This window comes from Nicotiana tabacum, chromosome 23 (genome assembly GCF_000715075.1).
Source record: "Nicotiana tabacum cultivar K326 chromosome 23, ASM71507v2, whole genome shotgun sequence".
In the NCBI taxonomy this organism is placed as follows: Eukaryota; Viridiplantae; Streptophyta; class Magnoliopsida; order Solanales; family Solanaceae; genus Nicotiana; species Nicotiana tabacum.
In genome coordinates this window covers 142,826,715-142,898,803 of record NC_134102.1, presented here as the reverse complement: position 1 = coordinate 142,898,803, position 72,089 = coordinate 142,826,715, and the positions used below count along the sequence as shown (strand labels likewise).

The 72,089-nt window shown below is 36.4% G+C and overlaps 2 protein-coding genes across 6 annotated transcripts; both read left to right on the top strand.

The window, feature by feature from the left end:
- The first annotated feature begins 30,117 nt into the window (after positions 1–30,117).
- On the top strand, positions 30,118–30,753 carry LOC142177411 (uncharacterized). The gene has a single exon (XM_075245901.1). The coding sequence runs from the start codon at positions 30,118–30,120 to the stop codon at positions 30,751–30,753; it is 636 nt and encodes a 211-aa protein (XP_075102002.1).
- A 3,515-nt stretch (positions 30,754–34,268) lies between these two features.
- On the top strand, positions 34,269–60,555 carry LOC107771701 (putative late blight resistance protein homolog R1B-16). Of its 5 annotated transcripts, none has more exons than XR_012706217.1 (6): positions 34,269–34,672; positions 37,126–39,699; positions 49,270–49,378; positions 51,094–51,218; positions 52,199–52,358; positions 52,895–53,556. XR_012706217.1 is itself a non-coding variant. In XM_075246936.1 (6 exons), exons 5-6 carry the CDS (start codon positions 52,909–52,911, stop codon positions 60,200–60,202), a joined length of 2,622 nt encoding a protein of 873 aa, XP_075103037.1. In that variant the 5' UTR covers positions 34,362–34,672; positions 49,270–49,378; positions 51,094–51,218; positions 52,199–52,358; positions 52,898–52,908; the 3' UTR covers positions 60,203–60,555. The 5 variants fall into 5 exon arrangements, 3 of the variants coding, with proteins under 3 accessions (XP_075103037.1, XP_075103035.1, XP_075103036.1); XM_075246936.1 differs by lacking the exon at positions 37,126–39,699 and adding an exon at positions 60,192–60,555 and having other exon boundaries at positions 34,362–34,672; positions 52,898–55,519; XM_075246934.1 differs by lacking the exon at positions 37,126–39,699 and adding an exon at positions 60,192–60,555 and having other exon boundaries at positions 34,363–34,672; positions 52,202–52,358; positions 52,895–55,519.
- Positions 60,556–72,089: the final 11,534 nt, after the last annotated feature.

Below are 72,089 nucleotides of genomic sequence, written 5' to 3'. Positions count from 1 at the left end.
CCACTCCGAAATCACTACGGACCCGAACCACCTAACCCGATATAAAATGATATAGCTAGAAAGCACAAAAGGAAGCATAAATGGGGAAAACTGGGCTATAACTCTCGAAACAACCGGTCGGGTCGTTACACATACTTAACTGGACAACTAGTAAGGAGAAGATATAGTTATCTGCATTGGAAGAGAGAATGATCAAATCATCATGGATCAAGGTAAATGGTTTTCACATCTGGGCAGACAATTTAATATAAATTATTTACACATTTTATACATATCATGACTAGGTCCCTCACATTTTCTTTTTCACTCAGTTCACCAACATAATTAAAGCACCAGAAGATCTTTCAAGAATGAATTTGCTAGATAAAGTTGAATACATCCTTGAAAAAGTTGAAACAAAGGCCGAGCATCTGACAGATGCTCCATTCTTTAATTTATGTTATGAAAATTATTTCGTTAACTCTTTCTATTTTAATATGTAGGTGAGTTTAGACCTTGGAACCTTCAAGAAAGAGGTATACATAATTCTTGATTTTTAGTCTTCTTTATATATATATGTAAGGCTCTAATTGTAAGATACATTATAACTATTTTTTGTCTATTTTTTGTTCTTTAGATTTTTGAAGAACTAGGTAGCATTCGACTGCTACTCAGTAATTCCATCAAGTATGTTTTAGAGGCAATAAACAGTCAAAAGGATAACATTGATGCTAAGGTTTCATTCGAAATATATTCATTTTGGAAAATAATTTTTACCTTGTCTAAGTTTCTATTATCATTCATAAAGTATATAACCTAACAAATTATGCTTGCAATTTACTGATAGTTTTACGAAAAATGATAAGCATTACAAAAAAAAAAAAGAACAATCAACACATTCCGGGCAGTAGTGTTAAACCAGTGTTGGACAACAACAGTAAAATAGGTATCTACATTATATTAACATTATATCTACAATATATCTACATATCGCCTAAATTACTAACAAATAATCTACATTATATTTCCAATGGTTTTCTTAGATACAGGACATATGAATGACATTCAAACTAAGGAGAATGTTTCTTTAGGTGTTGACTTATCTTCCCAATTTCAAGGGATATTGGATGAAGAAAATGCAGGTATGATTTAGTACATTTTATCATCATACTTCACAATACATTTTGCATATCAGCTGCAGGACAACATTTCAACAAATTTACTACAATTAAACTACAATTTATCTACAGTGTTGTTAATGTTTCAAATTTGTCCCTCTACTATAATATATTGTTTATGTTTGTCCCTCGTTATACTTTTCGTCCATTTTAGCCCCTACCATTAATAAACTCTTCAGATTTGCCCCTAACCCTAACGGCCCTACACTGTGGCAGCTGATCCTCCAATATTTGTTCATGTCAGCTGCCAAGTCAGATGGCTCCACCAAATTAAGCCAAGATGGTGGTGGCCTGACTTTCCTTTTAGACCTCAAAAGATTTTTTTTATCGTAGGCCACAAAATATGGGAGAATGATGTGTTAAACCAACAGTGGAATAATCACAACAGCAAAATCAAATTTAACAGAATGTGAAGCAATTTAAAATTGCAAGAAATAACAATGGTGAAAACCCAGCAGTAAGTTTAGATCCATGACCAATTATTTGGCCATGGAAGACAAACTTGACTATTCCAGCTACAAGTTCAGCTAATGGCTTCAACTATAACAAATGAAAGTGCTCTGAAGCTAAGTCCCTCAAGGTTGAAATTGGTAAAGGAAAATGGCAAAGATATTGTTATTTTTGTGTTCAGAAATAAAAACTCAGAATGAAAAATCTACTCATAAGTGCATTCTCAATCTGTTTGAAAAGAACGAACAACACAAATACAATGTGAAAGAAGAAATAGAACTCTCAGGTTTTCCACAGTCAATTAGCAAGCAGATGAATATAAGCAGACCGATATCGAATATCCGCCACCAACACTCTTCCTAGCATCATAATAGCAAGTCAGCTAAACCCTTAGCAACCTCACTATTGCAGTATATTTGCAGAAGAAGATGACTCTCTCATATCCCAAGTGCGAGCAGTCAAAACAAATAAAATAAGGCACAAACTAAATAGTAATCTCAGATATCTTGAATGAACTCCTCATTTATTTCCCAACCATAAGATCAACCCTCGTCTTTACATGCCACTTTTAATAAGTAAGCATGTTTATAAAAGAAGCCGGAGAAGGTTCAAGACCTTTTCTTTCCTCTCTCCTGGGCCATCTGACTTGGCATCTTTTTTTTAATCTAACTTAGGCAGCTGAGATGGAAAATAAATGGTGAGTTCAGCTGCCACGGTGTAGGTTAGGGTCAAATCTGAAGAGTTTGTTAACGATAGGGGCTGAAATGAATGAAAAGTATAACGGAGGACAAATATAAATAATATACAATAGTAGAGAGGCAAATTTAGACTTTTTCCCTAATGTTTACTACAAATTATCTACAATTTTATTAAGTTGTACACATTTATTGTAATAGAGAAGGAAACTATGCATGTGGACTCTCCAAAACAGGATGCTAAAGTTGGTATTTCAGGAGAGCATTTAAATAAGGAGAAGGAGACTACAAAAATACAATCTCCCATTCAACAAGAAAATGTTATACAACAAGGAGATGATTGTTGTGAAGATTTCAGTGGTATTATATATTACAATATAATTGTAGGAAAAAAAAAATAGGTTTTATATAATTTTCAATTTTCCAAAAAGAACTGATGCAACATACAATGTTGTTCTTTTGTTTTAAATTTTGAAGGTGAAACAACTGACTACATTAATGTAGGTGATTCGGACAATGACTCCAGGTCTGAAAAAAGGAAAGTAACACTTGATGATTTTGAGCTGCCAGAGAACTTCTCCCAGATTATTAAGTTCGGCAAGCTTAATGAAGATGAAACAACCCCTATGCATCAAGGAAGAACAAGGCAGTTTGGAAAGCATGCCAGATCTCCCTTGCTCCCTTTTTACAGTTTTGGGGGAAGCACTTATGTTGGACCTCCAATTTTTCTCATCAAGTATCCATTTACTCGAGTTATTGGTGATGATGTTGATCCTGACTTGTTGGAAGAATTCAATAAGTGCTTATACTTTGGTACCGGTACGGTTTCAAAGAGGTTAGATTATACAATATTTTTTATATTTTCGAGTGCATTCAATTTTTGGATTTTCAGTTGAAACTACATATTAATTGTAATTGCTATGTGTTTAAATAGGAGGAAGACGCTTTATTCTTTAAAAGATAACCAGCTTGGTATGATCTTGGAGTGAAAAAAGTTGATTAAAAAGAGTGGTTTTATACTTTGGCACATCCCGGGCAAGTCCTCAACGACACGGTAAACACATACCCTGACAGAATTTAATGATTAGCTATAGTATTCTATAATTTAAGAAGTCTGGATTTTTTTTGTTTAAAAATTATAGTTCAATTGCATAAAGCATTGACAAATAATGAAATCTGTTTTTTAGCAGCACATTGATGTTATTTTATACTATTTGAGGAAGAGAGGAGTATGGTCCTCAAAACAAAACACGGTTTACAATCACTGACTGTATGTTCAAGACTAGAATTCAATAAATTTATCAGAGGTACATTAATGCTCCTGTCGATAAGAAGCTTGTTGTTGTCAAACCCCAGCACGTCATATCAGAATACATATTGGGGTACAGGTTACTTGCAAATGTTGCATGGGATAAATTCTATGGTTGTGTTTGATATTACTGATAGGGTTCTACATGTTTATACTTCTATGGTCTCTTCACGAGATCACAACCTTATTGAATCTGTTGTCAACAAGTTTGATGTTATGATCCCCTCTACTTGTCATGCACTAGCTTCTATGGAAAGCATCCAGACATCAACTACAAGAACACAAAGGCAAACATTGAAAAAGGTGTTACTGACCCTCTTGACATTCAGTGGTTGGTCGGTGAGATACCCTAGGAAAAAGAGGTATCACTGTATTAAAAAACTATTTTCCCTTCTATTTGTTTAACAACCTTTATTTTATAATGAATGCTAAATCATTTCCCCTAATTTTGTTTTGCAGTGATTGTGGTGTATACATGGCTGCATTTGCAGAATATGTCAGCATTAGAGAGCTAGCGATTTCAAAGGAAGACCTTTCTGATATTGATCAACATCGTAGACGTTATGGGCGCTACTTTGTGATTATGCTAGGAAAAAGCAAGAGCTTGTTGCAATTAGTGAAAGTGAGGTGACTGGCAAATTAGCAAGAAGAAAAGGTGCACCAGTTGTGAACGACAGAACACAAGTCCGAAAAAAGAAGAATTAGTTCTCTTTTTCTATAGAAAAATTATAGTTAAATTATTTAGTTGTAGCTGGTTTGTAGTAAAGTTGTAGACAAATTGTTAACTAAGAACAAGTCAGCTGCAATGTATTCGTAGCAGATTTGTGCTACAATTGTTTTACCTTTTGTTTTGTTATTGTGTCCAGAATTCTACTACTTAGAATAGAAAACATTTGTGGTTTTGTTTTGGTTGAAAGTTGTTAGTACTTGATCTCGATATTGTTAGAATATAATTTTTTTACAGTTTAACTACAATTATGTCTACAACTAATATACAAAAAATACATAATCCATTCAATTTTAAGCAGTGTTGTTCGGATAGTCTGAAATAAATAAACTTATATTTTCAACAGTACTAAGGAAAATAATCTTGTGACTGTATCAGTTTTTATTTCCTTTTCGGTGCATTCTTTCAAGATGTTTTGTTATGCCCTTCTAGTCCGTAGTTGCCACATGAAACCTTGTACTTCATTGCATTTACTTTATCATATAGTTTGTATCTTTGTTTTTGAGGTCTCCGTGTCTATCTTTTCTCAGTAGGTGGTATTATAACTTCTTCAGCTATATGTTGTGACACATTCCATTTGCTTTCGTCAGACAGCGGGTCTACTGGTAATTCATAAGTATGCAAAAGTCTCTCCCTCGTATAATAAGGAGAACAATAGTTTTCATAAGACTCGTTCCTGTGCCTCAAAACTGCCAAAGCATGTGCACAAGGAAGTTCATCAAGCTGGTTTGTTTTAAAGGCAAACAATGAAGTGCTTCACACCATCTATCACAATGTGGATGTGATCTGTGGAATACCTCACCTACAATTTCATTACAAACACACAACAAGTTGTCAACAACATATACAAAATAACCACAACTATACAATACTTTATCTACAATTAACGTATGTATTTAGTTTGATAGAATCAATGATCTGATGTTACTGCTATAGCTTACTCTCATCTTCTGCGATAATGTCATGTTGTTCTCCAACTTTTTGTTATATTTTTTACCAAGGTATGTGAATATATCCTTTGCTTTCAATAACTTTTTATTAGTCCAACGTTCAAGAAGAATCCTCATGTACTCTAATAGTTCTATTACGGGCAACTCTCTTGCATCTTTTGTTACCGCATTCAATGACTATGCAATATTTGATATCATCGTCCACGTTCTGTTCACCGTAGCATGTATCCGAGACCATCTGTGATAGCCAACATCATATAGGTATGCTTTAACACGCGTTTCGATCTCTACAATCTGTGACATTCTTTCATTAAATTCATCAAGCGTGTATGATCGTGCCGTGACAAAGTACAATTCGCTTAATTTTAGATGACCCTTCTTGAACCTTTACCTTACATTTGTCCAAATATGCCACATGCAAGAATAATGTGGTATGCCGGTATAAACAGTAGATGTTGCCTACTCTCATTCTGGTCTGAAACAACACACATATTTGGATTTTCACCATACACATGTTTGAATTACTCGAAAAATCACGTCCATGATATGTCATTTTCTGAATCAACAATAGCGTATGCCAGTGGTAATATACTACCTATCACACAGGTGGCAAAAAAAAATTCAATTTCTGTAATAGAACTTGAGAGTATAAAAAACACACTGAAAAACAATTTAATAAAAATATTTCTACAATTAATTTACAATACATGATGCATACATTGTGCTAACTGTTAACATTATTCCCCTATATGCAGACTTTAAGAAGGTACCATCAACTATTACAACTGGGCTACAATACTCTCAACCCTTGATGGACGTACTAAATACAACAAATGCGTACAAGAAACAATCATCTTCAGTCTTCTGCAATTTAACTACCGGCCCCGGATAAGTTTTCTCCAGAATATACAAATAACTTGGCAAGCGGCTGTAGCAATCAGCAAGATGACCTCTCAAATATTCCAAAGCCTTTTCCTTTGCTTTCCAAGCTTGCATGTATGTTAAGTTCACACCATGTTCCGATAACATATCAGTTTGTATGTCTTTTGGTGTGTATATTGTCTTAGGATCCGCATATTTTGGTATAACCATGCTACCAACTACCATGGAAGTAGGTTTGCATTGTATGTATGTATTGTCCATCAAAAAGTATGTGTGTAAGTTATTGAATTTTCGAACCTTGAACAATGCTGATTCTTTTATGCTGGTGGACTTGAAGTGCCATGTACAATTGTCCCCAACACATACGAGGCAGTAGCTACAGAATAAAAATAATTTAAAAAATGTGATGAAAAATGTAGCTACAAAATAAGAGTTTGCTTAAGCACAAAAATCTTATATTAATCAATTTATTTACAAAAAACTACAAATTATATAAAATTTATATACAAAGAAAATACAAATTATACAAAACAATGCAAAAAAAACTATAAATTTAAAAACAATATATGAATTTGACAATTGAACTGTTCCTACCTTCTTGCACTAGACCTTTTCACCCTAAATTGAATCTTATTCATGACAGAATAGTGCTTCATTGCACTGAAAATTATTTGCTTGTCTTGGTAGACTTAGCCTACTTTAATAACATTTGGCGTATGTTCTGTTATAATGATACTTTCATATTCCACAATCGCCGGAGATGTTGGACTATCAATCAACTTCACTGTTTCTGATACTTCTCCAATTTGTTACAATTGCTTGACAATTGAACCACGTTAGGTATACGATAATCAAATGAACCTGCACTCAATTAAAAGTATCTACAACTCAGACCTACATTGTAGATAGGTTATAGTAAAATTATAGAACACATGAAATTGAATACTTCAATAGACATAACAGTTGAACTAAATTTGTCATGTAGTATCATTGTAGATATGTTGTAGAAAAATTGTAGACCACATGAAACTAACAAAACATCACCACTGAAAAAATAGAGCAAACCTGCAATTGTGCTCGAATTAGAGATATTGCATTCCAAATCGAAATCACGCACTGTTATACACAACGGATATATTCCTAAGCTTTTGTTTTCTTTTTTTGTCTCCATGTATGCTCGAACTCCAATATCGTTCCGAATTTCCATTGGAGGACAGCGTTCGTTAACAATGCATTTGAGCTCAATGATTTTTGCAGAGTTACCGATCATTAGATATTCTGCAATTGCAGAATTCAATTGACTATAATTTGAATCCTCGTTGACTACAATTCCATCAACATTAAAATCTTTGTATCTCCTAATGCTATCCCAGTCACCATTTAGCTGAAGCATAATCACTAATTTTGATATTATGTGGCAAAATTCAATATAATTCAATACAACTGTAGATAATTGTTTGCAATTTTGTTTTTCAAAACCTTCGCTTATGGAAAATCAGAGAATAGAACTTGATTATGGTGTGATGATAATCAGAGAAAATCGACGTAATAGCAGAATTCTACAAATACATTAGCTTAATTAATGTGCGATGTTGCGTCAGTAAAATCTCTGAAGAATCCTATGCGATCCCAAATTCCCACGTCTAAAAAAGGAAGGCTACTATAGAAAGGATTCTAGTTTAAATAAATGTATATATTTTTTAGATAAAACTTGTTTAGGTAGGGTAAATAAATAAACGTGGGCATTTTTGATAATAAAGTTTCAAAAAGTATATAGGAACAGAAAATTCCCTTTAATTAATCTATGTCCATGTTCTTTCCCACCAAATCTCAATAAATTGACGCTTAGCGACACTCGTCTTCCATGGAACTACATGAACATTTTTAGCAAGTTTCCCAATCTCGAGGTGCTCGAATAGGACTCTCTTGCCTTCTTTGGTGAAATGTGGGATGTAACAGAGGCGGGATTCCCTAAATTAAAGTTCTTACTCCTTGAAGATCAGCATCTTAACTATCGGAGAACCACCGATGATTATATCCAATACCTTGAGCGTGTATATTATGGGGTTCATATTAAAGAAAAACAAAAATGAAATGAAGAAAAATGGGATGAGAGGTACCTAACTTTGTTGAAGAAAATGGGAGGTGCCTAACTTTGTTGACAACTTTGTTGAAGAAAATGGGAGGTACCTAACTTTGTTGAAAGATTTTAGGACTAAATCAACAACAAGCCATCTTCTTTGTAGTAGTTGGATGGCATCTCTTACTATAAATAGAGGTCTCCATTCTTCATTTCAATTACACCAAAATAAGACAGAAGCAATAGAAGTTAGAGAGAGTAATCCACAGATTGTAATTTGTGAGATACATAGTGAGTAATATTGTAGTGAGGTATTTTAAATAAAGAGTGTTATTTCTTTTAAGATTGTAGTAGTCTCTTGACACTACTAAGTTGTAATATTATAGTGATTATATTGCTCCGCTTAGGTATTATATTTTACCCATTAAAAGAGTTGGTGTCGTTATTACTCTCTTGTGTTATTATTATTTATCGTGGATATTATTCTTGGGCAAGATTATTATTTTTCCCAACAACGTGGTATCAGAGCCACGGAAAATAATGGTATGCTGTCTTTTCAATATCCCCGTCTCACAAAAGATAATTATGAGAAATGGTGTCTACATATGAAAGCCATTATTGGCTCTCAGGATGTGTGGAAAATCGTAGATAGAGGGTATGCAAAACCTGATAATGAGGAAGCTCTGCCTCAAAATGAAAAAGATGTCTTGGACAAAACAATAAAGAAGGATCAACAATCCCTCACACTCATCCATCAATGCCTGGATGATGCCATGTTCGAGAAGGTGACAGATATTATCACCTCAAAGAAAGTTTGGAAGATTTTACAAAATTCTCTTCAAGGAGTTGACAAGGAGAGGAAGGTAAGACTTCAAACTCTAAGGGCTAATTTTGAAGTTTTAAAAATGAAAGAATCCGAATGCATTTCAGATTATTGTTCAAAAGTGAAGGCTGTTGTAAATCAATTAAGAAGATATGGGGAGGACATAAAAGATGTTCGTGTGGTAGAAAAGATCGTTCGCACTTTAACACATAAATTTGATTTTGTGATGTGTGCTATTGAGGAGTCTAAAGATTTAGACTCTATGATGGTAGAGCAATTGGAGGGTTCTTTACAAGCCCATGAAGAAATGATCAAGATGAGACAAGAAGTGCCATTGGAGCAACGTCTTAAAACTCAGGCATCTTTTAAGGATTATGGAGGTGGAAAGAGTTATCGAGGAAACGGGCAAGACCGATTCTGTGGTGGTCATGGAAGAGGATGAAGTAACGGTAACAACTTCAACAACGAAGTTAAAATCCACCAGACATTCAGAGTCGTGGTCGTGGACATAGAGCAGGAAGAGGACGTGGCTACTACCAAGAAAGTAAAGGACAAATGTATGATAAATCCAAAATTGAATGTTATAATTGTCATAAATTTGGCATTACTCTTGGGAATGTCGTAGCAATGTTGAAGAAAAATCTAACCTTGTTGACGACAAGAAAGAAGAAGTTGAGTCAATGCAGTTGATGGAACTCAAGGAAAAAGACATGGATGATTGCAGCTCATGGTATTTGGATAATGGAGCAAGCAATCATATGTGTGGATGCAAAGAGAAGTTTGTGGAGATCAATAAAACGGTGAGAGGTTTAATGTCCTTTGGAGATACCTCGAAGATTCAAATTGAAGGGATAGGTATGATTCTGATCTCTTGTAAAGATTGTAGTCACAAGTTAATTCAAGATGTTTATTATGTCCCAAAATTAAAAAGTAATCTTTTGAGTTTGGGCCAACTTCTTGAAAAGGAATATGACATCCACCTGAAAAATATGCATCTTTGGCTTAGATATTCAAGTGAAATTCTAATTACTAAAGTACATATGCCTAAGAATAGATTATTCTCTCTGAATCTTAAAACAATTGATGCAAAGTGTTTGAAGGCTATTATGCAAGATGAATCATGGTGTTGGCACATGCGATTTGGGAACTTGAATTTTGAAGTGCTCAAATCAATAGGAGAAAAGAATATGGTACATGGGATACCATCAATAAGTTATCCCAATCAATTGTGTGAAGCTTGTCTTCTTGGAAAACATGCAAGGAGGAGTTTTCTAAAGGAGGCCATATCAAGATCAACTAAACCACTTCAGCTTGTTCACATTGATGTGTGTGGACCAATCAATCCACCTTCCTTTGGTAAAAAACCAGTATCTTGTGCAGTTTATTTGAACAATAGATCTACAACAAAGAATGTTAGAGATCAAACTCTTCAAGAAGCATGGAGTGGAAGAAATCCAAGTGTCAAACACTTGAGAATCTTTGGGAGCATAGATTATGCTCATGTTCCACATCAAGGGAGATCGAAGCTTGACGATCGAAGTTCCAAGCATGTTTTTGTTGGCTATGATACGAGTTTAAAATGCTACAAGCTATACAATCCAAGTAGCGACAAGATGGTGGTAAGTCACGATGTTGAATTTGATGAAGAATTGGCCTGGAACTGGGAAGCTCAGGAAGAAACTTCATATGATTTTCTTCCTTACTTTGGTGATGAAGAAGAACCAAAGACCGTGGAACCTGTGCAGGATACAACTCCACCTTCTTCTCCAACAAATATTGTATCTCCCTTTTCTCAAGAAAGTTCAAATGAACAACCGCAAAGGACAAGGAGTATTCAAGAGCTCTATGAGGACACAGAAGAAGTTACTAATTTTGATTTTTTTATATTGTCTCTTTGCTGATAGTGAATCAATGAAATTTGATGAAGTTGTTGAAGACAAAGGTGGAGACAAGTCATGCAGGAGGAGATCAAGTGTAACGACCCGACAGAATTTTAGTCTCATTCAGTGACTTAAGGTCTCGAGCAGCTTCACAATATGTATTATGACCCGCGAGTATGGTCGAGTTTGATTTACTAAAGATTTGGAATTAAAATAAAAGAACAATCCTTATTTAGAAGCTTAAATGGAAAGAGTTAGGATTTTTTTGAGGTATGTTGAAGCCCTAATTCTCTCTAGAGAGGTGACAAACAGCAACAGTAATGCCACACACAAAAATGGTCATTGCGCCATTGTCCGGTGGTGAAAAGCCACCGGACCAGATCCAACAGTCGCATATCAACTCTATGCACAAACCCATGTGGGCACTCTCACTGATTCTTCCCCATCTGCTGCAACTGTCAACAATGGCGGAACTATAAACATGCCAAAAAAACAATTAGAGATAGCTGCAACGTACTGCAATATTTCTGAACCAAATCAACTGATTCAAAGCCATGGAGATTACTCAACACCTCAATTACAATCGATACAAATAGTTTCAGACAACAACAACACACGAAACAACGACGCTACACAGATGTACAATAACAACAACTAGTTGTTGATTGCACATAGGGTGACAGATATCCAAAATGGTCAAAACCAATGCCACTATACTCCATTTAATCTGGATACTGATCCCAACTCTTCAAACAACAACCACGATGAACAACTTGATCCAATATGGCAGAATACAGTACACACGGAATCACACATACCATCTATTCGATGAAATGCCAGGGTCAGTTTTAATGTTAATGTTGATGAATATATGAATGATTTTTCTTCACAAAGTCATGTTGAGATTAGTCGTCAAGAGAAGTTGCAAGAAAATACAACAAATAAGGGTGATAAAAGGCATGACGCCCATGGAGTTCCTGATTTTTCAACTGGCCTAACACCAGTTGAAACTCAACTGGAAAGAAAAAATTATCCACATGTTGCTGAAGGTCACCCGCAAGTCCAATCTCAAACTCCAGTTGATATCATTGATACTCAACCACTGGCGAAAAACTTGAGTGTCTCACTGACTGCCCATGGAATTCCCGGTGTTTCACCTGTCAAAATAATATCTATTAATAAGGAAAAGGAAATCGCAACCACTCCTACTACTCAAGTGCGGTCAATCACTACAACAACAAATTTGGCATCGTCAGGTAATATTTCTGCAACACGTGTCTAATACAGCAAATACTAATTTACCTAGGAATGTCAATGCTAAAACTAATCCCCAACTCAATCAAATATCAATGCCAACAAATTTTCCTAAGATCTCCGCCAACTTTGACAAAGAACCTGCTTTCCAGAATAAAAATAATACTAAGACTAAGCATCATCACACTAACGCTCAGATGTCAACACCAAAAGAAAATACCCAACATACCAAACACCATAGTCAAACAATTAGTACATCTGCTGCAAACACACATCCAAGCATCTTAACCAGCTTTTATATACCAACGCACACACACTTCGTACAACCATCTGCAAATGTCCACCAAAGTACCCAGTTTTACTCAACAAAATCAGCAACCAAACTAAACCAAACAGAAGCTACTGCCCAACCACCTAAACCAACTAACTATCATGCCCCATCACCTCCTACCATATCTCATTCACTTGCTACAAAATTAAGAGCAAGGCAAGCAACCGAAATAGACCCAATAGAGTTCACACCCCCAAAAATAACTACAAATCAATGCCAACCAGCTGTCATATTTACTAGGAAGGACTACATGATCACACTTGCATCCAGATACCAATATACAATTGTAGGGAAATTCCCTAACACAATGCCTTGAGTGGAGGTGATCAGGAGAAGCTTCATAGCACAAATAGAACTAAGAGGAGGAGTTAAAATAGCCAATTTCAATGCTCGCACTGTCTACATTGATCTACATAATGAATACGATTACACAACTGTCTGAACAAAAACCTTCATGTACATACAAGGTCAAAGAATGAAATTACAAACTTGGACACCTAACTTCAACCCGAATGAGGATAACCCAATTGTTCCTGTTTGGATAGTCATTCCTGAACTACCATGGCATTTCTACTACATGGAAGTCCTATCTGTATTGTTGTCTCCTATTGCTAAGGTATTGCATCTCGACCTAGCCTCTATGCAGAAATAAAAAGAAGTGTAGATAAAGTCAAAATGCAGGTTGACTTGACTCAATTTGGGCCTCATCATGTTTGGCTAGGCTTTGATGAAGATCAGGATGTTAACGGGGATGGACAGTGGCTAGAAGAGGTTTATGAGGATCTCCCAACATATTGCTCGTATTGCAAGCACTTAGGTCATGAAGACTACTCATGCCCTATTTGAGAAAGAGGAGAAGAAGACAAGAAAAAAGCAATTGTTGAAACCCCACAAACTCAAACCAAATAGATATCAAACAATACTGAAAGAGCAAATAGAATACAACATCAAAAGGACCCAATCATACCAGGGCAGCACAAAGAACAAAACTACAACCACAAAGAAATGGTACAAGACCAAACTGAAGAACAACGAGGCAAAATCAAACCTACAGCGCAACAACCAATAAATGCAAACCACTCCAAGGATCAATGGCAATCTCGAAAAAAAAAAGAACTTCAATGGTATCAACCAAATAAACAAGCAAGAGAAATACAAACAACCTTATGAATAAATGAATGCAAAACAGATAACAACAAAAACTCAGAACCATGGGTCACAACCCAATCCACAAACTGACACGAAAAATGCTTTAGAGAATATGGCAGAATCAAGTGCCAGGACTACTAGTATTGATGCTGCAACTGATGGCGATAACAATGGCATGGACCAGATAAATGACAAACATGCACAAGCATGAAATAGTGGAAATAAACATAACTCAAGAGAACCAACATATCAGGACTACAGACAAATCCAGTGACAATCCAAAAGATCCAGGAATTGGTACAAACAATACTACTACAATTGCTGGGGTATCACCAGTTGTGACAAAGGAAAATACTATTGAATGGGTTCGAAGGAGTTTTGGAATGAACAAGGAAGTCCTTAATGTTACACTCAACCACTCATGTCAGGATATTCCTTCACAGACATGTAAGGAATCTCCTATGCCTAATGGCAATACAACAGGATCTGTACAACTAGGGACCGAACTAAAAAGTTATGGAATAGGGAAACAAACAATACACAGAGTTGATGATCATAAGGAAAAGCCAATTCCAGTACAGCTTCACAATGTGTTACCCAACAATGCTTTGAGCAACAACACAACTGAAAAACTTCTAGCCACTTTTCAAGGACCAATAGTAGCAACCATACCAAATGACAAAGTCAGTGATGATGCTCCAGAGCCCCAAGATGTGGTTGGGAAGGATGCTATCATTGTACATGAACAGAATGGTACAACTATTGTACCAAACGAGTCAACTGCAATTAATACACTGCTATGGCTTGTACATCAGAGACAGGATTTCCAATACAGATCCAAGTAATTGTACCATTAAAATCTCTAAATCATGTAATGCATGATATTATTACACACAACCAACAGCCAATGGAACCTTATATTCCCTTGGTCAATAAAGAGCAACTAGAAGATGAAGGTGACAATGAATCTATTGCTGGGAACTTCAAGGTTGTTGCAAGAGAAGGAGATTTGTCACCTAGGTTGTCTACTAAACAGGGGAAGAAAGAAAAAAAGAAAAACCAATTAAAGGAACAGCTGCCACCTACAATAATACTGCCCAAAAGGGCAGCCTCCATAACTAGATGATGATTAAAACACTCATATGGAATATTAGGTCAGTTAAGACACAACATGCCTTTCAGAGAGTTATCAACATGCAAAAGGAACATGGTTTTTTTGTTATAGCACTTATGGAACCTTTTCAAAATTAAAGATTTATTCAAAATTGCAGGAGGATACTAGGCATGGATGTTGCCATTTCAAATGTCAATGGCAAGATATGGCTTTTTCTGGATTCAGTCGTGCAGTGGGACATATTAATTTACACGGAACAACAACTTACTATTAGAGTCTATCATCAAGATATTGGTTAATATATCATGATGACCTTCATATATGCTAAGTGCTCATCACTGGACAGATTAGAATGATGGGACAGTTTATACTACCTTGCAAGTGACATGGAACTACCATGGCTAGTTGGAGGGGATTTTAATGTGCTTTTGAATGAAGAAGAGAAAATTGGAGGGCTTCTAGTCTATACTCCAGAGTATGAAGACTTTGCCTTCTGTGTAAACTCATGTGAACTCCTTGACACTGGTTACAAAAGAAGTCCCTTCACATGGTGGATTGGGAGGCCAAATGCAGAATGCATATTTAAAAGATTGGATAGAATCCTTGTCAATTCCCCATTCCAATCTCTATTCCCAACTATATAGGCCGAACATCTAATTAGAACATGCTCGGATCATGTACCATTGTTTATAACATGTGCTGACACGGCAACCATATTTACTAAACCATTCAAGTTTCTGAATTTCTGGACAAAACATGCCACTTTTAGAGAGGTGGTTCGACAAAATTGGCAGGCTAACTTCACAGGTGACCCCTTCTGGATGTTCAAATAGAAATTAAAAAGAGTTAAGATTAGAGTAGGCTCACTTACGGGGACATCTTCAAGCAACTAGCTTTAAGGGAAGATGTGGTCAGAATAAAGGAAATGCTTTTTGAAGAAGAACTTACAGTTGAGAAGAGAATTGTACTTCAGAAGGCACAGTCCGAATTAAATAGATATCTGAGCATAGAGGAACAATATTGGAAACAAAAAGCAGGTATGTCCTAATTTGCAGAAGGAGACAGAAACACTAGTTTCTTTCATACCCATTCAATGGTAAAAGGCAGAAGCTCCAACAGAAGAGGATCTAGAACTATGATGGTAATTGGATTGAGTCACAAGAATGGATGGTTGATGCAGCAGATGAATTTTTCCAGAAACAGTTCACACATGAAGCTGATCATACAAGTTCTGAGCTCCTCGACAATGTGCCCTCAATGGTGTCTTGTGATAAAAACATAGAGCTTTGTAAAATTCCTACAATATGGGAGGTAAAGGCATCGGTTTTTGCACTGAGTGGTGAAAGTGAAAGTGAGCCAGATGGTTTCACATGCATTTTCTTTCAAGAATGCTGGGATATAATATGGGAAGACATACATGCGATGCTGAAACTATTTTATGGAAGAAGTTCCTTTCCTAAGTCTATAACTCACACAAACCTTGTATTGCTACCAAAAAAATAACAGGTTCAAACATTTAATGACCTAAGGCCTATTAGCTTAAGTAATTTTGTAAATAAAGCTATCTCCAGAGTTGTTCATGATAGGTTGGAAAAAATACTGCCTTCTTTGATTTCTTCCAATCAGTCAGGATTTGTCAAGGGGAGAAGTATATTTGAAAATATTCTGTTAGCACAGGAGATTGTTACTGACATAAGATTAAGGGGAAAACCTGCCAATATAGTTATCAAACTTGACATGGCAAAGGCATATGATAGGGTTTCATGGAAGTAGTTAATGCATGTTTTGAGGAAAATGGGATTTGCATAATGCTTCATCAACATAATATGGAATTTAATTTCCAATAACTCGTATTCTGTTCTAATTAATGGTCAAGCCTCAGGATTCTTACACTCAACAAGATGTGTCAAGCAAGGGGATCCTATCTCTCCAACCCTGTTCACACTATCTTCAGTAGTACTGTCTATGTCATTAAATAAACTATTTGACGACACGAGGTTCAAGGGCTTTGGGATGCCTAAATGGACGGATCCATTGAATCATTTGGCCTACGTAGATGACACTATAATATTTTCCTCAGCTGATCCATACTCTTTAAGGAAAATTGTTGAAGTATTGTCCAAGTATGAGCACACATCAGGCCAAATGATTAATAAGACAAAGAGTTCCTTTTATATGCATTCTATTGTGCCCTCAACAGTGTCTAGCTCTATAGGTATTATCACTGGATTTTCAAGGGGTGAATTTCCATTTACTTATCTTGGTTGTCCAATATTCTACACAAGAAGAAGGAAGGATTATTACAACGACCTGATCAAAAATGTAAAGGCAAAACTGCACTCTTGGAAAGGGAAGCTACTATCCTATGGGGAAAATCTACATTAATCTCCAGTGTCCTACAGAGCATGCCAACGCACATCCTTTCTGTCATTGATCTACCTAAAAATGTACCAAAACACCTTCATAAAACCTTTGGGAGATTCTTCTGAAGTAACAAGGAAGAAGGTAGAAGTAGACATTGGACAAAATGGCAAAATCTATGCCTATCAAAGGAAGAAGGGGGGCAATCCTTGACCAAGCTCATATGGGTTTTATGTTCGAGGTCATGCTGGCGATTTGGTGTTTGCGAAAGCACAGGAGATAGGAGAGACAACTAACATAGTGGCAGAAGCAAAGGCAATTGTTGAGGGGCTGGCATATTGCGTGGAAAGGTAGCTATATCCACTAATTATGGAGACTGATTCCTTAGTAATGAGGAAGATAATTGATGGCGAATGGGCAACTCCTTGGTGTATAGGTACTGAAGTAAGGAAAATCAAGCATATAAAGAACAATTATAATGTTGTCTTTCGGCATGTACTAAGGGAAGGGAACAGTGTTGCTGAAATATTTGCTAATCTAGCTTTCAATTTTGCAGGTACACACACATTTCAATCATTTAATGAATTGCCAAGTGCAGGAAAAAAAATGATCAACGTGGACAAATTACAAATTCCTAACCATCGGATTAGGATTGTGAAGCGAATAGAACCTGATTAATGAGCTCAACATATAAGACCTTGCCTTATTTTCAATAGTACATGCAAGATTTTAAAGAAAAGTAGGCTAGTAAAACTCCACCAACTAGCCTTCCTAAACATGCAGTTATTCTTATTTGTATGGTGTACATACTTGTTTGGTTATAATTATAGCTAACATTGCACAACACCAGACTATAGGGGACCTGTTGCCCCTCCCTCACTCTACTGGGCTTAGACACTCCATCCTAGAAGGGCGTAGATGCTTGTTTAGTGTTGACTGTAATATGCCAATAAGATATAGTCAATATCCTCAGAAAACTAAGGCAATTACATGGACTAAGTGTTTCTGCACATCTCCAGGGATTTACACACCACTTGTAAGTGCTTTGCTGCAGATACCAAAGACTTGCACTGCCTCTGTAAATGTTTGGTTATAGATGTTATATCTCTCACTCTACTGGGCTTAAATATGTGTGATGAATACACCCGGTTTGAAGAGTGTAGATATTTGAGTAGTGTTGACTGTAAGTTATAATCAAATGCCCGTAGAAAATTGAGGCAATTTCATGGTCAAACTGTTTCTGCACATCTCCAGGGTGCCACACATTCTGTTGTGACCACTTGTAAATGCTAATACTGCTCTCAATAATATGTTGGCATATCATTTGCCAAGGTGTATAATAATTATTGAATCTGTAGGTCAAATACATGCCAATTGAATGGTGTAGATGCCATAATCTGGGAGCACATACACATTTTATAACCATGTTTGCTACATTTTGCAGGATAGCAAGATCAGAAAACTGAGGCAAAGACTAGTCTCATACAGATACCAAAGGATGCCATATTTGCTTGGTTATAACTGCTCTCTCTCTTTCACTCTACTGGGATTACATACACCAGACTTGAAGGGTGTAGATGCCTGAGTAGTGGTGACTATAATATGCCTGGATGCAGCACTAGTTATGCACTCAACAATTATAAAAGGCTCAAAAAACTGAGGCTATAATATACAATCAGCATTGCTTCTGCACAGAAGACAATCAAGAAATGATTAGGCTTCAGCAGAACCAGTACTTCTTTATTAACTGCCAGTTGGAGTTGCCACTAATTAGGGCTATGTGGGAATGACTTGAAGATAACTAAAAAGGGAATCACAATCTAGAACCAACAACAACCCTCATCACTCACCACCAAGTCAACATCAAAGTTCTCAACACACACAGAACCTGGGAGCACAACATTGCACCTTAACTTGGTTGCTTCATTTTGCAGGGATCAATAACAGGATCAGAAAACTAAGGCAAGGACTAGTTCCATACAGATGCCAGAGGATTTTCAACCTCTACTGGGTTTATAGTATATGCTCAACCTAAACTGCTTTTGCATAGAAGACAATCACAAAAATGAATGGTCTTTAGCAGAACCATTACTTTTGTTCAATGTCTGGTCTATCATTAACTGCCAGTTGGAGTTGCCAATGCTTCTTGCTATTTGGGAATGACTTGAAGATAACCAACAAGAGAATCACAAGCCAGCACCAACAACAACCTTTCCTCACCACTCACCACTTAGTTATCTTCAAAGTTCTCAACACACACAGAAACCTCAGAGCACAATACTACATCCTAACTTGATTACTTTATTTTGTCATAGACAGGTTAAGATTCCTTTGGAAAGTATACATAGGGGTGTATACATTACAAATAATCAGTAGAACACTGATTCAACACAACATATGTTTGCTGCTCCTTTGAAGAGTATTACTACTAGTATCAACTCTCAAAGGTATTAGCATATTGCACTGCTCATTATGGAAGATTCTTAGCACATTACAACAACCAAATATCAGCAACACAGATGACAGCACAATCATGCTATATAGATCAATTTCAATCATCTTGAAGGGGTCAGCCATCTGTTGTACATACTCAGAAACAACATAGATACTAGTACACATCAAGATCAGAAAAATGGAAGCTATCCTTCTATACATCACAAGAAACTTGGCTTGGACATCAATCAGATGTACCTACATAGACAATTATCACATGGCCTGAGCTTGACTGCAGTGTAATGCTTGTGTGGTGATTAGACTATTTCTCAGTAGTATTAGCATGTTATCATTCTCATTCTAGGGGTGGTTTAACACCATACAGAACCATGGAGTCAAGCAGCCATCTCATAGATACGGCTTATACTAAATGTGATTGCATTTATACACAGTATATGACTGCACATATGAACAGCCTCTTGGTGTATGATTTGTTGGTATTGGAATATCAAACTGAGGATATCTACTCACATGAAATACAGGGAAAACTGTTGCACACATCTGGTTTGGGTATTGATAGTATAGTGTCATTTCATTATCCAGTGGTACTGGTGTACATGCATGCTCAATCTGGAGATAAGAAGATACTATATTGTCCTCATATATCAAGCAGGTAGCTCTATCGCTATTATGCTTTCATCCCAAAGTCATGTTCAATGTATCAATAATGATGTTGGAATTTTCAGCCTCAAGATCATATTATCCAAAATGCTTTGCTATACAACTACTGGATTTAAACATACCTAATCCTTGGATTGCAACAAATGGCGCCTGGTGAGAGCTTTGTAGGTGCTACAATAAATTGTTGGCAACTGGTGTGTACATTCACAGTCGTCGACAATATTTAGATGCTGCAAATTACTAACCTTGTATTTTCCATCTTTCATAACGCTACTCCTACATTGTTTGTTTGTAGGTTACTTAAACATTCTGTAATTTTATCCAGTTTGGGATTTATTATATATAATAGCTACTAGGGTAAAAACCTAGTAGTATATTTGCTTAAAAAATGGAAAGAGTTTACCGGAGAGTTTACTTTTGAGAAAACGACTCTGTAATGGAATTTTGATGATGTCAATAGCTCCGTATGGTGATTATGGACTTAGGAGCATGTCCGGAAAATTATTTAGAGGTCTGTAGAGGAATTTGGCTTGAAATGGCGAAAGATGAATTTTTGGGAAGTTTGACAGAGGGTGACTTTTTGATATCAGGGTCGGAATCCGATTCTGGAAATTTGAATAGCTTTGTTATGTCATTTATGATTTTTGTGCAAAATTTGAAGTCATTCCGGATTGATTTGATAGGTCCGACATTGTTTGTGAAAACTTGAAATTTCAAAGTTCATTAAACTTGAATTGGGGTATGATTCGTGGTTTTAATGTTGTTTGATGTTATTCGAGGTTTCGACTAAGTCCGTAATATATTTTGAGACTTGTTGGTATGTTCATACGGGGTCCCGAGTGGCTCGGGTGAGTTTCAGGGTAGTTTCAGACCATTTCTAGGCCATTTATAGCTGTTGGTTATTGGCTACAGTAGTGTGCTATGCGATTGCGTGGAATTGGCTACGATCGCGAAGCACGAAATGGGGGGAAATGGCCAGTGAATTGCGATCGCGAAAGGCCTTCCGCGATCACGTAGAGGAAATTTTCCACTGCACTAACCTGACTTTGAAAGCATATATCTCGCAATCTATAAGGCATTTGGAGATGATCCAAAATTAAAAGTTGTAGCCCTTTGTATCTAGTTTTTATAAAATTAAACCAATTGTTATTTGGAGTTGTGTACCAAAGGTTATGGTTGATATACTATAGGCTATTCGGGAAGAGTTTGGAAATCGAAAGAAATTTGTGTTGCATACGGCTGACTTTGGAGGCTTATATATCCATATCTATAAGGAATTGGAAGATGACCAAAACATAAAAGTTGTATCTCGTGGTGTCTAGTTTTCATAAAGTTAAACTATTCATTATTTTGTGTTATGTACAAAAAGCTATGGCCGTTATACTAGAGGTTGTCCGGAAGAAGTTGGACAAGGCTGTTGGGGAATTTGTTTTTCACGATCGCGGGAGAATGGCCGTGATCGCATAGAGTAAAAAGGGGCTGGAAAAATTTTGTTCTTCGGGATCGTGGGTGTTTTACCGCGAACGCATAGAGGAAATGACTGGGCAGCAGATTTAAGTTCTTAAAATGAGACCATTTTCCATTTTTGACGATTTGGAGCTCGGGAAGAGGCGATTTTCGAAAGATTTTCAAGAGAAATATCGGGGTAAGAGTTCTTAACACAATTTTGGTTACATTACCCGAATATATTGTTGTTTTTATCATTAAATTAGTGCTTTGGGTTGAAACTGGTAGAAATTTTATATACTTTAAATTGAAGATTTGGAGGTCGATTCGTTATCGGAATTTGATAAAATTGGCATGGTTGAACCCGTATCGGAATGGGTGTTCGGATTTCATATAAATTCTGCCGGGTTCCGAGAGGCGGGCCCCGTATTGACGTTTGTTGACTTTTTGGAATAAAATTTTAAGTCGATGTATTATTATCCGAAATTATTTTTGATGAATTTTAATAAAGTTGTATAATTAATTTGGATAGATTTGAGCTGTCCAGAGGTCAATTCAAATAAGAAGGCGATTTTGGAAAATCGACATAACTTCAAAAAAGGTAAGTGTCTCGCTTAACATCGAGTGGGGGAATTACCCCTTAGGCATCGAGTCTTATGTGCCATTTATGAAATGTGAAAAGCTGTGTACGCGAGATGACGAGTACGTACTCGAGATTATTTGTGAAAAATGCATTGAATTAAAGTCTTGGGCATATTGTGTAGTAAACTGGATAATTGTTGGTATTTATTAAGTCATCTATTTGCCATGCCTAAATTCTTGTTGTTGAATTTTTTGTTATATGACAATTTGATGTGATTGTTACTTGATTATTTATGTAATTCCGTGAATTTGTTGGTTTGATAATTCTTGGAATTTAATTTCATTATGAATTTTTTCTCTGCAAATAATTAATTAAATGAGCTTAAGAAGAGGTGTTTATATAACTATTGAGAATTTGGATTAATGAAGGCTTTGCTTTATAATGAGTAATTTCTATCTCTGTTGATTATTTTTGGGGTGTTATACACATTGTGTGGAGCCTTCGGCTATTTATTGTGAAATTAATTAAATTGGTTGTATCTTTGGAATTTTGGTTGTGGCCATTGGGCAAATTGTGATATGAATTGATTTTGTTATGTTGCCGTAATAATTTTTCGTGTAAATTATTGTTTTGTGTGAGTTATTATTTTGAGAAGATAAGGGTGGCATTTCACCGTTGATATTATATGGGTATAAGGGTGGCATTTCACTATTGTTATATTTGTTGGAATAATGTCTGGGTGGAGCGATAAGGGCGGCTATAGGAGCGATAAGGGTGGCAATATGAGCAATAAAGGTGGCTATTGGTATTGTCAGGGCGGAGGGATAAGTGTGGCTATAGGAGAGATAAGGGTGGAAATTGTCAGGGATGGTATGTGATGATGAGAAGTGGATGCATTAGTGATTTTTATGTGATGTTGTGAGTTTCCTTGTGTTTATTTTTATAACTTATGCAATTTGTCTTGTTGTTGGTAAATTGATAATAATATGATTTATGTTGAAATTTGGAGCCTGTGGCTATTGCCAGACGGATTATAAAATAAAATGTGGGCACGAGGTGCCGTGAGTAGATAATGAGGATATTGGCACGTGAATTATCCATGCAGTTGTGATATGAAATGAGGGCACGAGGTGTCGGAGAAATATAATGATTTAATTATGTGCACGAAGTGCCATGGAAATATGAAAAATGGGTTGAGACTCGTGGTTGAATGATTATGAAATGAAGTGTTACATGGTGACTTTTTAATTGAAGGAATTATATTTAAAATATTTAATTGGAAGGAGTTTTTATGCAAAAAGATTTATTGGAAAGGATTACATTCGAAAGATATTTATTTAAAGAAATTATATTTGAGAGAAATTTATTTAAAGGAAGTATATTTGAAAATATTTATTTGAAGAAATTATATTTGAAAGAGAGTTATTTGGAAGAATTTTATGTGAAAGACATTTATTTGAAGGATTTTATTTAATTGGGTGTAATTGTAATTATTAATTATTGAGCGATATTAATGGTGTTCTCATTGTCTATTGTGCATATCACTGGTTGTTTTAGGTTGCCCTTATTGTTATTTGTTTCATATTATTTTGTATATTATGTTGCACATGCTATTAGACTAGTGAGTGTCTTGACTGTACCTCGTCTCTACTCCACTGAGGTTAGTCTTGATACTTACTGGGTACCGACCGTGGTGTACTCATACTACACTTCTGCATATTTTTGCACAGAGCCAGGTATTGGAGATATCGGACTTGAGCAGAGTTAAAGCGGGATCGTAAGAATTCAAGGTAGAGCTGCTTGGTCGTCGCAGTCCCTTGGAGTCTTTTCATTTCATTGTACTGTTAATTTTTAATCAAACAGTATTGTATATTCAGTCCTCGTGATCAGTCCACGTATTCAGTTAGAGTTCGTGACTCAATACTACCAGTCTTGGGAGGTTGTATATTCATTTTGTTCCATTGTTAGTTTTGATTACTTATTTAATTTTTAAAAAAATGGCTTCAAAATGTAATTGAAATCGGCTTACCTAGTCTTAGAGATTAGGTACCATCACGACTCCTGTGGTGAAATTTTGGGTTGTGACATCAAGTCAATAGAGAAAAACAACACTTGGGAGTTAACATCTCTTCCCAAGGGTCATCGAGCAATTGGAGTTAAATGGGTATACAAGACAAAGAAGAATGCCGATGGAGATGTGGAGAAATACAAAGCACGACTTGTGGCTAAGAGCTACAAGCAAAGGCAAGGCATTGACTATAAAGAAGTCTATGCACCTGTTGCCCGCATGGAGACGATTCATTTGCTTATCTCTTTGGCGGCGCAAATGAAGTGGAAGATCCATCAACTAGATGTCAAGTCAGCTTTTTTGAATGGCTATCTTGAAAAAGAAGTCTATGTTGAACAACCATTGGGCTTTTTGGTCAAAACCCATGAAGATAAAGTGTTGCGGTTGAAGAAAGCTTTATATGGATTAAAGCAAGCCCCGCGAGCATGGAATAGTTATATCAACAAGTATTTTCAAGACAATGAGTTTACTCGTTGTCTCCATGAATATGCTCTTTACTTTAACGTTCATACTAATGGAGATATTTTACTTGTTTGTCTTTATGTTGATGATCTTATTTTCACGGGTAATAACCCAAGTTTGTTTGAAACTTTTAAGAAAGATATGTCTAGTGAGTTCGAGATGAGAGATGTATGGCTAATGTCATACTACTTGGGCTTAGAAGTGAAACAGATGGAGGATGTAATTTTTATCTCTCAATAAAGCTATACAAAAGAGATATTGAAGAAGTTCAACATGCTCAATTGCAACCCCGTGAACGCACCGATGGAGAGTGGGACAAAATTGTCCAAGTTTGATGAAGGAGAAAAAGTGGATCCCACATTTTTCAAAAGTTTTGTGGGAAATTTGAAGTACTTGACTTGTACCAAGCCAGATATACTCTTTGCGGTTAGAATAGTAAGCCACTTCGTGGAAGCTCCTATCTCCACTCACTTGAAGGTCACTAGAAGAATTTTTCGTTACCTAAAAGGTACGATCGACTTTGGGTTATTTTATTCTTATTCTAATGATTTCAACCTTATGGGATTTTATGATAGTGATTATGCGGGAGATATTGATGATAGAAAAAGCACAACTGGCTTTGTGTTTTTCTTGGGTGATTATGTTATTTCTTGGAGTTCAAAGAAACATTCCATAGTTACTCTCTCGACTTGTGAACCTGAATATATAGCAGCATCATCATGTACCTGTCATGCTATTTGGCTAAGAAGATGATTGAAGAAGCTCAATTTGCCACAAATTGAAGCTACAAAGATTTGTATTGATAACAAATCTGCACACGCACTCGCCAAGAATCCGGTGTATCATGATCGAAGTAAACATATAGATACAAGATATCATTTCATCACAGAGTGCATTGCCAAGAAGGAAGTCAAGCTCAAATATGTGAAGTCTCATGATCAGGCTGCAGATATCTTTACAAAGCCTCTTAAGTTTGAGAATTTTTAGAGATTGAGATCAAGTCTTGGAATGAAAAAGAAAAATCAAAATTAAGGGAGAGATTTGTGGGGCTCATATTAAGGAAAAACAAAAAAGAAATGAAGAAAAATGGGATGAGAGGTGTCTAACTTTGCTGAAGAAAATGGGAGGTGCCTAACTTTGTTGAAACAAATGGGAGGTGCCTAACTTTGTTGACAACTTTATTGAAGAAAATGAGAGGTTCCTAACTTTGTTAAAAAATTTTAGGACTAAATCAACAACAAGTCATCTTCTTTGTAGTAGTTGTATGGCATCTCTTACTATAAATAGAGGCATTCATTCTTCATTTCAATTACACTAAAATAAGAGAGAAGCAATAGAAGTTAGAGAGAGTAATTTACAGATTGTAATCTGTGAAATAAATAGTGAATGTGAGTAATATTGCAGTGAGGTATTTTAAATAAAGAGTATTATTTCTTTCAAGATTGTAGTAGTCTCTTGACACTACTAAGTTGTAATATTATAGTGGTTACATTGCTCTACTCGGGTATTGTATTTTACCCATTAAAAAAGTTGTTATCGTTGTTACTCTCTTGTGTTATTATTATTTATCATGGATATTATTCCTGGGCGGGATTATTATTTTTCCCAACATATACATCAGAAAATGCAAATTCTTAGAAGAGATCCCAGAAGGATAGTGTGACACTGCAGCTAATTGAGTTGCTTAAATGTTGTCCTCCTCTTGTGACTTTTGCTAAGCAGATCCAGGAAAAGCATGAGGAATTGAGAAACAACATACTTAAAGTTTTTGCCTTTGATTCAAGTAAGTAAATCTCATCGACAATGAACTTTCAATACACATTAATTATTTTGACTTCTGATGAACTGTGTTAGAGCAGTAGAATAAGAATTAACCTATTAACAGCGATAGGAATTCTTCTGCATAACTTGTAAATTGGAGTATGTTGTTTGACTGTGATAAGAGTTTGTTACATTTGTTGCATGTGATTGTTGTAGGGCCTTTTTATTATAGGGTCAGTGAAAGGATATCAAAATATCATTGCACAAACTGCTTAATATTCCTATTTTAACTCATTTATCTATTTACTAACAGTAAGAGTGAAACTTATCAGATAGATAAGCGGATAATATTACCTACATCTTTAGAGCCCTCATCCACTAACCAAATCAAAAATGAAACAACTCGGATAATATCAGAGCACAAAGAAAGTTGAAACCTAGTTACACAATAACTACTAAAGTGCAAGATCTACTTAATTAAGAGAAGTAACAATAATAAAGTAACTTCTCAAAGGTCAAATATTTTCTCCAATATAAATGAGATAATCTTGCTCTCTTTCAAAGGTTTTCCACAATTGTTTATTTTTTAAGAAAGAAAATCGTTTTACTAATTCCAAACATGTCTGAAGTAAGAACAAGAATGTTCTGTTTGCAAAAGTTTCCGTTTTGGATTGTTTTGCAGATTGATCCCCATTGTTTTTCTCTATTTTTCTTTAAAGCCTAACCATAAAGGGGGTCCAATTAATTGATCCCAAACACTACACCCATTCCATCTACTGAACACAACTATTTCAGTTGTTCAGTCTGAAGTAACAAGCCGTTTCTATAGGCAAAGGCGACGCTTGAAGTCAATCAAAACGACAGCTGTGTATAACTGAAATTCAGTGGAATCTATTTCCGGTAAGACGTATTTCACTTTATCAAAATCGTCAATAGAACAATGATTTAGACCTCAGTTGAGCTTTGAAGAGGTCGAGCTTCAATGGTGGATGGATTTGGTTCTCACGCCATGAGAGACAGAGAAGAGCGAAGAAGAAGATAGAGAGAGACAGATGAACATTCTGGAATATGATTTTCTCAATTCATTCAACTGAAAATTGAGTGGAGCTTCCACTATATACACAGATATAACAACAAAGCAATGAACAACTATAACTAACTGACAGCTGTCACTATTCCACTAAACTAACTAACTAGCTAATGACTTAAGCTAAGTAATGAAAGAATAGATAATTAATCTTAACACCCCCCTCAAGTTGGAGGTGTGGTAAACACAGCCAACTTGCCTAATGTGGCACTATGTTTGATCCCAGTTAAAGCTTTAGTCAGAATGTCGGCTAGTTGATTGTCTGTCCTAATATGGTAAAGTGAAACAAGTCTTGCCTGTAACTGATCATGCACAAAGTGACAGTCCACCTCTATGTGCTTGGTTCATTCATGGAAGACTGGATTCTTGGCAATGTGAAGTGCAGACTGGCTGTCACATAACACTGAAATAGGCATTGAAAAAGGAACAGTTAGTTCTTCAAATAATCTACTCAACCATATCAATTCCCCCATTACTTTCCTTAGGGCCCTATACTCTGCTTCTGCAGAGGACAGGGATATAGTTTAATATTTCTTAGACTTCCGACTAATAGGACTATTGCCCAGAAGTACCAAATAACTTGTAATGGATCTCCTGGAGTCTGGGCACACTACCCAATCAGAGTCACAATAGGCTTTGACTGTGCAATCTGCATCTTTAGACATGAAGATTCTCAGAGTAGGGTCATTTCTCAGGTACCTAAGTAGATGGAATGTTGCCTTCAAATGAGGTTCTCTAGGCTCTTGCATGAACTGACTTAAATGTTGGACACTATATGCAATGTCCAGCCTAGTATTGGTCAGAAAATTTAGTTTGCCCACCAGCTTTTTATGGTAAGTAGGATCTAGTAGGATGGTACCTTTTTTGGCCTTTAGCTTTATGGAAGGATCTAAGGGTGAAGAGCCCATAGAGGGACATTTGATTGATCCCAAACATTACACCCGTTACATTTACTGAACGCAACTACTTCATTTGTTCCAGCCGAACTATCACCCTTGCCTGACTACCCTGCTGCTTTGGAGCGACTGCGACCCTCCGAGTGTATCAGACTGGAAACTATGTTGATGTAAATTCAATTCAAACTTTGCCGGTAAGCCGTATTTCACTTCTCCCTACATTCTAGCGGTTATTTGTGTTTTGATCAAGAAAATTCTAGTGGTTATTTGATATTTCTAATTTTACACTTTGTTATGTCCGGCATTCGATACATGTTGGTTGTCTGAAAATCCTATTAGGAGTGGTCTCTATGAATGCAGTAACGGAGCCATATTTTATTCTGTTTATTTTCTGTGACAAGTTGAGCTCACCTATCCCTGTACATCTTGCCTATATCCGTATTCTGAGTTTTGCTTTTAGGAGCTAGGCCCAATGCAGTAATTTGGTCATTGCTGCTCTGTCAATCCAGTCATAAATTCATTTTTTATGAGCGTTTTCCTACTTCCTAGCGTTCGTCATTGCTGTTTGTTATTGCTGTAGATTTCTTTAGTACCCTTTTCTGTGGCTGCAAATTTTTTTTGGGGGGGGGGGGAGGGGGGATCATTAGGTTTAATTCCTGCTATTACTTGCTTATTCTTCCTGATATAAGAGGAAAACGGAATCACTGTTCATTGAATAGACAACATGTAAAAATGAACTACAAATAATATTAGGTTTACTCTAACTGGGAATTGATTCCTACTTTAATTTGTTCGATTCTTTAGACTGCATGTTTTAATGTACATTGTGTAGGTATCAGTTCTACAAAGGGAGAAAAAGGCCTGAATTCAAATTATAGGGAGATTTGGTGATAGAAACCTTTTTGAAAGGTGCCTTGCTTAGAGAATCATGTCATTATGTATTGTCTACTACTTGTATACCAGGGCTTCCCCACAACATCAACAAAATTATTACTTTAACCTTCTGAAAAGGTGGCACGCGAACTTTTGCAAAGAAAAGAAAAATATTGTTGACTATACGAAACACAAGCTGATGACTAACCATAGTTAGCAAGAAGACTGAACTGTAGTTAGGTTGTTAAATATATAGTTTGGTAGTTAGAAGTTAGTCATGGTTAGTTTGTTAGGTGGCAGTTATTTACTGTATATATACACAGTGTTATGTGAATAGAAAATAACAGATTTCATTTCTTATTTTACCTGATCTGTTCTTCTTCTTTCTCAATTCTCTCTCCATCTTCTCTCTCTCTCTCTCTATATATATATATATATATATATAGTGGCCAAGGTACAGCTAACATGGTGTCACAACTGCCGGCGTAGATCTACATCGCAGCTCTAGTTTCACTCCAGTTTTCGCAGAAACTTCAATTCAACAATTTCTGGTTGAATTGTCTTAGAGTTCATTTGAGCTAGAAGGAGCTAAAGTTTGTGAATTGAGAAAAGATTTTGCAGAATTGTTCGCTATAACTCTTCCGCGAGTACTTTGCTACTAGAAAATGGCAATTGGAGATGAGTCGAGTCCCTCGAGTGGTGTACATGTTTCTCCTAACACAGGAAATGGTGATTTTGGCACATGTACTACAAGTTTTCCAACAATCGATCACAATCATCCATTGTTCTTACAGTCAACAGATACTCTAGGTAGTACACTGATATCTCTTCAGTTGACTGGATCTGACAATTATACCTTATGGAGACGTGCTATGATAATTGGCCTTTTAGGTAAGAGCAAATTAGGTTTTGTTGATGGTCGATTTCCTAAAAGTAGGTTTGAACCTGAGTTACATGATCAGTGGGAGAAGGTTAACACTGTTGTTCTATCATGGATCATGAACTCTATTAGACCAGGCCTATTGAGTAGTGTTCTGTATGTTTCTGATGCTCATAAAGTTTGGGAGGATCTCAAGGAAATATTTGATAAAATCAATGGCTCTAGAGTTCTATATCTTCATAGAGAAATCCATAGTCTTACTCAAGGAACCATGACAATTGATGATTATTTCTCTAGACTGAAAGATCCGCGGATGAATTTGACGCACTCATGCCTTGTCCTAGTTGCCCCTGTCCTGAATTTAAGAAATATTCTCAGCATTTTGAAGCTAATAGATTACTGCAATTTCTGGTACGTTTGAATGAAACCTATGCCCAATCCAAAAGCCAAATTATGATGATGTCTTCTGTGCCTATTATCAACAAAGCATATGCACTGCTTGTTGATCAAGAAAGTCAGAGAAGTCACGGTTCCCACGGTTGTGTTCGTTGCAGCCATGAACACCTCATGGTTTCATGAGTGCTTAGAAAATGTGCCTTTACTTTCATTCCCCTTGAAGCGGCTTACACTTCACACTCACATAGGTGATTTCTAAACGTGTAATCCTGTAGACACACTATCTGGTCATATCCTGCCAGACTTAGCAAATCATTAAAAACCTTTAAGCTTTGTTGACTCATCAAAAAGCCTTAATGCTTTACCTCGATTTCTGAACATTGTCTTCATCACGAGAATGGGTTGAGTTATTTGACAATGTTGGACCGTCATTCATAACTTTGTTTGATCTCTTTGAACCTAGCTCGTGGGATCTCCAGTCTGCTAGGTAGAGTTACCGTCATGATGACTTGTCCTAGGCCTTAACCCCATTCCCTTCGATGATCTTTCAACTGCCTCTCTAGATAGGCCTTTTGTAAGTGGATCCGACACGTTATCTCTTGACTTTACGTAGTCAATCGTGATAACACCACTAGAGAGTAGTTGTCTAACGGTATTGTGTCTCCGTCGTATATGACGAGATTTTTCGTTATACATAACGCTCCCTGCTATGCCTATTGTCGTTTGACTATCATAATGTATACATATAGGTGCCAAAGGATTGGGCCAAAATGGAATATCTTCCAAGCAATTTCGGAGATATTTAGCTTCTTCATCCACTACTGAAAAATGGCAGAATTCTGACTGCCAAAACGGTCAAAAATCAGGAATTTCCGACTACTTTCGGACCAAAATGGGTCGGTCGGAAAACAGTTGGTCGGAAAACTATTTTCGACTGAATCCGTCGGTGATTTCCAACCAAATTAGTTGGAACGTTCAAAAGGGCAGACGGCCAAATATTTTTAAATTTCCGACCAAAGTGGTCGGAATTTACCAACTGAATCTGTCGTAATAATATAAATAAAAATAATTATTTATTTAAAATTAAATAATATAAATATATAATTTCCGACCGAATCGGTCGGAAACTACTAATTAAAAAATAAATTTTATTTAATTTCCGACGGAATCCGTCGAAAATCTTTAAATATTAATTATTTTTTTAAAATTTCCAACCGAATCGATCGGAAAGCTGGGAATTTTTGGCAAAATATGGGCAGTTGTCCGACTGTTTCCATCGAAAATCGGTCGGAATTTTCTGTAAAACTGGGTAGAATTTTGCCCAATTTTGAGCTACACCACCTGTCAAACATTACAATACAACAACACCAACAACCAATCAACCATTAACACAACCTAAATACAGCCATGAAGTTTTATGTTCTTCAAATCGTTTCTGAATTTTAATATTCCGATGAAGTTTTTATATCTTCAAATTAGAATAAAAAAATTCAGGAGGAATAGAAAATCACACAGGTTTTAATCTCCAAAAAACAGAATACAAAATACAATAAATAATTTTCTTAAGATTGTTAGTCAATCTGTATTACTGTAATAAATAATAAAAAACTGTAAACTTTCTGAAATAGAAACAGTAACAGAAAGTTAGTAGCAATAGAAGGTCGAAATAATATCTAAAAATAATTTCGGAATAAATCGAGCCCACTGAATGTACAGTGCGTCCTTAAGGAAATTATTTCCCTCAAGTACCCGAGGTGCTGGAATATTATACTCCCATGATAGAACGATTTTTACTTACCAGTGCATTGATACAAAAAACTATGATGAACTTCAAACCACTCAATAGTTGTAAAATACACTGGAAAATTTTGTGCAGAAGAAGAAGAAGAAGTAAATCAGAAAATTTCGTAAGGAAAGATTCTGGGATTCAAAGTATATTTATAGATTTTTGCAACCTTTTCAGGTACAGTCATGGTCCAGGGTTATTCCGGGTTGAATTTTAATCAATTAATTAATTAATTATTAAAAGGCGAGCGACGACAACAGCGCGAGGCTTACTTTCTTTCCAATCCATTTAACACCAAGAGAAGTACTTTCTCAATATAAGCACATTCATTTTTTTTTTCCACCACCAATGAGGGACACTTTGCTCTTTCTAAAGCAAAAGGGAGTTCACTTTCCCTCCACTTTCTTCCTTACATTTCCCATTCACCAATCTTTAATCCCAACAAAGAACTCGTGAAAATACGACAACATATGGAAGCATTGCCTATCCTTCTTTGTTAGCAGTTAATGATTAACAAAGATTTGGCACAACTCCTTCCTTGATTCGTTAGAGCAAAATATTAGCTTTTGTTAGTACTGAAGGATGGTAGATCTATAATCACAGCTGCTATGTTGGATGGAGTTCTGCTAGGAGGTTTATGTTTTGTTTTTTCCTGAAAACAGAAAGACTAGCTAAACCATGACCATACGCACTTAAGTCATGAATTATGATTCAATTATTATCCCTTAATTAATGCTACAATTAGGTAATAATAGTTGTTAAGACTTAGCTCGCCAGTTGATTTTAGCTAAACTAGATTTGGGAAAAGCTTTATGTTAAAATATTGACTTCTCAATTGAAGCGTTGCTCCTTGATTAATGCTTATATTTGTTTAGACTTATCTTGCTGGTTGAACCGGCAAAACCAGAATTAAAAATACATGTGCAGAATTATTTTTTAAGTTTTACCCCTTAATTAATGCCGGAAGTTGGTACTAAAAAGCTATTATATATAGCGGTTGAGAGTTAATAATTGCTTCCCGTCAAAGACGATCCAAATCGATTTGATGTTTCATGGATTGCTACAACAATCTCAAGTTAATATAAAATAATAATTAATCCAATCAAATATTTGTATATATTTAATAAATTTCTTAATATATATACACGGGATATGCAAAAGTTATTGCATTCTCGTGAACCCATAAGTTGTACTCTAGATCCGTAATGGTTCAGTTAACCCAATATTAAGAAAACCGTATGTTCAAAGGAAACGAGAGGGAGAATTTTTTTTCTAAATGAAATCCATATGGAGAACTAAGAAAAAAGATTAAAAAATAAGAAGAAAGGTAACAAAAATAAGGGAAAATAGCGAAAAAATGAGGAAGAAATATGGATATAACTGAAATAAGGAGAATATTTATTAAAAAATAAATGTAAAAGAGGGTTAGGCTAATTAACCATTATTTTCTGTCATATGGGCCATTTTGATGATTTTTTTCAGCTTTCACGCGCTCCCAAGTTAGTGCCTACACACGTTATGTCAGGTCAGCAACGAGAGATTTTTTAGTATAAATGATAATATAGTTGATGGGAATTTTGGAGACACCGAATAATTTAAATAGAACCCGACAAAAATATAATAGTTTAAGGAGGGTTTAGGGTATAAGGGCAATAATATTGTATCCACTAAAACCCTGTTTGAAACATTAGCCAAATTGTTAGATGTTTTAAACCTCCTTCCCTTTGTCGTTTTTTTATAGGGGTATGACATATAATTGATGTATCAAACATTAAATGAGAAGGCTACCAGGTGACGGTTCGAACTTATGGAGGTAGCCCCTAATGTCAAATTACAAATTTCAATTTAGCTAAGTTCTAGGAAACTTGAGAAATAGCCTTGATGTCAAATTATATATCAATAGTTAAAAAAAGCTTAATGCATATTTTACTCATGTAACTGCCACAAAAATTTATTTGACATATTTTACACACCCATACTTGTAAAAAAAAAAAAAAAAAGTGAAAGAATTACCTTCCTAAAATGACACGTGTTGCGTGACACTTGTTTGGAAAAAAGGAAAGAAAGAAACTCTATCTCCGGCAATGCTTCCACCTGCCGACGGCTGCGCCACCGCCAAATTCCCCAATTCGCGCCTATTAACAAGGACAAGGATCTGGTACAAATTCTGCCTTTATATTCATTAGAGCAAAATATTAGCTTTTGCTAGTACTGCAATGCAAGTATGGCCAAATCTGTAAGTTTGTGCACCGTTATGTTGAATAAAAATTTCTCCTAGCAGTCGACACAGGTTCATTTTTACTTCTTTTTTTTTTCCCACTGAAAAAAGACAGCTTGTGGCTAAATAATTTAAATGACCATGTGGATTTAAATAAAAACTGTTATTAAATTTGCTATCCCTTAATTAATGCTACAATTACCTAGTATAGTTCTAAAGAATTAGCTCGCCAGTTGACTTTCGCTAAACTAGATTTAAGAAAGACTATGTTAAAATCTTGAATTCTCATTGAAGTGTTGCCTCTTGATTAATGCTTATAGCCGTTGAGACATTTTATTGCTAGTAGACTGATTCTAGCTAAATCAGAACTAAAAATAAATAAAAGAGCAGCCCGGGGCACTAAACTCCCTCTATGCGCGAGATCCGGGGAAGGGCCGGACCACCAGGTCTATTGTATTGTATGAACTAAAAATCAAGAATTATTGTTTAAATTTTATCCATTGATTAATGCTGCAAGTGTTTCTAATAAACTATTATAGCTGTTGAGAGTTAAGTTAATTTAACTGGTATTATTGAGAAAACCGTATTATGCAACTTAAAATATTCCTTGAGTCATGTTAGTGGCACTAACATTAAAACGTTGTTTCTTGTGTGGCTAACCTAAACTTAATGCTACTAACATGAGTCCTGGAATATTTTTAATGTTAAAATATCTTCAATAAATAACAATAACAACGATGATTATAATTATAGTTGTTATTACGAGAGTTCCCTCATTCACATTGTTCTCACTGCAAAATATATATATATATATATATATATATATATATATATATATATATATATATATATATATATATATATATGTGTGTGTGTGTGTGTGTGTGTGTGTGTGTGTGTGTGTGTGTGTGTGTATGTGTGTGTGTGCAAATCTTCGATCTCATCATTTTACTCCTTGATCTCCTATAAATACACAAACACCACACATACACACCTACACTGCCAGAGAAGCCTTCACAACATTATTGACAGTTCAATCCAAGAGGTATCTGGTTTAAGGCGCTTCTCTAACTTTAAATATCATTAGTTCTGTTTTTTGTTTCAATATTTTGCATTGCTATATATGGAGTTTGATTTGTTTCGTGATCATGAAATTGTTCGTAATCGCTGGTTTGTTACATGATTGAAATGCTTTCTGCTATGTTCTTGCAATGCTAGTTCTGTTTAAAGATGAGCAGGATCATAATACTCTGATCCTATTTACTTGTCACTTTTGCTAGAAAGAGTTGTTTCATAAGTTGTTTTCGAAAATCAAGAAAGAATTAATTATTGTTTTCAATTTCATTTCTACTACTCTAATTAATATTCCAGAAAGATTGCGAGACCAAAGAAAAAGATAAGGACAATTTAATCAAATAGTAATATTTATTATTAATTTTTAAGGATATGCAAAAGGTTAAAGTAACAAATAAATAGGACCAAAAAGGAGTATCTTTTTGTGGGTGTATATGTTGGGCTGAGATTACGGTATGCTTTATCAAGTTAATACTGCAAATCTGCAATTGAATGTGGGGTAGCAATGCTTTTAATGTGTCTGTATATGAAGGATTTTCTTTCACCTACATGGTCCATGGATAAGAAGATTTTGTCATCAAGAAATCTTGCAAGAAGTTTGGGGACTAGAGTCGGCCTCGTCGTATCTAGAAGCACTTCCTGAGGAAACCATGCTAATTTTACCAAGAAAATAAAGGGAGACAGATTAAAGAAATATAATTGGCTAAAGGTCAGAACCTGACCATTTGTGCATATTAAGGGGAGGAAATTTACAAGTAGTAATTTTTGTGTTCTGGTGTTTTCGTAAACTCTTCTGGAGGATTCCTTGATCTGGAGAAGCAGAAACAAATGAGTTAAGATTATGTATTAGAATATAGAAAACCACATGGAAACCTTTGGAGCTAAGGACAAAAGCTTTTCTACCATGGAATAGTCAATTCCCCTGTGACACATGTCACTCTGTGAGTGGTTTGTGTCATGAACTTTCCAGGAGTAAGTAGTCTTAGCCTGTCCAGGGGTCTTATCTAGAGAAGTTGCAATATAAGGCACGTAATAAATTGACTGGAAAGAAAATGTGGGTAAAAGGAATTTTTGAGCATGTTAGAAGGGTAAAGTATGTGTAAAGCCTAAAAAATGACAACTTGTTACCTATCCGTAAAAAGAAAAAGACAACTTGTATTGTATGTGATACAATTCAGTCTTAGTCATGCCTGCATTTTCAAGTGTATATTGAGTGCAAGTTGCTTCATTAGCTAATCTGGAGGGCCTTTACTGCAAAAGTATAGAGAGAGATGGCTGCTTACGTTGCTCTAACTTCTCTAATGGGAACAATACAACAGCTTCAGCTTTTGAAATCAAACTTAGGTCTGCGGAACACTCATGTGAGACGTTTGAAATTACTCTACGAGAAGGTTGATTCTCTGCAAGAGTTTCTTGATAATTCGGATGATGAACAAACTAAGAATTTGCATGTAAAAAGTCAAATACATAGCAAATGAAGCAGAAGATGAAGTTGAATCACAAATAAAAGTTATTATGAACGAACAATGGGACAAACTCCCTCAAAAGGATGCCCTCAAGAGTTTTTTTAAGATCTTACAGCAAGCTGTAGAAAAAGTTGATTCCCTCAAGGAAGAGCTCATCAAGTAGTCATAATAACAATTTGCAAGCTGGAAATTCCTCGCTCGGTAGTTCAAGTACTTCACCACGATTGCATGCTCCAATCCTTGAGAACGATATGGTGGGGTACAACAATGAACAAACAAGCATGCTGGGTCAATTTACCGGAGGCTCAACTCAAATGGAAGTCATCTCTGTTACAGGGATGGGTGGCATCGGTAAGTCAACTTTTGCCAAAAAGCTGTTTACTGATCCCTCAGTTTTGAGCTTCTTTGATACTCGTGGATGGATTACTGTGTCTGAGAACTATAGTTATAGAATGATGCTTTTAGCCCTCTTTCAGTATGTTGCTATTGGGAAGGAAGAAGAGCTTGATAAGAAAAGCGATTCAGAATTAGCCGTTTGCTTGAAACAAGGTTTAATGGGTCGAAGGTATTTGGTTGTTGTGGATGACATATGGAGCAAAAAAGCTTGGGATGAGATTAGATTGTGTCTTCCAGACGATGGTAAAAGAAGTCGGGTATTGTTGACTACTCGAGATGTTGAGGTTGCTCAATATGCTAGCTCTCGGGAGGATCCTTTCAGGATGCATTTACTTGATCCAGACGACAGTTGGAATTTGTTTTATCAACAAGCATTTGGAGAAAAAGGTTTTCCGATTGAATTTGAGAATGTTGGAAAGGAGGTTGCAAAAAACTGCAAAGGATTACCACTAATGATTTCTGTGGTTGCCAAGATTCTCTCTAGCAAGAGGACACTAGACGAGTGGAGAAAAGTAGCTGAAGGTGTGAGCTCATTAGCTGATGTTGATGCTTATCTACAATGCTCGGGAGTGCTCGCTTTAAGCTACAATCATCTTCCTTCTTATTTGAAATGTAGCTTTCTGTATTTTGGACTTTTTCCAAAAGTTAGTGAAATTTCTGTGGAAAAGTTGTTTAGACTATGGATTGCAGAAGGGCTCCTGAAGGTAAAGGGGATGGAGGGATTGGAAGAAACGGCTGCTAGCCATTTAGGTTATCTTATTGATAAAAGTCTAGTTATTGTTGGCAAGCGAAGTTTAGATGGTAAGATCATGACATGTATGATTCATGATCTTGTTCATGATTTCTGCTTGAAAGAAGCCGACAACCAGAGTCTTTTTTATATCATGAATATCAGTATTGATGGATCCAGATGGGTTCTTCCTCAAGGGTGCAGGTGGGTGTCAAATCATTCAGATTCACGTGATTGTTCTCCCACTCAATTCAATGATCTTGCTCACAACAAAGTACGTTCTTTTTCTGTCCACAATGATAACTATTTTAAACACTTAGCACAACTTCATTTCAAACTTTTGAGGGTATTGGACTTGGAGCAAGTAAATTTTATCAATTTCCCAAGACATATACTAGACTTACTTCTTTTAAGGTCTTTAGCATTGTCGATTTCTAAACCTGGATATTTACCAATTACTCATCTTTGGAATTTACAAACTCTGATTGTTCGTCCAAGGTTCAATCATAAATGGAGGATGTTCTTACAAAGTAAGATTTGGAAATTATCTCAGTTAAGGCATCTCCATTCTTGGAGTATTTATTTGAACTCTCCTCAAACGGTATCAGAAAATGAGGTTAAGAACTTGGTTTTGGAAAACTTGCAAACTGTTTCTGGGTTGACACCTTCTTGTTGCACAAAGGAAATATTTGAAGGGATTAAGAATGTGAAGAAATTGGAAATTGCTGGGGAAGAAGACAAATTTCGTAGTGAGACGGGATGGAGAAATACTCTTAAATATTTAAAAGAGCTCGAGGAACTAAATGTTGTGGTATGGTACGGTCGTATTCTATCCGCCGCAGCCAGCGCAGCATCGCGTTTAAGACTTCCAAGTCCAGGTTCTTTCCCTCCAAATCTCAAGAAGTTAACACTTAGCGGCATTCGTCTACCATGGAAGCGCATGAACATTTTTAGCAAATTGCCCAATCTCGAGGTGCTGGAATTGAAGGATCATGCCTTCTTAGGCGATGAGTGGGAAGTAACAGAGACGGGATTTCCTAAGTTGAAGTTCTTGCTCCTTGAGTATCTGTTTATTAGATATTGGAGATCCACCGACGATTATTTCCAATGCCTTGAGCATGTATATATCAAAGATTGCAGATTCTTAGAAGAGATTCCAGAAGGATTTGCAGATAGTGTGACACTGCAGCTAATTGAGCTTCATCAATGCTGTCATCCTCTTGTGACTTTTGCGAAGCAGATCCAGGAAACGCATGAGGAGCTGGGAAACAACATGCTTAAAGTTTATGCCTTCGATACAAGTAAGATCATCGGCAATGAACTTTCGCTGCCCGTTAGGCCATTTACATATTTTTTACTTCTAACGTACTGTGTTAAAACTTTAGATAAGAATTAACCTATTGACTGCGATAAGATTTCTTCTGCATAACTGCTAAGAATATTGTATGAGCGTGATGAGATTTTGTTACCTTTGTTGGATGTGATTGTTGTAGGGCAGTTATTATGCTAGTATTACTAGGTTCAGTGAAAGGGTTCATAAAGATTATAACACAAAGTACCTAATATTTGCATCTAACTCATTTATGTATTTTATACCTTATCAAAAAAAAAAAAACTCATTTATGTATTTATATATTTGTAAGAATGAAATTCATTGGACAGATAAGTTGATACATTTACTTACATCTTTAAAGGCCTCGTTCACTTACCAAATAAAATATTGAAGCAAGTCAGATAATATCAGAAACAAAGAGCTAAACAGTCACTAGTAAAGTTCAGATCTACTTGTGTAAAGAAGAAACAATAGTGAAGTAATTTTTCAAAGGCCTAATGTCTTCCCAACAATAGTGATGTTTTAACTTCAATACCACACAAGAGGGGATGATTTGTGTGGTGTCCAATTTTTCGCGTGCACAGATTATAGAAAGACTTGGTTCTTCTATGTGTTCCTTATACTACTGTTGCGGAATAATAAATGCAGAAATTAAAAAACACACAGATTCTTACGTGAAAAACACCTGGCTCAAAAGGTGAAAAAAAAAAACACGACCTACTTCCCAGCATAATTTTCCCAAAACTCTTCACTAAATCACTGAGTCAAAAACTCCATTTACAAAATACTTTTGTAAACCTAGGATTAACTCTAATCCCGTTGTGGCACACAACCTCTAACTGTTGCGACAACTTCAAGTTAACTCTAACTTGAATACTCTCAGTACCTATTATAATTGCCTCTAGATAAAGCTGAAAGGTACAATATGAAAATACCTACTACAATTGAACTAGAATGAAAGATAGACACTTCGAACTGGTTCTTCTATCTGGTTCATGTAGCTTCAGGTTCGCACACTTGAATTACACACGAACTGCTTGCAAAATGCCTTGCAATTTTGCTCTCAATTCATGTTTAACTTCTGCTTTTGTGCGTTAGCTGTAGAATGAGAACTTCCTGCGATTTATAGAGTTAGTAGAGTATAAAACAACTAGAGTTCTAATGCTACTCTTCCTTGGTGGAAGAGTTCTAGTTTATCTCAACCTCTAACTCCTCCCTTATCTTGGATAGTCTTCTCTTTGATTAAGGAGTCCTTCTCCTTATCAATTATGCAACCATTTTCGATCAGGAAATATTAATTAGACCAAGTTAAGCTTATCTCCTTCACGTGCATCCCACATGCTCAAATCTGCCCGTGTCTATGCACAAAAGGGATGGACCTGGTTCATGCCTGAGCTTCCTTTGTCAATCTTCAAAACTAACACTCACTTGGGCCAACAAATTCCCTCTTTTTGATGATGACAAACTCTGTGTTTCCATAAGCTTAGGCCCTGTTTCAACTTACCCCAACATCAACATAATGTTAGAACATTTTCACTTATCATCAAGGACCATGTTCGTTAGATTATAAACATCAATGTTCAAAGCACAACATTTTTCCCCTTTTGGCATCATCGAAAAGTTGCATAAAAAATGTGTAAATCCCAGATTTTAAAACTTACTCATGGCCACTGGGGCTACTTCAAATACATTCATAGATTAATCATCAACAATCAAGCTAAGAATTTAAACTATCAAAGAAATATAGACAGTCAATTAGAGCAAAAACCAGCAAATTTCATTGATAGACGATATGATTCTTCCACAATCCACAAAAAGAAACAAAAATACTGAAAACATGAGGAAACAAGAAACATCCCAAACTGGGTCACTGAAAGTTCTACACTGGGCTAGGAGTTTAAGGCTTGGAAGAACTGGGTGCTTGGTTTTTGTCTTGGAGGAGTTTCAGCATATCCTGAAGAATACTATCATTCTTCTCCTTTTCTCTTGCCAGCTCAGTTCTGAGAGCATCTCTCTCTCAGTCTCCACCTCTGCCAACCTCTTCTTCAGCCTCTCAATCTCAACATCCTTAGTCCCACTTTCTTGCACCAAGGCTCGCACCTTGCTATTCACTAGTACCTTCTTAGATGAACCAGGTTCTTTAGGAGTGACATGAACTTCATAGTCACAAGCAGGCAGCGTATTTGCCCCAAAATGATCCTTGCTTGTACCAACCTCCCTTTCTTCTTTGGATTATAACTTTCGGTCACTCTCTTCAGTAGGTCTGCGAGGGTTTCCTGTTCAGATGAAACAGGTTCATCTATATTTTTCCCAAGTTGAACCAGCCCTTCAGCGGCTTCGCCAAACCCACTTCCCCCTGTTTTCTTTACACTCTTCTCTACTACAGCAGATTTTTCTCCCTAAACAACCATTGCACCTGTGTCTTTGGTTAAACTGACAGGAGTGGGTGAAGAATCAACCACTCTTTTACCCTTTCCCCTCACAGCACTTCGAACACCATTGCTCTCTTTTTCTTTTTCTTTTTTATTTTTACCACCAATTCCTCCAGACTCTGTAGTTTCAACACCTGCTATAGACCTTACTAGTACAAACCTATTCTCCAAATTTGTACCTGTTCAATTTCAGAAGAAACAGTTTCTTCCCCCTCAGTAGCAAATTTGAATGATTCATCAGATTTCTGGGGTCTTCTTCCTTACCCGCTTTCAATTTTTTATTTATTTTCTTGATTTGTTTTCTCCCCGCAACAACCTTGCGAGCAAGAATTTTTACTCTTTTCTTAGAGGTTGGGGTGGTGGAAGGGATGATAGTGGGTGTGGAAGTCTAATTAAACTGAATTTCAGTTTTGAAAAAACTTTGGAGTGTATCCCTAGAATCTAGGTAGTTCAATTCGGTTGGGACTCTTTTGAACGGAACTGGTTCATTTATAACGGATAAGTCCAAAAGGAGATTAGAATTAAGTAGGACTCTGCTCATGATCTAAATATTATTATTTCAAATTATGGAGAGTGTAGAAAACATACTGTGTTATCTTGATGAACCAAGTTCTTCACTGATAATTCTCTTGTGTAAGTCTAAATTTGTCAAAATAGAGAAAATATCATTAGAGATTAATGAGTCATTTTAACACATGGCACAAGAGTATACTATTGAAAGTATGAGTCTGAGCAAAAGTTAATCTAATTATACACACATTTTCAGATTTTCTAACCAAAAAAATTTTTTTTCAATTTTTTTTCCGTTGTGAATTTTGAACTGGTCCTTTTAGGTGATCTTAATCGTCCCTAATTCTAACATGTTCCTTTCAAAGTGATCTCTACTTAGGGCTTTTGTGAAGATGTCAATTATTTGCTTGTCAGTAGCGCAAAATTCCATAGTGATCAACCCTTTTTCATAGTTATCACTCAAAAAGTGATGTCTAACATCTATGTGCTTAGTTCTCTTGCGATGAACCGGGTTCTTGATCATACTAATAGCAGTAGTGTTATCACAAAAAATGGGGATACAACCAACATCAATTCCAAAGTCCATTAATTATTGTTTCATCAGCAACAATTGAGCACAACATGAGGCATACTCAGCTTCAGCAGTAGATAAGGCCACTGAATTTTGCTTTTTGGTGGCCCAAGACACAAGACATGAGCCAAGAAAGTGTGACATACCTGAGGTGCTCTTTCTATCCACAAGATAACCTGCATAATTAGCATCAGCATATCCCGCAAGATTGCAATTACTATCTTTTGGATACCAAAGGCAGAGATCAGTGGTGCCTTTTAGATATCTCAAAATTCTCTTGACAGCAGTCAAGTGAGACTCCTTTGGATTTGCCTGAAATCTTGCACAAAGGCCTACACTGAAAACAATATCAGGTCTACTAGCAGTGAGATACAATAATGAGCCAATCATTCCCCTATACAACTTCTGATCAACAAATGAACCAGGTTCATCTATATCCAACTTTGTAGTTGTTGCAATAGGAGTGTCAATTTCTTTGGAATCTTCCATTTTAAACCTTTTAAGCAACTCTTTTACATACTTCTGTTGATGGATCATAGTTCCATTTGAATTTTGTTTAATTTGTAAACCTAAAAAGAAATTAAGCTCACCCATCATGCTCATTTCAAATTCACTCCCCATTAGTTTAGCGAATTCTTTACTTAACTTATCAGTAGTTGCTCCAAAGATTATATCATCAACATATATCTGAACTACCAAGAGATCTTTACCTTTTTCTTTCAAGAATAAAGTATTGTCAATTTTACCTCTCTTGTAGTCATGCTCAAGCAAAAACTTTGATAATCTTTCATACCATGCTCTTGGCGCATGCTTGAGCCCATAAAGTGCTTTGTCAAGTTTGTACATATGATCAGGACTCTCCTTGCTTTCAAACCCCGGAGGTTGCTTGACAAACACTTCTTCCTTTAGATAGCCATTGAGGAAGGCACTCTTGACATCCATCTTGTGAAGGGTGAATTCCATGTAAGCAGCAAAGGCTGTGAGGAGTCTTATTGCTCCCAACCTTGCAACTGGATCAAAGGTTTCATCATAGTCTATGCCCTTCCTCTTGGCTATATCCTTGAACCACCAATTTTGCCTTGTTCCTTGTAACTGTTCCATCCTCATCAAGCTTGTTTCTGAAGACCCATTTTGTGCCAATTACTGATCTGTCCAAGGGTCTTGGTACCAGATGCCAAACTTGACTCCTTTCAAATTGGTTGAGTTCATCCTGCATTGCATTTACCCAGTTTGCATCCTGCAAAGCTTCAATAACATTTTTAGGTTCAATAAGAGATAAGAAGGCATCAAAAGCACAAAGATTTTTTAATGAAAATCTGGTTTTGATTCTAGAGGTTGGATAAGTGATTATGTTCTCAATGGGATGAGAACTTTGATACTTGTAAGATTTTACTACCAACTGGTTTCCCTTTGATGTTCCTTCAATGCTTTGTTGTTGTGGAACAGATTCATGGACAGGTTCCTTTGAGGTTTGAGAATCATTTCCTCTTTGTTCTATTTCCCCTGTCATGTTGCCCTGGATAGAAGAACCTGTTCCATCACTTGTTCCTTCCTCTAGTGCAGCTTCAGTCTGGGTTGTCGTTTCATTTGAGTTTCTCACCAGCCCAATTGATGCATCATCATGTTCCTGTCTCTCAGAAAGAATGTTAGTTTCATCAAAAACCACATGAACACTTTATTCAACACATATAGTTCTTTTGTTATAGACCTTATAAGCTTTACTATGTGAAGAATATCCCAAGAATACTCTCTCGTCACTTCTGGGATCAAACTTTCCTAGGGAGTCTTTACCATTGTTGTGCACAAAGCACTTGCATCTGAATGCCCTAAGATGGGATATATTTGGTTTTCTCTCTTTAAGTAACTCATAGGGAGTCTTCTCAACAAGAGGTCTAGTTATGCACCTATTTATGATATAGCATGCAGTATTTACAGTTTCTGCCCAGAAGCTATGTGGCAGTTTACTAGAAAGAAGCATAGTCCTAGCCATATCTTCAAGTGTCCTATTTTTTATTTCAACTACTCCATTTTTTTGTGGAGTCCTAGGAGAAGAAAAATTATGATCTATGCCATGCTCATCACAAAATTCAGCAAATTTAGCATTTTCAAATTCAGTGTCATGATCAGACCTAATTGATGCAAGTTGATTACCTAGTTGTTTCTGAGTTTTTCTAAACAAAGAAGTGAACATGTCAAATGCTTCATCTTTAGATGTTAAAAACAATGTCCAAGTAAACCTAGAATAATCATCAACAAGCACCATCACGTATCTTTTACCACATCTGCTTAATGTTCTCATTGGACCACAGAGATCCATATGGACCAGTTCCATCGTTCTGGTGCTACTTACCACTTTCTTGCATTTAAAGGAGGATCTTACATGCTTCCCCCTTGCACAAGCCTCACAAACTTTGTCTTTCTTGAACTTGGTATTAGGCAGTCCTATCACCAAGTCCTTGGAGACTAATTTTTTGAGTTGACTCAGTCTTGCATGGCCAAGTCTCTTGTGCCAAATGAGGGGATCATTGTCCAACACACTTAAGCAAGTGAGTTCATTTTCTGACAGTGAGGACAGATCTACAATGTATATATTGTTCATTCTTTTTCCCTGCAAAACAATCTTGTCAGTGGTAAGATTAATCACAAAGAATTTAGTTGAGGTGAATGCTACCAAGTTACCTCTATCACACAATTGTGATATACTAATTAGACTGTATTTTAGGTCGTCTATCAAATAGACATTCTTAATCGAGTGAGAGTCAGTCTTACCTACCTTACCAACCCAAATGATCTCACCTTTCTTCCCATTTCCAAAGGATACATTACCTCCTTTGAGGTCCTCAAGTGAAAGGAACTGGTTCTTGCTTCCTATCATGTGCTTTGAGCAGCCACTATCCATGTACCATATTTGGCTGCTCCCCTTCACTTGGACCTGCAAAAGAAAATCAAGGGTTAGTCTTAGTAACCCAAACTAGTTTGGGTCCCTTTCTATAGGCAAAAGGATGAATCAAATTCTTTTTAGCCCAACCTGACAGCCTATCTTTCCCTTGAACAAACTTTTTATGCTTTTGACTAGCCTTTTCTTTTGCAGTGCATTCACTTTTATAGTGAACAGTCTTACCACAATGTGTGCAAATTTTGTTCTCAGGAAGTGTGAGATATTTGCTTTAGGGATCCCATTTAGGTGGCAGATTCCCAAAGCCAATTCCTCTTCTATTGCTACTATGATGTTTATGTAGCCATGACAGTGCATCGGAGGACCTGTTTAGTTCATGCTTGACCTTGCCTTGATCCTATGTCAAAATTCTTACCTGCTCATCCTTCTTATACAACTCATCTTTTAGTTTACCTACATTTTCTCCTACAGTGAGTTGTGTGCAATCAGTTGTCTTCTTACTTGTTCCTAATTTCAGTTTTAGGTTTTCAGATCTAAGTTCTAGGACATTTGATTCAAATGCATGAACCTGGTTCTTTAGTGCAGTATTTTCACTTACAATCTCACTAACTCTAAGTTCCAAGTTCTTACACTTTGCTTTTAAAATCACACATTCCTTAGACAGATGTTTCTTTTCATTGTTTATATCCTCAGATTCATCAATGAAATCTAGAAGTAACTCAGATAGCCTTTCTTTAGACAAAAACTTAATCTTGTCTTTTAGATAGATTATACTTACTTCAGATTCCTCATCGGATTCTCCAATTGCCATAAGTGCTTGTTCATCTCCATCTTCATCATCTGAGTCCTCATCTGAGCCTTCTCCCCAAGCAACAACCATAGCCTTTGTTGATCCTTTGTTCTTCTTGGGATGAACCTGTTCCTTCTTTCTGTTTCTTCGTTCAGCTCTTTCCTTCTTCCATTCAATTTCCCATTGAGGGCAGTTTTTGATGTGATAATCAGTCTTCCCACACTTGTAGCAGCCCTCATTGGTTTGTTTTTCATGAAACCTTGGTTTGATGTAGCCTCCACTTCTTGAAGAGCCATTTCCTCTCATTAGGTACTTCTTGAAGTACTTTGTGATCGTAGCCATTTCATCTTCCTCTAGATCAGAACCTTCAGTGATTTTGCGTGTCAGGCTCTTTTCCTTCTTGGGTACATCCATCTTCATGGTTTGCCTTCTAAATTTATAAGCAGTGAGATTTCCAATTAGCTCATCCAAATTAAGAGTGGAAATGTTCTTTGATTCTTGAATAGCAGTGATTTTGCTCTCCCATGAGACTGGCAGAACCCTTGTCAAAATCTTCTCAACTTTGTCTTCTTCAAGAATAACCCTTTCAAGAGACTTAAGTTCATTTGTTAGTGTGGTGAACCTTGTATACATCTCTTTGATGGTTTCCTCTTCCTTCATAGTAAAATTCTCATATTGAGACTATAGTAGTGTTCCTCTGGACCTTTTCACCTGAGGTGTTTCTTCATGAACCACTTGCAAAGTGTCCCAGATTTTCTTAGCAGTGGTACAACTTTGGATTCTACTATACTCATCTGGATCGAGTCCACAAACAAGTCATTTCTTAGCTTTAGCATTCTTCTCTCATTTCCTCAAGTCGTCAGCAGTGCAGTCAGCTCTTGTTTTTGGCACCCCTTCTCCTTCGGCATTTATCTTCGTGGTAGCCAGTGGACCGTCTGTAACAATGTCCCATAGCTGATAGTTTTTTCTTATGATGTGATCTCCCATCCTGTTTTTCCACCAAGAGTAATACCGGTCGTTGAAGAGTGGTGGCCTAGTAGTGGATTGCCCTTCCCAGTTTGCAGGTGGTGCACTCATCTTGATCTTCTCCTAAGGTGTTAGCCTCTTCAAGGATAACCCGCTTTGATACCAATTGATGTTTTAACTTCAATACCACACAAGATGGGGGGTGATTTGTGTGGTGTCCAATTTTTGGCGTGCACAGATTATAGAAGGGCCTGGTTTTTCTATGTGTTCCTTATACTACTGTTGCGGAATAATAAATGCAGAAATTAAAGAACACATGGATTTTTACGTGAAAAACACCTGGCTCAAAAGGTGAAAAAAAAAAATCACGACCTACTTCCCAATAGTATTTTCCCAAAACTCTTCACTAAATCACTGAGCCAAAAACTGCATTTACAAAACACTTTTGAAAACCTAGGATTAACTCTAATCCTGTTGTGGCACACAACCTCTAACTATTGCGACAACTTCAAGTTAACTCTAACAATATGAAAACACCTACTACAATTGAACTAGAATAAAAGACAGACACTTGGAACTGGTTCTTCTATATGGTTCATGTAGCTTCAAGTTCGCACACTTGAATCACACACGAACTGCTTGCAAAATGCCTTGTTATTTTACTCTCAATTCACGTTTAACTTCTGCTTTTGTGCGTTACCTGTAGAATGAGAACTTTCTGTGATTTATAGAGTTAGTAGAGTAGAAAACAACTAGAGTTCTAATGCTACTCTTCCTTGGTGGAAGAGTTCTAGTTGATCTCAACCTCTAACTCCTCCCTTATCTTGGATAGTGTTCTCTTTGATTAAGGATTCTTTCTTCTTATCAATTATGCAACCCTTTTCGATCAGGAGATATTAATTAGACCAAGTTAAGCTTACCTCCTTCACGTGCATCCCACATGCTCAAATCTGCCCGTGTCTATGCACACAAGGGATGAACCTGGTTCATGCATGAGCTTCCTTTGTCAATCTTCAAAATTAACCTTCACTTGGGCCAACAAATAGGAATCACCCAAAATCAATCAAATACTTTGGTCAAAAGGTTTTGTTCTTTTAATGTGATAAAATTTATTTTTGCTCCTTCCATTTAAATAGGAATGAGATAATGCATTTTTATTATGCTCTCTTCCAAAAGCTTTTTACAATTGCTTATGTGTCTGAGAAGAAGAACAATGTTTTGTTAGCAAAATTTGCCGTTGGAATTATTTTTGTAGTTCGGTCGCCAATGTTTTCTCTATTTGCATTTAAAGCCAAACCATAGAGGGACATTTGATTGATCCCAAACATTACACCCATTACATTTACTGAACGCAACAACTTCATTTGTTCCAGCCAAACTATCACCCTTGCCTGACTACCCTGCTGCTTTGGAGCGACTGCGACCCTCCGAGTGAATCAGACTGGAAACTATGTTGATATAAATTCAATCCAAACTTTGCTGGTAAGTCGCATTTCACTTCTCCCTACATTCTAGTGGTTAATTGTTTTTTGATCAAGAAAATTCTAGTGGTTATTTGATATTTCTAATTTTATACTTTGTTATGTCCGGCATTCAATACATGTTGGTTGTCTGAAAATCCTTTTAGGCATGGTCTCTGTAAATGCAGTAACGGAGCCATATTTTATTGTGTTTATTTTCTGTGACAAGTTGAGGTCATCTATCCTTCTACAGCTTGCCTATATCCGTATTCTGAGTTTTGCTTTTGGGAGTTAGGCCCAATGCAGTAATTTGGTCATTGCTGCTCTGTCAATCCAGTCATAAATTCATTTTTTATGAGCTCTTTTCTAGTGTTCGTCATTGCTGTAGATTTCTTTAGTTCCCTGCTGCAAAATTTTGAGGGAGGGGGAATCATGGTAGTTTGTTCCTGCTATTACTTGCTTATTCTTCCTGATATAATAGGAAAACGAAATCACTGTTTATTGATTAGACAACATGTAAAAATGAACTATAAATAATAGGTTTACTCTAACTGGGAATTGATTCCTCCTTTAATTTGTTCGATTCTTTAGACTGCATGTTTCAGTGTACATTGTGTAGGTATCAGTTCTACAAAGGGAGAAAAAGGCCTGAATTCAAATTATAGGGAGATTTGGTGACGGAAACCTTTTTGAAAGGTGCCTTGCTTAGAGAATCATGTCATTATGTATTATTGTCTATTACTTGTATACCAGGGCTTCCCCACAACATCAACAAAATTAATACTTTAACCTCCTGAAAAGGTGGCACGCGAACTTTTGCAAAGAAAAGAAAAATACCTCCAACTCTATGATAAGTAGGAGGACATCGTTTTTGAACAATTGTCGTTTGGTTGAAATTAGATTTGTTGAATCATATAAGCTATGTGGATATGAGTTGCTTAGAGCGAAAAGGGCTATGAACTCTAATTTCTCGTTGTTTTCACTTTACGTTTACTCGATAGTCATCTTGGAGGATTGTTTTTTTAAAAAAAAAAAAGATTACATTCAGAAAGCATGGCCTAGAGAAGAATGTAGAGAGAGATTCAAGGAACATGCAGATGAAGATTCGCAAATGAGTTTTACTGTAGACTTGTGAGGAAGATGTAACGTATTCCTGCTATATGCTTGTGTTCTTGTTTGTTCTTTAAAATTTTCATGTCATTTCTCTAGCAAGAATTGTGTGGATATGTTTTGCTCAAAACTTCTCAAGATCAAATTTTTTATGTGCTTTGCAATAATGGGTGGGATCTTATATTCATACTTAGCATTTTCTCAAGAAGAAAGTGGAGAAAAGGATGATTTCTATTCAACTTGACTTCCTCCAAATGGCTAGTAATACATGGCTATTTATAGGATAAAGTCCACAGCTCACATCTTTCAAGGTACATGGATGACACTACTAGATATTATATCTTCCAAAGTACATCAATGTGTTCATACTCTAATACATGTACTAAATTAATATTCTAGTTCATGAACTAATGTAAACAAATGGAAACAAGTTTATATTGTTCACATTTCAACATATTACTAGAATGATACTCGAATCTATATATGATCTCGAGTTGTTTTAAACAGATTATTGAAATGTTCTTGTGTAATGAAATTGAGGATTCTGTAACTACGTCTTGGAGAATTAAAATAGCGGTTTAGCAGATAAGAGAGCTTATATTTATGCTGTAATTTATATTTGTTCAGTTTTTCAGAGAAGCAAATGTGACAGTTGATTTCTTGGTGAAGAATGGGTGCTCGTGGAATTACAACAACATATGGAAGCATTGACTATCCTTCTTTGTTAGCAGCTAATGATTAACAAAGATTTGGTACAACTTCTTCCTTTAGATTCATTAGAGCAAAATATTAGCTTTTGTTAGTACTGAAGTATGGTAAATCTGTAATTACAGCTGCTATGTTGAATGGAGTTCTCTCCTAGCTAGGAGGTTAATGTTTTGTTTTTTCCTGAAAAGAGAAAGACTAGCTAAACCATGACCATATGCACTTAAATCATGAATTATAATTCAATTATTATTCCTTAATTAATGCTACAATTAGCTAATAATAGTTGTTAAGACTTAGCTCACCAGTTGACTTTAGCTGAACCAGACAGGGAAAAGTTTTATGTTAAAATCTGACTTCTCATTCAAGTGTTGCTCCTTGATTAATGCTTATATTTGTTTAGACTTATCTTGTTGGTTGAACTGGCAAAACTAGAATTAAAAATACATGTGCAGAATCATTGTTTAAGTGTTATCCCTTAATTAATGCTGCAAGTTGAGAGTTAAGTTGACTTTTGATTGTCTAATTGCTTCCCGTCACAATGATCCAGGATTTGAAGTTTTATGGGTTGGTACAACAATCTCAAGTTAATATACAATAAGTAATTGAGATAACAGTCAAATATTTGTATATATTTAGTAAATTTCTTAATGAAAATACACGGACTGTGCAAAAGCTATTGCATTCTCGTGAACCCATAAGTTGTGCTCTAGATCCGTTCTAGTTAACCCAATATTAAGAAAACTATATGCAAATAAAAATATTCCATGACTCATCCATGTTAGAGGCATTAATTAAGAAATAATATTTTAAATCTAAATGTTGTTCCTTAATTGTGGTTAACCTCAACTTATAAGCCAGCTAACATGAGTCATGGAATATTTTTTATGTTAAAATGCTCAAATAATTTCAACAAATAATAATAACAATATAAAATAGAGAGAAGATAATGTAATTACAACTACTATTATAATTATAATATTTGTTGTTGTTATTGTTTCACCTCAATTAACTCTCTCTTATAAAGAAGCTTTCACAACATTAGTGAGGGAAACAAATTTACCACATTCAAGAGCTTCCAAGAGAGAGATATCGACCAATACACAGTTCAATCCAAAGTTCCTTCACGTGGTTGACAGTCGAGGGGGAGAACTAGCCATAAGCCAGAGATCTCTGCTTTAATTAAGGTGCTTCTCTTATTTTACAATTTTCATATCATTCTATTTATGCTTCACTCTTTTGGATTGCTGCATATGGAGTTTGATATGTGTCGTGATCATTATATTTTATCATCGCATGTTAGTTAATTACAGGATTTGAAGGATCATACTAAACCTTCTGTGTTGTTCTTGAGTGCAATGCTAGTTGTGTTTAAAAAATGAGCAATTAAAGTTTATGTACAGTTTGTTTGGTATGAAATAGATCTTTTTTTAAGAAAATATTTTCTATCATAAAGTCATTTTCTTTTGTTTTGTTGCTAGTATTTCTTGAAAGCTCTAGAGATTTAAAAATTCGCTACTATCATATAAGTTTCTGACAAAACTATAAGAATCCTAGTAAGCTCACCAACGAGACTATGTGAAACAGTCAATTGTTAAAACAATGACCACTTTTATTGCATGCGATACAATAATTCAATGTTATTGTTTACCATATCTGTCATTTTTAGTGTCTACCTAGTCCAAATTGATCCATTTGCTAATCTGGAGGTCCTTTACTGCAGAAGTATAGAGAGAGATGGCTGCTTATGTTGCATTAACTTCTCTAATGGGAACAATACAACAGCTTCAGCTTTTGCAATCAAACTTAGATCTATTGGACACTCATGTGGAAAGTTTGAATTTACTCTACGAGAAGGTTGATTCTCTGCAAGAACTTCTTGACAATTTTGATGGTGAACAAACGAAGAATTTGCAGGCAAAAGTCAGACACATAGCAAATGAAGCAGAAGATGAAGTTGAATCACAGATGAAGGTGGTAATGGACGAACAACATGACGTACTCCATCAAAAGGAAGCCCTCGAGAGTCTTTCTGAGATCTTACAACGAGGTATTGAAAATGTTGATTCCCTCAAGGAAGAGCTCATCAAGCACAGTCAGAATAACACTTCGCAAGCTGGAAATTCCTCACTTGGTGATTCAAGTTCACCTCGATTGCATGCTTCAACCCTTGAGAATGATATGGTGGGGTACAACATTGAACAAGCAAACATGCTGAGTCGACTCACGAGTGGCTCGCCTGAACTGGAAGTCATCTCTGTTACTGGTATGGGCGGCATTGGTAAGTCAACTTTTGCCAAAAAGCTGTTTTCTCATCCCTCAATTTTGAGCTTCTTTGACATCCGTGGATGGATTACCGTGTCTGAGGACTATAGTTATAGAAAGATGCTTTTAGGCCTCCTAGTAGATGCTAATATTGGGAAGGAAGAAGACCTTGATAAGAAAAGCGATTCAGATTTAGCCGTTTGCTTGAAACAAAATTTAATGGGTCGAAGGTATTTGATTGTTGTGGATGACATATGGAGCAAAAACGCTTGGGATGAGATTAGCCTGTGTCTTCCAGACGATGGTAAAAGAAGTCGGGTACTGTTGACTACTCGAGACGTTGAGGTTGCTCAATATGCTAGCTCTCCGAAGGATCCTTTCAGGATGCATTTACTTGACCAAGAGGACAGTTGGAATTTGTTTTACCAAAATGCGTTTACAGAAAAAGGTTTTGCGATTGAATTTGAGGATGTGGGAAAGGAGGTTGCCAAAAACTGCAATGGTTTACCACTTATGATTGCTGTGGTTGCCAAGGTTCTCTCCAGCAAGAGGACACTGGACGAGTGGACAAAAGTAGCTGAAAGTGTGAGCTCATTAGCAGAAGTTGATGCTTATCAACAATGCTCAGGAGTGCTTGCTTTAAGCTACAATCATCTTCCTTCTTATCTGAAAGGTTGCTTTCTGTATTTTGGACTTTTTCCAAAAGCTAGTGAAATTTCTATGGAAAAGTTGATTAGATTATGGATTGCGGAAGGGCTCCTAAAGGTAAAGGGAATGGAGGGATTGGAAGAAGTGGCTGCTAGTCATTTAAATTTTCTTATTGATAAAAGTTTAGTTATTGTTAGCAAGAGAAGTATGGATGGTAAAATCATGACATGTATGATTCATGATCTTGTTCATGATTTCTGCTTGAAAGAAGCCGACAGCCAGAATCTTCTGTATATTGTGAATACCGATATTGATGGACCTCTATGGGTTATTCCTGAATGCTGCAGGTGGGTGTCACAACAATCAATGGGCTTTTATTTTCACCGTCGATTCCCTGATCTTGCTTATAGCAAATTACGTTCCTTTTCTGTCAATCCTAGAACAATCCTTAATGTTGAGAGCTGTCATTTCAAACTTCTTAGGGTATTGGACTTGGAGAAAAAGAAGATTCTCGATTTCCCCGTAGCTATACTAGACCTAGTTCTTTTAAGGTATTTGGCATTGATGATTAGGAGGTCTGGAAAATTACCAATTTCTAAACTTCTGAATTTACAAACTCTCATTGTTCGTCCACATCCAATATACACTAGTTCATGGAAAATGTACTCCTTACCAAATGGAATTTGGAAATTATTTCAGTTAAGGCATCTCCATTGTTGGTGTATGCATTTGGACACTCCTCAGACGGTATCAGAAAATGAGGTGAAGAACTTGGTTTTGGAAAACATACAAACTGTTTCTGGGTTGATACCTTCTTGTTGCACAAAAGAAATATTTGAAGCGATTAAGAAAGTAAAGAACTTGGAAATTGCTGGTAAAGCAGAGGAATTTCAGAGCGAGATGGGATGGCATAATAATCTTAAATATTTAAAAGAGCTCGAGGCACTAATGGTTACAGTTCCGCCTGGTTTTATTTCCAACCGGCTGCCGTGTTTAATCAATCCAAGTTCAGGTTCTTTCCCACCAAATTTCAAGAAATTGACACTTAGCCGTACTTGTCTCCCGTGGAATTGCATGAACATTTTTAGCAAGTTGCCCAATCTCGAGGTGCTTGAATTGAAAAATCTTGCCTGCTCAGGCAATGAGTGGGAAATAACAGAGATGGGGTTCCCTAAATTGAAGTGTTTACTCCTTGAGGATCTGTATCTTAGATATTGGACAGCCACCAATGATTATTTCCAATGCCTTGAGCGTGTCTGCATCAGAGAATGCAAACTCTTAAAAGAGATCCCAGAAGGATTTGCAGATAGTGTGACGCTGCAGCTAATTGAATTACATAAATGTCGTCGTCCTCTTGTCACTTTTGCCAAGAAGATCCAGGAAAAGCATGAGGAATTGGGAAACAACATGCTTAAAGTTTATGTCTTTGGTTCAAGTAAGTAAATCTTCAACGATGAACTTTCAATATCCATTAAATATTTTGACTTCTGATCATGAACTGTGTTGAATCATTAGGTAAGAATTGACCTATTGATGTAATAGGAATTCTTCTGCATAACGACTAATAAAAGTATGAGTTTGTTACATCCGTTGCATGTGCTTGTTGTAGGGCCTTTTTAATTATGATATTATACATGGTCAGTCAAAAGATTTAGAAAAATCATTGCATAAAGTACTCAAATATTTATATTTATGAAAATGGTTCTATGAAACTCTTCTAAGGGTGGTCTCTGTCAATTATTACTACTTTAGTCCATGTCTCCTCAAGAATGTCTAAAGCATATTTTCTTTGAGAAATAACAATACCTGAGCTAGACTGGGCAACCTCAATACCTAAAAAGTACTTCAATCTGCTTGGATCCTTAGTTTGGAAGTGCTGGAAGAGATGCTGCTTCAAATTGGTAATACCATCATGATCATTGCCAGTAATAACAATATCATCAACATAAACTACCAGATAAATACAGAGACTTGAAGCAGAGTGCCGATAAAACATAGAGTGATCAGCTTCACTATGAGTCATGCCAAACTCCTGGATAACTGTGCTGAACTTACCAAACCAGGCTCGAGAAGACTGCTTCAGACCATAAAGTGACCGACGCAAGCAACATACAAGGCCACGAGACTCCCCTTAAGCAACAAAACCAGGTGGTTGCTCCATATAAACCCCATCCTCAAGATCACCGTGAAGAAAGACATTCTTAATGTCCAGCTGATAGAGGGGCCAATGACGAACCGCAGTCATGGATAAAAAAAGACGGACTGAATCCACTTTAGCCACGGGAGAGAAGGTATCACTGTAATCGAGCCCAAATATCTGAGTATATCCTTTGGCAACAAGATGGGCCTTAAGTCGATCAATCTGGCCATCGGGACCAACTTTGACTACATAAAACCCAACGACAACCAACAATAGATTTACCTGAGGGAAGAGGAACAAGCTCCCAAGTACCACTTGTATGTAAAGCAGACATCTTGTCACTCATAGCCTGTCGCCATCCTGGATGAGACAACGCTTCACCTGTAGACTTAGGGATGGAAACCGAGGACAAAGAAAATATAAAAGTATAATGGGAAGATGACAGACGATAATAACTCAAACCGACATAATGAGGATTAGGGTTAAGTGTGATTCGTATACCTTTCCTAAGTGCAATCGGTGTACTAGGAGCAGGGTCCGCAGCAGGAGCAGGGTCAAGTGCAGGACGAAAACCAGTTGGGCCTGATGTAGGGCACGAACGACGATGATAAGTCAAGAGTGGTGTTCCCGTGGCTGGGGAACTAGGAGGAGTAACAATAGACTCCCCGACGGTTGGTATGGATGAAACCTCTGTGGTCGAAGGTGGAGGAGAAGCTATAGTAAACTCCTCAAAGGTCGGTATAGGTAAGACCTCAGATATATCATGGTAGTCAGCAGAAGTAAAGAAAGGTTTAGACTCAAAACATGTGACGTCAGCTGATATAAGGTACCTACGAAGATTCGGAGAATAACAACGATATTCCTTCTGAACACGAGAATAACCAAGGAAGACACACTTGAGAGCACGAGGAGCTAACTTATCTTTCCCAGGGGCTAAGTTGAACAAAACACATGCTTCCAAAAATACGGGGTGGAAGAGAGTATAAGGGTGACCGGGGAAACAATACTGAATGCGGAATTTGATCCTTGATGGGAGATGAAGGCATCCGATTAATCAAATAAGAAGTTGTGAGAACTGCATCGCCCCAAAAATGCAACGGAACACGAGATTCAATTAGAAATGTGCAAGCAGTCTCAATAAGGTGCCTATTCTTTCTCTCAGCAACCCTATTTTGTTGAGGGGTATAAGGGCAAGATGTCTGATGAATAATTCCTTGAGAAGTCATAAACTGCTGAAATTGAGAAGATAAATATTCTAAGGCACTATCACTGCGAAAAATGCGAATAGAAACACCAAATTGGTTTTTGATTTCAGCACAGAAACTCTAGAATATAGAAAAATGATCTTTCATTAAGAAAAGTCAAGTACATCTTGAATAATCATCAATGAAACTAATAAAATAACGAAATCCCAAGGTTGAACGGACTCTACTAGGACCCCATATATCAGAATGAACTAAGGAGAAGGCAGATTCTGCATGACTCTCAACACTACGCGAAAAGGAGGCTCGGGTATGTTTCCCAGGCTGACACGACTCTCAATCTAATGTAGACAAACTAGATAAACTAGTCACCATGTTCTGAAGCTTGGATAAACTCGGATGTCCTAAACGTCTGTGGATTAGATCTGGAGGATCTGTAACTAGACATGTTGTGGAAGGACTGAGTGAGTTAAGGTAGTAAAGGCTTTCTGATTCACGTCCTATACTAATTGTCTGTCTCGTACTGCGGTCCTGCATAATAAAAGAATCGTCAATAAAATATATACCACAATGGAGGGCACGAGTCAAACGACTAACAGATACAAGACTAAAAGGACAGCCAGGGATATAAAGAACGAAATCTAGGGTGATAAAAGACAAGAGATTAGCTTGTCCAACTCCTTTTGCCTTAGTTTGACATCCATTGGCTAAAGTAACAGTTGGAAGAGACTGTGAATATACAATATTTGACAAAAGTAATATATTACCAAAGATGTGATCAGAAGTGCCTAAGTCCGTGACCCATGGGCCAAGAGTGCTAGACTGGGAAACACAAGCAAAAGAATTACCAGTAATAGAAGTATCAGTCAGAGCAACTGAGGCTACTTATGGAGATGTATGCTTACTTGCTCGATACTGAAGGAGCTCATTATATTCTTCTTTATATAAAGAAAATACCTGATTACCTGGAGTCTCGGTCTGAGCAATGTAAGCATTTTTGGGTGGACGGCCATGTAAGGAATAACACATTTCATGAGTGTGTCCAAGTTTGTGACAATAAGAACACTTGGGCCTAGATCTTCCAAAACGACCTCCTCCTCGTCTATGCTCCATAGCTTGAGATGCCCGATCATCCACTGTCTGGGATGCAAGAACAGAGGAATCAAATATCTATGATGAGATCACTGGGTGACTTGGTGCTGCAGCAAGGCGGAGTAATCGAGAGAATAATTCATCAACTGTCGGGACAGTCGGACTAGCCAAAATCTGGTCACGTACTAAATCAAGATCATTAGGAAGTCCAGCGAGGGTAAGAACGAGAAACATCTTCTGTCGCTGCTCTTGTTGTTTTTCAACACTAGCAGAAACTGGCATCAACTTCTCAAATTCCTCCATGACTGCCTGTACTTGACCCAAGTAAGTAGACATATCTAATTCCTGCTTCTTTAAGTTTGTCATCCGCAATATCACATCATAGAAGCGAGATATGTCATTAGTGTATAAGGTGTATGCCTTTACCCAAACCAAATAACATGTCTGGAATGGACGAAACAAGGGCATCAACTTGGAATCAATAGCTCGCCACAAGATGCTACATAATTGAGCATCAATTTTTGTCCAAAGTGCTATTGTCTTTTCATCTCCTTCTCTAGACTGTTTGATTAGATGATCTTGAACACCTTGGCCTCTACACCACAACTCGACAGATGAAGCCCAAGCTAAGTTGTTTGAACCTCCCATTAAAGGTTCCGAGGTAATAATAATACTAGAGCTTCCGGAACTCATGTTTCTAGACCCAAAAGCATCAAATCCCAAAGACATTGTTGCAAACTATTACCAAATAAGAGAAAGAATCAACTGTAATCCACTGAAACAAAGTAAGGAAACACAGAAACAGAATAATGAAATACTGTAGCAGCTGGAATCTTACTGTAGCTGTCGTAATAGTACTGCAGCAGCCGGAAAAAATTCAAAGTGGTCGGAATGAAATGAAAATAATAGGGGTAGGATCGGAATTACAAGGCGACCCAACTGTTCTGAAGGAAGTTTTTCAAAAAATGGTCGGAAGTGATCGTACGCGCCGGCGCGTGAGCTCACGCGCGTGAGCTTCTAGTGGCGCGTGGAGGCGCGTCAGGAGGCTGCTGCCGGAGATTTTCACTGGGGTTTGGTCGCCGGACAATGACTACTCTTGTGGTAGTGTTGGATTTTGCACAACACTGACGGAGATAAAGCAGACGCAAACAGCCTTGAAAAAGTCGCCGGAAAGACTTCCGGTGACTGATTTCTCTTCCTGGAATCGCTGGAATTTATGCACAGCGATAAATCTCTCACAATTGCTCTGATACCATGTGAGAAAATACGGGAGAAAATTTGTTATATGACATTGAATGAATAATACAATACAAGAGGTCCTTATTTATAGCTATATTATACAAGGACATACTACTCCTATTCCAATGTGGGACAAGACTACACTATATACATAGTTGTAAACTAACATCTTGAAAAGGCGGCACATGAATTGTTGCGGGAAAAGAAAAAAGAAAATATAATACCTCACACATCAATGATAAGTTGGAGATGTTTTTAACAATTGTTGTTTGGTTGAAATAAGTTTATGGTAAATCATATAAGTTGTGTGGATATGTGTTACTTATAAAGAAAAGGGCTATGAACTCTAACAATTTCTCGCTACTTTCACTTAACATTTACTCTATAGTCAGCTGGGAGTTTCTTTTTAACATATTACATTTGTGAATATGCAGATGAAGTTTGAGAGGAAGATGCATAATTTGAGTTTTGCAGTGAACTTGTGAGGAAGGTATTTTGGTTTCCTTAAAAGAGATTGCTAAGGGATTAGCAGCTAGTACCAAGTTACAGCTGACTGATTTACATAGATATTTTCGTTTTCTTGTGAACTTGCCACGGCATCCAACAAGAGCAAAATATGACCAGTGTTGTGTTACTTATTCCTGCGTTCTCTTTCTTGCTTTTTCTTTAAATTTTTCATGTCATTTTTCTAGCAAAAATTGTGGTGATATTTATTGCTCGAAACTTCTCAAGATTGAATTTTTAATGTGACACTGTAATAATGCCTGGGATTTTATAGCCAAATTCAGCTTGTTTGAATGAGTATTTGAAGAATATTGTGACAATGTCTTTCAGATGTCTTTCCTATTTTAAAAATGATCATATAACTGTGGTCCTTAACATAGGTAGGAAGCAGGCCTTGAGTTACACCTATGCAAATATATACTTGGTCTTTTCAAAGTCTTTTACATTGCCAATTCCATTGAGGGAGTATGGATTATAGACAGGTTAGGTAAAAAAAACTGTCGAGAAATGTATCGCAGGAATAACTAGCTGAAGGTTGATAACAGGATAAATCATTAACATTCTTGCTGACAAATCTAGCCTTCTAATATTTGAAGGAGCTTATGTTAAAAAGGAGCTTAATTCAAATACATCTTGCTAGATTTAAGTGGTCGACCATTTCGCGGCCACTTACAAATGAAATTGTTAATTAAACGATATATCATGGTATTCAATTATCTGTTAACTAGTGTACTAAGCCTGCGCTTCACTCGTTTATAAAAATTTAAAATAATTAAATATTATCATTTTTTAAATAGAAACTAATCTACTAATTAAACATCTTTTTATCTTTTCTTTTATAGCTTGAATAAAATTCTTTAAAAAAAGAAGTATGTGAGAAACATTCCAAGTTAATAGAAAATGACACAGAATGAGTGCCAAACATATTATAACAATCAAAAGTGTCACGTTAGAAACAAATTACAACGATGCCTTCTCCATAATCCAAAATGAATGCCTTTCTCATCATCGAGTAAATTCTACACAAATTTATTGTCAGACAATTACCAAATTTATGAGAAAACTAGTGTAATTTGCTCCTTAATTGCTATTTTTACTACTGCCTACACTCACTTTTACTTGTCCACTATTAACTTCAGGGGCGGATGCAGCAAACGAGTGTCGGGTTCAACTGAACCTAGTACTTTTGACGCAAAGAATAAATTTATGTGTAACAATCTATCAAATTTACAAAAAATAGTAGATATGAACCCATAACTCTAAATATACTATGGATTCAATGCTAAAAACACTAAAGGTTGAACCCATAGAATTGAGAGAAATTCAAAAATAGTCAGATTTACAAGTGGTAATTGAAAAATAGCCACAATTTCAAAAGTAATCGAAATTTAGCCACTTTTCATATAAAGATAAATTTGAACGAAAACACTGTTCAAAATCCGAAAAATATTCCAGCATAATATACTAGAACTCCAGCATATTATACTGGAGTTCCAGTATAATATTATACTGGAAAGCATATTATACTGGAGTTCCAGTATAATATACTGATCCAGCATAATATGCTGGAAGTTCATATAGAGGTGCGCTCCAACCTCCAGTATATTATGCTGGAACTTTTCGCGTGTTGGAGTTCCAGCATAATATACTGAAAGTTCATACACATGTGCACCAATCTCCAGTATATCATGCTGGACCGGTCCGTGTTGCAGCAAAATTGTGGCTATTTTTTAATGACTTTGCAAACGGTAGCTATTTTTGAATTACTAGTCCGAAAAATAGCTAGCCCGTGCTATTTTTACCATAGAATTTAAATCCTAGATCCGCCTCTGATTAACTTTGCACAGCCCTTAAGAAATAATAAATAAATTGCATAATTTACCATGATACCCATATTAATTGGTGTATAGTCTTAATGAATTTGAAAAATGATGGAATGATTAATTAATGCTAAGAGCAAAATATGAAAAAAATTATTTTTTCCTTGATATCGAAAAGTGACAAGTAAAAATGAAAATTTATTTTTAGAATACTTGACAACTAAAAATGGACGGAAGGAGTATTATATATTTACTATAAAGGAGAAGTTGAGAGCCCTTTGGGAAATGAAACACGTGTTAAAATTGGTTAAAGTAATAGTGACTTTTAGGATTAATATTTAGTTAGAAGTATGAGGTGACTTTTGTTTTCTTTAAAATATCACATAAATAAAAAGGGAAAGGAAAAAAATAAAAAAAATTGAGATAATAGATAAATAGAATCTTTGGCCAAAGAAAGGTGCCAACTCATTGACCTTTTATATATATATATATATATATATATATATATATATATATAGAGAGAGAGAGAGAGAGAGAGAGAGAGAGAGAGATCTCAGAGAAATTGAGAGAAAATAACGAGTTTCATAGACCAAAGTGCATCTAATTGAATTCATTGCCAATTCTGACTCACATACAAACACTTTTCAGCAAAAGCTATTTATAACTACCACAAAACTTCCAAGAGACTATATATATATCATTCAGCATGTTGTTCTCATGAGCAAGGGCGGAGGCACAATCATTAACTATGTACAAATATTAAAATTTAGAATCTAGTCACTAATACTCGAAATCGTCGTTTTAAAATTTAGAACTCATAAGGTTGAAATCTCAGTTCCACCTATGCTCATGAGTTAGTTCAACTCAACAAAAAGGCTGACCTGAGGGTGTAATCCAGCATCTTTCAGGGACAAAGCAAGCTTCTCTGAGCCATACACTGTGATTGTCTGTGTATTCCCTCAGTTGATTCTATTTACTTTTAACAGGAGACCTAAAATGCTTAGTTTTGATAAACAAAGCTCTATTAATATAACAACTTTAACTTACCCTCAAAAGTCAAATTTAGATGACCATTTATGTCATTTTCTATAACTTTTCAGGTAGGATTTATGTTAATGTGGGATAATGAAGAAAAGATAAGTAATTTTATTGGCATAAAAACAAGCAAAAGTCACTTTATTGAGTCGCTTCTTTAACTTGGACGACCATTTAAGAAATCATCTCCTAAGCCATAGTTTAAAAGGCCATGTGCAATTCAATCATGAATTAATATTAAACTGATTGTTGTTAAATTGATACTCCCTCAGTTCATATTTTTTTTATTCGAGAGTCAAATGAAAATGAGTTGTTATTTGACCACGACTTTCTTATATATCTTTTAAATATTTTGAATTTTTAATTATTGTAACTTATAGTACTTTTATGTAGTTTTCAAATATGTAATTTTTACTTTAAATAAGTTAAAAATTAAATATCTGAATTTATGTTCAAAATTGAGAAGTTTAACTTTTGAAATCTAAAAGTTATAGGATCTTTTTTGGAAAGAGGGAGTAGCAGTTAAGACTAAGGGTGGCAAGTAGGCCGATCCAGGACCGGGACCAACCCGGAACCGCGGACCAAACGGTCTTTTTGGGTCTAAACGGGCCTGAACCGGTTAGAACTGTGTACGTAGACCTGGTCCGGTCTTCTGGGCCGGTTCTTCACTTTAGGACCGGGTTGTCCCGATCCTTGGCGGGCCCAAACGGTCCCAACGGTCAAAATTCAAAAAAAATAAAAAAACTTGCCCGTTGGGCTTTGAAAAATCTGGTCGTTGGCCTTTAAAAAATAGTCGTTGACTATTTATAAAATAGCCATTTAATCCCCTCCCCCCCTCCTCCAACTTAATTTTAACCCTAAACTTTTTATAATTACACTTTTCCCCTATTTTCAACTATAAATACCCCCTCATTCTTTTATTTTTCTCACAAAATCATCAATCTCTCTAATTTTCTTCTATAATTGCTACTATTGCTTACTTTATTGTTATAATTTGTGAAACAATTGTGAAGTTGGTGAATTGAAACCTTCAAGTCTTCAACGATAATCAATTTTCAACAAGTTGTTCGTCAATTCGGTAAACTCGTTCCAACTCATAATTTTTAATATTATAGTTTTGTTTGTTTTATTTATTTTCTATTATTTGATTAATTAAGATCGCTTCCTTAAAAAATCTTTTTGGTAAAAATAAGGAAAAATCTAAGAGTGGCGAATTTAGTGGCCAATTTGTTCCTCCTCCACTGCCCCCGGCTCCCCGACCCAAACCCCATATCCATCCTACACCTGCTATTCTTGATAGCGATAATAGTTTATTACAATTTACTGAGAGTCAATTTTGCCATAATATTAGAGCTGGTGAACAATTAGATCATGAATTAATGAATGCTCTTTATTCTAATCCAACTATTGATGAAAATGATGAGGAGGAAATAGATTTTGATGAAACTCAACCGGATGACGATACACCCATTAGTCCTGCTCCTGAAGTTAACCCAACTAGTGATAATCCAAATGATGCCCCGTCTGATACTTCTGTTAATGTCCCTACTTTTTCTAGACAACATACCAAACGGACAGAAACATCTCTTGTTTGGCCATTTTTTATTCAACAACAACAACCCAGTATAATCCCACTAGTGGGATCTGGGGAGGGTAGTGTGTACGCAGACCTTACCCCTACCCTGGAGTAGAGATGTTGTTTCCGATAGACCCTCGTCTCCTTCTCTCCAAGAACTCCCCACCTTACTCTTGGGGTGACTCGAAGTCACAACCTCTTGGTTGGAAGTGGAGGGTGCTCACCACTAGAGCAACCCACTCTTGTCTCCATTTGTTATTCAACTAATTCCACAAAATAAGGCTAAGTGTAAAACTTGTGGCAAGGAGTTAGCTTTTAAATATTTTGGATCGCGGGGGGACGGGAACTTTGGCTAGACACATATTGATACACCCTCAACATAAAGTCAAATATCTTCATTCCCAAGCTTTGGTCGAGGGGATAAGTGTACCTACTCCTAGTCAGGCTGACCCTAGTACCAGGTCAAATCAATTTCAACCGGGAATTAATACTATTACCGGTGGTATATTATATTATGACCCAAAAAAGGATCGAGAAGAATTGGCAAAAATGGTTACTGCTATGTGCTTACCCTATAGTTTTCCTTCTGGCCCTAACTTTGTGAATTATATTAGAAAAATTTTTAGTCCTACTTATAAAGTTTTTCCTCGCACAACCGTAAAGAGCGATATTTATAAATATAAACATGAATATGAACAATATTTGCGCTATTTATTTACTCATATAAATTGTCGTGTTGCTATTACAGTTGATATTGGTAGAAGTGGTAACGACTGTGATTATCTTACTGTTACCAGTCATTGGATTGATGAGTATTGGATAATGTAAAAGCGCATTATTGCTTATAGAATCATTAATTCACGTCACACGGGGCAGTTTATTGCTAGCACAGTTACGGATATTTGTAGATATTTTTGCATTAGTGATAAAATAATGTCAGTTTCAATGGATAATTCTACTAGTAACACAAATGTTATAGTCTTGCTTACCACTACACTAAGTCCTGCATTTAGTATCATTTTTCATGTTAGATGTATTTGTCATATTTATCATTTAATTGTGGGATGATGGTATGAGAATTTTAAATATTGAAATTGAAAAGGTTTAAATAGCTCTTAACTGGCTTTTTTATTCAAACCGTAGAAGTAGACTTAGAGAATATTTTAAAAGATGTGATGAATTTTGCCTAAGAGAAAAAAAGGTTCCTAAACCTTATCCAACTAGATGGAATTATATGTATGAAATTTTAGTTGTTGCATATGAATGTAGAAACCCCATAAACTCAACATTTAATGCTCATGTAAGTGATCATGATGAGCACCTTACAAATGCTGGTTGGGCTAATATTAAAATGCTGGTAGATTTTTTAGAAAAATTTCATATTGTTACAAATGAATTTTCTAGGCAATATTATCCTACTATTTTTAATTGTTTAGTTTATATTGCAGAACTTGAAAATTTGTTTGCTAATTTTTCAGAGGGTGGAAAAATTTATCAACTTACTATTGATTCTATGAGAAAAAAGTTTAAAAAATATTTTTTCCCTATTCCCTCTATTATGGTGTTGCTGCTTTGTTAAATCCTTATATGAAATTAGGAGGTCCTCAATTTTGGTATGAAACTGTTTATAAAGGTTTAGCACTTGAAGATGAGGAGTTGTCTAAACTTTCGGAAGCAATAGTAAGAGCACTTAGTGCTTGGGCAGGGTTTCATATAACGAAAAAAATATTTATAACCGGTCATATAACTAATTTTGTTTTTCATTCTCAAAAAAAAAAAGTTATATGATCGTTTATAAATATTATTTTTAATTATTATGAATCATTTCACAAGAGAACTGTGTTAAGATATAGGAGACTGGTGATGTAAAAATAATCAGATCTTTGTACAGTCATTTTTTTCTATTAAATTGTGATCGAGTATTTTGTACCATTTTGTCCAATTTGCCTTTACAGAGTTGGTGATAAATAGTATAAATACAGGCCTAGGATTTAAAGTGTGCCTTCTGCATTTTGGTCTTGAAGGTTCCAAGTAAAATATATGATGGTTTTCAATATATATATATTCGGAATTTTTACGGAAGTTAACGGAGTTCGGTAACCCCTCTCCTCCAAACACATAGATCTGCCTCTCAGTATATTTATATGGTGTATGATAGAAGTACACAAGTTCTTGGCTGGGGGCATCCGAAGTAATTTGAAAGGTATGCGTTAAACATATGAGGCATAGTCAAACTTTTAGTCCACGGTTTATATTTCATTCTCGCCTTGCGCATGTGTTGGATAATAGGTTAGTGGTGCATGCATGACCTTAAACTTTTGGATCCGCCCTCTGTTGCAACCTAAGGTATGTAATAGGTTGTCTGCAAAGAAAATGTACGTAAAAGGAACTTTTGTGCATGTTAGAGATGTAAAATATGTATTAAGCCTAAAAAATGACAACTTGTATTGTTGTATTGTATGTGATGAAATTCAATGTTAATGTCTGTCATTTTAAGTGCTGCTTAGTCCAACGTGCTTCATTCGCTAATCTGGATGTCCTTTACTGCAGGCAGAAGTATAGATAGAGATGGCTGACTTCTCTAATGGGAACAATAGAGCTTTTGAAATCAAACTTGGATCTCTGTGGGACACTCATGTGAAAAGTTTGAGTTTACTCTACGGAGAGTTTGATTCTCTGCAAGAGCTTCTTGATAATTCTGATGGTGAGCAAACGAAGAATTTGCACACATAGCAAATGAAGCAGAAGACATGCAATCAAACTTGGATCTGTGGGACACAAATGTGACAATTTTGAATTTATTCCATGAGAAGGTTGATTCTCTGCAAGAGCTTCTTGATAATTCTGATGGTGAACAAATGGAGAATTTGTATGCAAAGGTCAAACACATAGCAAATGAAGCAGAAGACGAAGTTGAGTCACAAATAAAAGTGGTTATGGACGAACTATGGTACAGTTCACCAGGATTGCATGCTTCAACCCTTGAGAACGATATGGTGGGGTACAACATTGAACAAGCAAACATGCTGAGTCAACTCACGAGTGGTTCGCCTGAACTGGAAGTCATCTCTGTTACTGGTATGGGCGGCATTGGTAAGTCAACTTTTGCCAAAAGACTGTTTTCTCATCCCTCAGTTTTGAGCTTCTTTGACATCCGTGGATGGATTATCGTGTCTAAGGACTATAGTTATAGAAAGATGGCATGACATGTATGATTCATGATCTTGTTCATGATTTCTGCTTGAGAGAAGCCGACAGCCAGAATGTTTTGTATGTTGAGAATACCAAAATTAAAGGACCCGGATGGGTTTTTCCTCAAGGTTGTAGGTGGGTATCAAGACAACTATCCACTTATGGACGCCTTAGATTTCATGATCTTCCTTCCTTATTTACGTTCCTTTTCTCTCCACCATTTTGATACGGACCTTAATTTAAGATTCTTTTCATTCAAACTTCTTAGAGTATTGGACGTGGAGCAAAATACATATCCCGATTTCCCCATAGCTATACTAGGCCTAGTTCTTTTAAGGTATTTGGCATTGACGATTGGTGAGTCTGCACAATTACCAATTTCTGAACTTCGGAATTTACAAACTCTCCTTGTTCGTCCAAATTCAAAATACACTAATGTTTGGAGCATGTCCTTACCAAATGAAGTTTGTGTTGCGGAAGCCGAATATATAGAGAGTGATTAAATCACAATTACTATATCTAAAGGTAGTTAATAAATAGTAAATGAGACAATATATAAATGAACACCAGAAATTAACGAGGTTCGGCAAAATTTGATTTTTTGCCTAGTACTCGGACACAATCAACTCAGATTTATTTCACTCCAAAAATACAAGTGAAATACTACAAGAGAGAAAGAAGATTCAAATGCCTTAAGAGATAAGAAGGCAAGTGAGAGATGTTTACAAATGAACAAAACCCTTGCTATTTATAGAAGAGAAATGGCCTTAATAATGTCATGCATGACATCATATTAAGTGTGAATATGCAATGTAAATGCATGAAAAATGCATCTACCAATTTCTTCCTAAAAGGAGGCTTCAAATGTTCACACTAGTTCACATTAATCTTGTCAAAATTCAACAAATCTCCACCTTGGCAAGATTTCACTTTTGCAATTTTCTCTTACTGATAAATTTTGATTGTGTCTTCAACTCCAATCTTCAAAGTTCAACAATGTTGATCAAGTTCAAACAATGTTGAAACTTGATCGCAGTCACTACTTTTATTAGCATATCGGCAGGGTTGTCTGTAGTCCGAATTTTCTGCACCATGACTCCACCTTCTTCTATAATATCTCGTACAAAGTGATATCGAACATCAATGTGCTTCGTCCTTGCATGATAAACTTGGTTCTTTGCTAATTGGATAACACTCTGACTATCACAAAATAGTGTGATATTTTCTTGACCAATACCAAGATCTCTAAGCAACCCTTGAAGCCAAATTGCCTCCTTTACAGCCTCCGTAATTGCCATGTACTCTGCCTCAGTAGTAGACAAAGCAACCGTTGACTGCAAAGTAGACTTCCAACTAACTGGTGCATTTGCAATAGTGAAAATATAACCAGTAGTTGATCTACGCTTGTCCAAATCACCCGCATAATCCGAGTCACAATATCCAACCAGATACTGACTATCTTCCTGCTCAAAAATCAATCCAACATCTACAGTATTACAAATATACTGTAGAATCCATTTCACAGCTTGCCAATGCTCCTTTCCTGGATCATGCATATACTTGCTTACAACTCCGATAGCATGTGAAATATCAGGTCTTGTACAAACCATTGCATACATCAAGCTACCAACGGCATTCGCATATGGCACTCTTGACATATACTCTTGTTCAGCTTCATTCTTCGGCGACATAGCAGCACTAAGCTTAAAGTGAGGAGCGGGAGAAGTGCTAACCAACTTCGTATTCTCATTCATGCCAAATCGATCTATTACTTTTTTCAAGTATTCTTTCTGAGATAGATAGAGTTTTTTGAATATCTATCTCTTTTTATCTCCATGCCAAGAATTTTCTTCGCCTCACCTAAATCCTTCATCTCAAACTCCTTTCTTAGTTGAATCTTCAACTTCTCAATTTCCTCTTGACTTTTGGAAGCTATCAACATATCATCAACGTATAGGAGAAGATATATGAAGGATCCATCTTCAAGCTTGCGCAAATACACACATTGATCGTATTTGCTTATTTTGTACTTCTGCCGTAACATAAACTTATCAAATCGTTTGTACCATTGTCTAGAAGATTGTTTCAATCCGTACAATGATTTTTCAAGTTTGTACGCCATATTTTTCTTTTCAGCAACTTTGAATCCTTCTGGCTGAGTCATATAGATTTCCCCTTCCAAGTCTCCATGTAAAAATACAGTTTTTACATCTAACTGAACTAGTTCTAAATTCAACTGTGCTACCAAAGCCAACAAAACTCTAATGGAGGGGTGTTTCATAACTGGAGAAAACACCTCATTGTAATCAATTCCCTCCTTTTGAGCATACCCTTTGGCCATCAATCTTGCTTTGTAGCGAATATCTTCTTGGTTAGGAAATCCTTCTTTCTTTGCAAATACCCATTTGCACCCAATTGCACCCAATTGCTTTCTTGCCCTTCGGGAGATTGGCCAATTTCCATGTGCAATTCTGATGAAGGGACTGCATTTCTTCATTCATGGCAATCCTCCATTTATCTTCTTCTGAACTTTGGACTGCATCTTTATAAGTGGTAGGAACACCATCAGCTACAATTGAGGCTGCACAAGCCACCGTTTCTATGAGACGAACAGGTTTCTTTATTGTTCTTTTTGGCTTGCTGGTTGCTATTGATTCAAGTTGTTGTTGGGGTTCCTGAGTTGGAATCTCCCCTTCCACTGACTCTTCTTCCAGGGGAAAATCTTCTATTGTTTCCTCGTTTTCTCCCTGTGTTGGGAAAATTAATTTTCCCTCAAACTCCACCTGCTTTGAAGCACCATCAGTTTCTATGACATCTTCAAATGTCACCTTATCTATTATGGCAGATTCATCAAAGGTAACATCTCTGCTGAATATAACTTTTCTTGTCTCTGGACACCATAATCGGTATCCTTTGACTCCAGAAGTAATCCCCATAAATATAGCTTTCTTTGCCCTCAGATCCAATTTTGACTCTTTCACATGATAATATGCAATTGAGCCAAACACATGTAAAAAATTATAATCTTTAGCAGGTTTTCCATACCATTTCTCAAATGGTGTCTTGCCTCCAATAGCGGCAGATGGTAGATGATTAATGAGCTAGCATGCATATGTTATTGCCTCAGCCCAAAATTCTTTGCCCAAGCCAGCATTGGACAACATACACCGAACCTTCTCCAGCAAAGTCCGGTTCATGCGTTCTGTCACTCCATTCTGTTGTGGTGTATTTCTGACAGTGAAATGTCTCAAAATGCCATCATCTTCACAAATCTTATTGTAAAGATCATTTTTGTATTCTCCACCGTTATTTGTGCGAAGACACTTTATCTTTCTGCCTGTTTGAGTCTCTATCATCGCCTTCCATTTGAGAAAAATTCCCAGCACCTCATCTTTGGTTTTCATAGTATACACCCACACTCTCCGAGAAAAGTCATCAATAAAGGATACAAAATAGTGTTTCCCACCTAATGAAGGTGTTTTAGAAGCACCCCAAATATCAGAGTGAACATAATCCAAAATACTTTTATTATTATGGATTGCTGTTCCAAATTTAACCCTTGTTTGTTTTCCCTTTGACACAATGCTCACAAAACTCCAAATTGCAAGTCTTTACTCCTTTTAACAATCCTTGATCTGATAAAATCTTTAAGGATTTTCCTCCAGCATATCCCAAGCGCATGTGCCATAGCTTAGTTGTTTCTGCCTCCTTGTCATCACTGGATGTCACTGTTGCTGTCCCAATAACTGTACTACCGCAATAGTGGTACATGTTATTATTTCGCCGGATTCCCTTCATTACCACTAGTGCACCAGAGCATATTCTCATTACCCCATTTTCTGCAATGACTTTGAGCCCCTTTGACTCTAGGGCTCCTACAGAAATGAGATTTTTCTTTAATTCCGGTACGTATCGAACATCTGTTAATGTTCTGATCAATCCATCATGGTTCCTTAATCGGATTGAACCAATACCATATGCGGTAAGAGGATTGTTATTTGCTGTGTGAATAACTCCACATTCTCCTTCTTAAAAATCAACGTACCAGTCCTTGTTGGGACACATATGATAGCTACAAGCTGAATCCATCAGCCATATGTCAGATGGTTTGAATGGCTCAGTTGTAACTAGCGAGAAATCAGAGTCGTCACAATCAGCTACGTTTGAATCCATGACAGCCTTTCCATTGTTAGGTTTGGCCTTGC

Excerpts from the sequence above, each read along its gene's own strand:
- LOC107771701 (XM_075246936.1), top strand. The coding sequence starts at position 52,909 with ATGGCTGCTTATGTTGCATTAACTTCTCTAATGGGAACAATACAACAG.
- LOC142177411 (XM_075245901.1), top strand. The coding sequence starts at position 30,118 with ATGGCAATTGGAGATGAGTCGAGTCCCTCGAGTGGTGTACATGTTTCT.